Source organism: Miscanthus floridulus, chromosome 18 (assembly GCF_019320115.1).
Source record: "Miscanthus floridulus cultivar M001 chromosome 18, ASM1932011v1, whole genome shotgun sequence".
Classification (NCBI taxonomy): Eukaryota; Viridiplantae; Streptophyta; class Magnoliopsida; order Poales; family Poaceae; genus Miscanthus; species Miscanthus floridulus.
In genome coordinates, this window is record NC_089597.1 from 133,197,479 (window position 1) to 133,269,343 (window position 71,865).

General features: G+C 45.1%; 4 protein-coding genes and 2 long non-coding RNA genes across 6 annotated transcripts; 3 read left to right on the forward strand and 3 right to left on the reverse strand.

Moving 5' to 3' along the window:
- The first annotated feature begins 11,019 nt into the window (after positions 1-11,019).
- LOC136522099 (uncharacterized) lies at positions 11,020-16,133 on the forward strand. Its single transcript, XM_066515883.1, has 6 exons — positions 11,020-11,939; positions 12,018-12,173; positions 12,643-12,756; positions 12,851-13,666; positions 13,751-13,852; positions 15,693-16,133. Exons 1-6 carry the CDS (start codon positions 11,191-11,193, stop codon positions 15,709-15,711), a joined length of 1,956 nt encoding a protein of 651 aa, XP_066371980.1. The 5' UTR covers positions 11,020-11,190; the 3' UTR covers positions 15,712-16,133.
- An 8,147-nt stretch (positions 16,134-24,280) lies between these two features.
- LOC136522102 (uncharacterized) lies at positions 24,281-25,406 on the reverse strand. The gene is made up of 3 exons (XR_010775793.1): positions 25,269-25,406; positions 24,686-24,799; positions 24,281-24,591 (listed from the first exon to the last, which is right to left on the reverse strand). It is a non-coding gene; the product is annotated as an uncharacterized lncRNA (long non-coding RNA).
- Positions 25,407-37,352: 11,946 nt separating this feature from the next.
- On the forward strand, positions 37,353-40,815 carry LOC136521566 (uncharacterized). Its single transcript, XR_010775577.1, has 3 exons — positions 37,353-37,711; positions 39,238-39,464; positions 40,034-40,815. It is a non-coding gene; the product is annotated as an uncharacterized lncRNA (long non-coding RNA).
- A 2,309-nt stretch (positions 40,816-43,124) lies between these two features.
- LOC136524721 (laccase-21-like) lies at positions 43,125-46,620 on the reverse strand. The gene is made up of 6 exons (XM_066517984.1): positions 46,486-46,620; positions 45,857-46,008; positions 45,595-45,790; positions 45,154-45,463; positions 43,423-43,587; positions 43,125-43,135 (listed from the first exon to the last, which is right to left on the reverse strand). The coding sequence occupies exons 1-6, from the start codon at positions 46,618-46,620 to the stop codon at positions 43,125-43,127; spliced, it is 969 nt and encodes a 322-aa protein (XP_066374081.1).
- Positions 46,621-47,645: 1,025 nt separating this feature from the next.
- Positions 47,646-48,314, reverse strand: LOC136524724 (exocyst complex component EXO70A3-like). The gene has a single exon (XM_066517985.1). It carries the CDS (start codon positions 48,312-48,314, stop codon positions 47,646-47,648), a length of 669 nt encoding a protein of 222 aa, XP_066374082.1.
- A 12,347-nt stretch (positions 48,315-60,661) lies between these two features.
- Positions 60,662-61,267, forward strand: LOC136524725 (uncharacterized). The gene has a single exon (XM_066517986.1). The coding sequence runs from the start codon at positions 60,662-60,664 to the stop codon at positions 61,265-61,267; it is 606 nt and encodes a 201-aa protein (XP_066374083.1).
- Positions 61,268-71,865: the final 10,598 nt, after the last annotated feature.

The window sequence follows — 71,865 nt, forward strand, 5'->3', positions numbered from 1 at the left end:
CAAGCAATCAAGATAAAGAAAGAAATCGTCTACGACTGAGAACATCAATTGCAGCTGTCAGGTGGTTAACATTTCAATCTTGTTCTTTTAGAAGCCATGATGAGACACCTCAGTCAAAAAATAGAGGGAGCTTTATTGAAATATTAAAACTTCTTGCTGAATTTAATCCTAAAATTGCAAATGTTGTGTTAAAGAATGCTCCACAATTTGCAAAGTACACATCACCTGATATCCAAAAGGAAATCTTGAGTATTTTTGCAATGAAAGTCAGAAAGCATATTCGTGAGGAAATCGGGGATGCAAAGTTCTCTATTCTTGTGGATGAATCATGTGATGTTGCAAAAAGAGAGCAAATGGCAATTGTTTTCAGATTTGTGGATAATGATGGTATTTTATAAAAATGGTTCTTTGACTTGATACATTGAAGAACACCAAAGCACTGACATTGAAGAAGGAATTATCTTATGTATTGTCCAGCTATGCCTTTGATGTGCAGAACATTCGAGGTCAAGGTTATGATGGTGCTAGCAACACAAAGGGAGAGTTAAATGGATTGCAAGCACTTTTCTCAAAGAATGTCCTTATGCATATTATGTTCATTGCTATGCCCATCGTTTACAACTTGCTCTTGTTGCTGCATCAAAGGATGTGGTTCCTGTTGCCCAATTTTTCCAAAAATTGGTCTTTATTGTGAACACTGTTGACTCATCATCTAAGCGTCACAATGAGCTCCATGATGCCCAAATGGATGAACTTGCACGCTTTGTTAGCTATTGATGAGCTTGAGACAGGACAAGGAGCAAATCAAATCTGCTCTCTGAAACGTCCAGGAGAGACAAGGTGGGGTTCACACTTAGGTTCTGTTGCTAGCCTTATAGATTTGTTCAATCTTGTGAGTTCAGTTCTACAAAATTTAGCTGTTGACTCATCAACTGGTGCAAACCGTGCCGATGGTGATACTGCTTTCAACTACTTAACATCTTTTGAGTTTGTATTTTTCCTACTAATGATGAGAGAAATAATGGAGATCACAGAACAACTAGGTCAGGCTTTACAGAAGAAAACACAAGATATAGTAAATGCTATTCGACTTGTGCAATCCACAAAAGTTCTACTTGAAGAAATGAGATCAAATGATGGATGGGAAAATTTTATGTGTAGGGTTGTTGAGTTCTGTTTGGATCATGAAATTGATATTCCAGATATGGAAGCAACATACATTATGCGTGGTGGTCATGGTCGTCGTCAACCAGATCATTTTACCAATGACCGCTATTTTCGAGTGGAGATATTTTAGGCAACAATTGATACTCAGCTAGCTGAATTGAACCTGAAGTTCAATGAGAAGGTGATGGACATTTTATCCATTAGCATTACATTAATACCAAAAAACAGATTTCCATCTTTCAATGCTAGCGAGATATGCAAAGTGGTTGAGAAGTACTATCCAACAGATTTCAACCAACAAGAGAGGCTTAAATTAGAGTATCAGTTGAAGCATTTTATTGTTGATGCTTCCAACAGAGGAGCTGAAAAATATTGCAACCATAGCTGAGCTATGTCAATGCCTTGTTGGCACAAGACGCCATAGGACTTTTAACATGATTGATAGACTGCTTCGGTTGCTTCTTACTCTTCCAGTTTCAACAGCTACTGCCGAGCGCGCTTTTTCTATCTTGAAGATCACTAAGACAAGACTAAGAAACAAGATGGAAGACGAATTTCTTGCCAATAACTTGGTAGTACACATAGAAGGCGAGATCGCAAGAGACTACAGCTATGAAGATATAATTACTGATTTTCAGAATTTGAAGAAAAAAAAGTAGACTTTTAACAAGTGCTAGTTCTATGGGTTACTTGTCTTTTGGTACATATATACTAATATGATACTGCAATAGACTAATAGGTATCCATGGACAATACGGTCACTTGTATTTTGTTAACTGTGACCTAACTATAGTATCATAGAACTAAAACTTATTTCTATAAAACTTGTGTACATGTTGGTCTATGGTCCGGATTTAACAAATGGCCCCCCGCTGTATTTGGCTTCAGCTCCGCCACTGTCACCTGGCAGACTATGCCAGGACAAGACCGTCCACATATTACTGTACGTTTTATGTTCGAAATATAAGCGCTCGAATCTTTTGGCTAATATAAGTCAAAGGACGTTTCGCCGGACATTAGTTCCGCCCGTAACTTTCTAGTGGTTTTTTTTTTTTTGCAAGTTTATTGCTAGACTAGATAGAAAAACCAGAAATTTTTTTATGAATCTATATCTATACCTAATAATATAATATAATATATAATTAATATATATATAATAATAACACTAAAGAGGTAAAATTTCTACCACTAAAATTTTTTCGTCCAACTTAACATAAACCGGCTCGTTCTCGGTCATCAATTCTATAAAAAATCTATTTTTCTCCGTCAGATAGAACCGTCCGTTTTTCTAGGACGTTGCCGTCGGTATGTCCTTCTCCAGTTCCTTTTTGTTTTCTGTTCTCCTTCCCCGTCTGCAGTTCTGTACGTGAGTTTTTTTTTCCCTTTTTGTTTCCCATTTTTCTTATAAGAACAAAAAATAATAATAAATATAGTTTTATACTATTATGGGTGTTTGAACTCTTTGTTTCTCTAATCTATACAGCCTACGCTTTGCGTTGATGTACCAAATCGAATAGAACACGGGCGACTCCTACGCTTTGCATAAATCAAGTTAAATCGTATACCAACCAGACTATAAATACTAGGCATCCACGCCGTCACTCATTCATCAAATCAAAGTCACAACAGATTAGATCAGGGAGAAAGAGGACCAAATCAAGCCCACTATGTACCAGATCGAGGCAAAATCAAAAGAGCACAATGAATTGAATCGAGGCCACAGCAAAAACAACCTCGGGCGTACACAATCCATACGTGCACAACACAGATGGCTGACGAAGGCTCCTCTCCGGTCAACTAAGCAAAACAAATACTATTGAATCGAAGATTCGTGTTTCCAATAATCAAAGGCAAAGTGGACCAATAATAACTCGGAAGGCTGCAGAAATTCAGAGAGAAAGGATCCAAGATAAAAAGAAATCAAGCCATGTTTCCAACCAATGAACTGGGAGCCGTCGAGGCCATGACCCGCGCGACGACGCGGACGCCGGGGCGCGAAGCTACCCAAGCGGGCGCAAGCCAAGGACGTCGGGGTGCGGCCACGCGCAGCTGCCAGATCGGGAGGACTCTGGGCGTGGCCGCGTGGAGCTGCCGGAGCGGGCGAACTACGACAGCGAAACTGGGGCGCGGCTGGGTGAAACTACCAGGGCTAGCAAGTTGACCTTGACCCTCTCCGTCGTCTCCATCTCCACCCGCAGGTCTTTGTGGTAGAATGTGGATGTGGATTTGTGGAATGAGAGGATAAGATGAGTGATGATGGTACCACCGAGTAATAATAGAAGATAAGGATGGCTTTTGCCCTTCGTGGATGAGCTAAGTCCATGGACCATGGGTCCACATGCAAGATCAAGAGTGTAGTAGAGAAGAAAAGGCCTATTCTTGAATTTCAAACACATCTTTTTTTTCTCGTACATACTTTTCATGGCTCCAACAAAATTGAAGTTCTAAGATTTATTTTATATAGTACATGTTTTTTTCGTATAAAATCACAATCGTTAAATAAATCTTCTGAGATGCAAGTTATACATGTAATCGGGAGAAGGTGTATGTCCCGTTCCAATGCATGCACATTTGCTAGATGCAGTGCCAGTCCTAGGATTTTGAGGGCCCTCTGACAAACTTGTCGTGACGGCCCCTCTCGACAAATGTGTTAGGTAACATTCTAAAATTCTAACACCTGATCTAAATTACAAGAAAAACATAATTATATGAGTACAAAGTACTAGATAAAAATCGAACAAGAAAAAAAATCTAGAGCTCAGACAATTTGGATATGAATTTATTCAGAACCAAGATTTACAAATCACAAAAAGGGCAGAAGGCAATAACCAAGATCATATGTTGTCGTCTTCGTCAAGCCCTGCTTCAGCTGCCTGGCCGTCGCCGTCGTCTGGAACGCCGTCGTCTGGCTTCTGGAAGACTAGAACTCGAGCATCGGTGTCTCGGTGATCTGCGCGGGTGATCGCGTGGTGAACTGGTGATCGGCGCTGCGTCTCTCGCAGTCTCCCGTCTCGCCAGAAGTCGCGACTCGCGATCGCTATGTGCTCGTGTGCAGGTGTTGGCGGCTCGGCTCCTTGCCTTCCGGAAAGAAAGAGGCCGACGACTCCTTTTGCTGATGGGCCGCTGCATCTTCTCATTAATCTTAAATCCTAATAGACTATAGCTAAAGAGTATGGAGTATTATATATTTAGGCTTGGGCCCCCATCACGCGAGGGCCCTCGGCCGTCGCACCTTCTGCCCACCCCTTAGGGCCGGCACTGGCTAGATGGTATAGTGTTCGATCCTGAAGACGTGTCTAGCGATAGTACAGAGCCTAATTCCAAGATGTAGTGGACCAAATGGTGTGATCATTAAAAAAAATATCTAAGTCAAAATCGTCAAGCTAACCGCGTAATAAGTTGTATATCCCATTGCAACTCACGGGCACTTTTGCTAGTACACTAATAAATATGCACTAACACTTACTTTGTCATGATAATCACTAATTACAACAAAATATGTTAATTAGCACCAGTATTGGCCTAATTGGCATACAAAACATGCACTAATCAACATATTAGTACTTACTAAAATTAATCTTGCCATTATAATTACTAAGCAATAATATAACATACTAATAACCATTAATTATTTGCTAATAACAAAGATTAGAAAACATGGATGAGCTCGCCAAGCAAATATTTGGTGGCAGGGATATCCAACATCTGTGAGAATATTCCTCTGTCAGAGATATCCATATCCACACTCGCCCGTGAACCAAATGTTGCTTGTCCATGGACCGCCAAATATCCATCAAACCAAACACGCCTTTAGTTTGTCGTGGCAGTATTTGTGCTTCAGGCCCAGGCGCACGCATTCGTATGAGCGTGTCGGACTGCATCAAGCATTGCTACGTTGGAACATCGAGAAAAAAAAACGTAGTGGTAGTGTAGTAGTAGGTGCTAAGTTGGATTGCGTGTGACGGTCCATTTTTTTTTCCCAAAAAAAGCGTGTGACGGTCCATGTGTTCAGCGACGAGAACACTGCAGTGTGGAGCAGTGGAGGGAAGAGAGCTTCGTGTATCTATTTTCTCCGTCTCAAAATAACAACTTTTAAAGTTATCCTAAATAAAAAAAACTTTTAGTTTTGAACGAATTTATTAAAAGAACAACAATAATCGTGACACAAAATTTGTATTATTAGATACACAATGAAATATACTTTTATAATAATATAAGTATTTGTTTGAGTTTGATCACACATGCTAGTGGTTCTTCTTTTCTACTTTCCTCAGTTTTTATCTACAATGATGTATTAGATTTGTTTTTCGAGAGAAGTTGTATTAGATTTGTCCTATGTTACTAGGTTCGTGCCCGTGCACTGCTATGGGTTTAACATTTTTTCAATGTGTGCTTTGGAGTGCTCAAAGTATATAATAATATAAAAAATTGGACCGGTGGGGAAGAACCGCCCCCACGGCTTTTGAGTAGAAAGAGAGATCAACGATCCCGGCCTAGAAAACCCCCCAGACCCTGGCCCACGCCCGAGGGCCAATGCTGAGTGCCAGCATATCAATCACAGGCCGGCGCGGATACACCGTGACCTGGACGCAACCGCACCAGCGAGCACAGCGAGGGGGATTTTTTTTGGGTGGGTACCGGAAATTCTGCCCCTTCCGGGGCTCGAACTCCGATTGGCAGGCTGAGGCCTTAAGCCTCACCGCCTGGCCAGTTGAGCCGAGGCTCGCTCTCCAAAGCATATAATACATTATAGAAATACCATAATAACTAATTTTTTTGATAGGTAGAAGTACAAGATTGAGAAGCAAATTTTGGCAAATCTATGAGCACTTGTTTAAATATTCATCAATAAATCTTGGAAAGACAAGACCAATTAATCAAAATGTACAAGTCGGTTGAAACTAATGATCAGTAGTCTACCTCTTGCTTATTTTACACTCATCACTGCCTTTTTCACTTACTCTAACCTACCCAGGAGATGTCGGATTTTTTTTTCTAAAAATGCATGCATGCCTTACACATTTGTGATATTGACGACCTTTCATGCTACCAAACAAAATTTTTAAATCACTATGGCAATGTTTGAATCCTAATCATGCAGCTATACAGTTCCAAATTCAATTGCCGATACGAATCGAGCTGTTACCTTCTTGTCAATGAACTCGGGGTAATTGTCCTGGAGCAGCTATCCTCATTCTCCAACCTTGAATGGTTCCCCAGGTACATTCCTCAGTAGGTACTGTATAGACCATACCCATGGCTACCTGAAACAGGGAATGAAACATACAGTAACTTTCAAGATTGATAAACGATATGTTTGTGGAAAAATGAAAAATGAACGTTTTTAGATGAAAAACTTTTCTGATTCCTTTCAAAGCTTCTTTGATGTACCAAGGGAAAAAGCTTCTCTATCAAAAACTTACAAACCATGGAGGCTATTTGCTAGCATATTTTAGACATACAAATGGCAAAAGCATCTCTGGTCCCTGTCATCTCAAGTTTCTCAAATTACTTACAAATCACGTACCCAGGTTATTATTGCTATCGTATTCAGACATATATGAAAGGCAAGAGCTTTATTAGTGCTTTGCAAGCATATTTCTAATCACTGGTTGTTCATACTATATATTATAGTGTAGATGCATCTGCTACACTATATTATAAAGATCTGGGCATTTACAGTGTAGAACAAATAGAGGACACAGGTCATAATCGAAGAGTACTGTTCTTATGCAGATTTTTAGATTAAAATTCAGAAATTAAGAATCTCAGCAGAATTGACAAAATATTTTTTTATTTACTTGGCATGCAAAATTAACTAGGACTGTAAGAGGTGAAGGAAAAGGTTCATGGCCACACTAATCAATTGACTGTATTTACCATTCAGAATAGGAAAAGGTGAAGCAAAGAAAAAAGTACGTTCAGAATAGGAAAAGGTAAATGGATTATCTTAGATCGGAGCTATTGCAATGAACCAAGCATCAGTCGACCAACAATGAAACTACGTGAGTTTCTGCAACCAGACTCATCAGCCCTTGCCCAAACTACAACTCAACACAGATTGAACATGAAACAAACAAGAGCACGAGCTATGCTGGTGCTGTGCTGTGCAGTTATGTGCTTTTTGTGTTTGTGAAAGCCAAATCATCGAATATTGATCAGTTACCTATTCCAATAGGTGTGCTTTCTCGTGGTGGTATCACTGATCCCTGGTGTCCACCTCTACCTCCCTTTCCTCCAGAAAATCGAACCCTGCAAAAAATATTGTGAAATTAATCTGAATCTGTTTGTACTTGATGATCGCATTTGAGTTCTAAAAAACAACTAACAACAATTATGATCCATTCAATGTTGAAAAAAATTGTTGTGTGGTTTTTGGCCGGTAAGGCAACCGTCGGACAGACAGAGGTCGAATGATGATGATGCAGTCTGTGATGGCAGGCAGCCGTTCATTCTTTAATCCATTTCCTCTTCATGATTAGTAACTATAGCTTGCTTGATAGGTGCACTTTCATTATTCCTTCAGCTGTTTTTGTGTGATGGCCTGACGGGTGGAACTGGATCAAAATGAACTGAACAGAGAAGAGATGCAGAGAAGACCGGCCATGGCTCCTAGAGTGTGGACTGTGGAGGCGATGGGTGTGGCAGAACTGTCCGAAATAACATGTTTTCGAATACGCTTGTCTTTCATTAGACACTAAGCACCCTGAAAGTTAGCTACATCAGACAGTTCTGTCGGGCACACCCCAAGGGAGAACCCGAATAATCCACACTTTTCATCAAGGATCCAATAATGAGAACGAGTTTACATTACTTAGTCCATTTCATACAATAAGAGTTCTTGAAAATAAATTATTACAAAATAAAAGTTCAGAGTGCGGAATTTAAACAGTGGAATTAAAATCAACATCTAGCGATTCGATACAAGGATCCATCTGTGCCCACCAGAAGAATCCTCCACTCAAAAGCCATCCTTAAGCTGCACCTGTAACCGAGGTAAATAAAACCTGAGTACACAATGTACTCGCAAGACTTACCCGACTAGTGGAAATAATTTTCCGACTCCAAATGATATGATAGGCTTTATGGTTTGCTGGTATTCTTTAGCGGAAAGCATTACTAATCTTGAATCATTATGTGTTCATTTTATTAGCAGCGCAAATTAGTCCATTAACTAACCATTTTAGGTAAGCACTTGTTCTACTTTCAAGCAGAAGTTGAGCAATCAGATCCATTCTTCATCTTTCATCTTCCAGTTCTTACTACGATGTCAGATCATAGTCATGCCATACCGCATCACGCGGCGATTCGTGAACCAATGTATCCTAGCTGGGTACCTTGAAACACAATCCCCGCTTGTACCCCAGGCACAAGCAAGACCAACCCACTACCCTCCTGTCACGGGGTCTAGGTCCTCGTCCAAACTTGGACTCCAAGCCCCTGCTCCTGAGTCTCGGACTTAGTGCGGTGCTTAGACCTCCACCATCCCCGCCTCCAATCAGTCGGTTCGGAAAGAGCCGTAACCCATGATAAGAGAGCAATGAGCCTTCTCGCGCCCATACACAAGTATGTGTTTAGGATAATAAGTCTGTGACCTGACTACCATCCATTGCAACGAACGGTCCTTAACCAACATGTACAGGGAAAACAGTGCATAAGACGTTATATCCAAATCTACTCAAGATAGTCTTATTTTAAATGTAATAGTATTATAAAACGCAATTGCTCGGTTTTAAAACTCTGCCATTTTTCAATAATTATTACACGCATGGCGTCATGCCGACATCGACAAATTCTGTCCTAGGATGGGAGCTCCTTTTTTTAACGCTAGGGCTTTTTATACGTGCGCGCAAATAGTTATCGGGGATGGGAACCACCCGACCTAGGCGGCGGTGGGGGGGGGGGGGGTATCCCGCCGAAACCACCCCTGAAAAAATAATTTCGTCCCTCACTTGCTTCACTAAATTAGGCTCCATTCAGTTTTATTGTTGGGCCTTAAAACTAACACAGAGTAGAAGCACCCTATGTGAAACAATTTTGCTGACATCATCCATGTGCATACCGTTTGAAACTTAAAAAGGTTGTATTTTCTAAACCGAGTTTCGAAATTAATTTTCGATTGCGCCACTGTGTTTCTTACAATAAATCCTTCAAATTAAGATCCCACTTGGGTATATTTAGAAAAAAATTATTTACATACATAATACGGAATATCATAAATATATCGTAGAACATCACATTAACACTACACGAACACCACAAAGTATAGCATAGAACATCATATGTATACTACGTAAACATCACATATATCATAAAATGTAAAAAATAAAAAAAACTAAAATTAGTGAAGTAATTAATTATAGCCAAATAAAAAGAAGAAAAGATGCTACCGAACATCACAAAATATATCTTAGAACATCAATATATGCTACTGAACATCATAAATACATCGAAGAACATCACATTAACGGTACACGAACATCACAAAAATATAACATAGAATATCATATGTATACCACGTGAACATCACATATATCATGAAATGTAAAATAAAATAATAAAATTAGTGAAGTAATTAATTAGAGTCAAATAAAAGAAGAAAAATGCTACCGAATATCATAAAATATATCCTAGAACATCAATGTATGCTCACTGAACATCACAAAATACATCGTAAAACATCACATTTCTACTCGCGACATAAAAAAATACATCATAGAACATTACATGTATACAACATGAACATCACGTGTGTCTGTAAATAAAAAAGTGAAACATAAAAATATAAATAGAAGAAAAAAAGAAAAAGAATAAAAGAATAAAATACAAAAATAGAAAATAAAATAAACAAAATCATTAAATCTATAAAAAAATGTATAAATGTTAAAAAATAAAAAGATAAGAAAAAAAGAAAGAAAAATAAAAAACTAAATAGAAGCAAGGAAAGGAAACAAAAAATAAAAAGAAAAATAAAAAGGAAATAAAAATTAATAGAGTAAAATAAAAATAGTAGAAGAATAAAGAAAATAAAAAGGATGATAAAAGCCCGAAAAAAGAAAAGAAAAATAAATGAATGAAAGGAAAGAAAAAAAGGAAAACATACAATAAAAAATTTAAAATAGAAAAATGAAAAAAATAATAATAAAAGACCACCAAAAAAGAAAAATGAAAAAAGAAAGGAAAGGAAAAAATAGAAGAAAAGAAAAGAAAAATAAAAAAGGAATAAAACATTAAAAGAAAGAAAAATAAAAAAAGAATAAAAGATGAAAATAATAATAGAACACAACAAAAAATAAAAAATAAAATAAAAAGAAAAAAATAGTAGAAAGGAAAGAAAAGAAAGAGAAAAAAGAAATAGAAAAAAAATAAACTGACGGAACACGTACCTAGGAGGAGCGACTCCGCTCCATGGGCCGACTGGGCCGAAATAATCTAAGCGGGCGGGGGAAGCGCTGCCGACCCGACAGCGATTGTTTCCGATGGGAACCTTCTCGAATCCGTCAGGACCGGCCTCCACCCGTCCTCCGTCCCCTCGCTCTGCGTGGCGTGGGCCGGATAAACTTGGGACCCACATGTCAGCAGTGCAGCACAGACATAAATAACGAAACCCACCGATGGATGCTCCGCGTGTGGAGGGTGATGCCCAAAAACTGTTGAAGGTCCATGTGAGAGAAGGGGGCATCGACACTAGTCGTGGGGCCCACAGAGAAAATAGAAAAAATGAAAAAGCAAAAGCTAAAACCGGTTCCGTGCATGTGGTTCAGCATGTGTCAATCTCTCTCCTCTCTCTTCTTATTAGCACCGCAGCGGTGCTCCCAAATTTCTCTCTCCGTTTCCGTTTGAAGCATTCAAGCGATACACTGCGGGCGGAGGGCCTAAACCCCCGCGTTCCTCTCCTTCCTCTCGCTCTGCCTAAAAGGCAGCCACACCACAGGATCCCGGTTTCTTTCTTCCTCCAGCACCTCAACCTCATTCCCTTCTCCTTCCGAATCGGCAGCCACCACAGGTCGAGGGACGCATACAATGACGAGAAGTAAAAGGCGCACCTCAGCCTTGAGCTCCGGCTCGCCCAAGAGTCCCAAGAGTCCCCGTGTGCGCCAGGATCCGAAGATCGACTCCGCGGCGGCAGATCGCGGTTCTTCTCCGGCGACGGACGGACCGGGACCCCACAACTGCGCGGCTTCCACTCAGGTGCACCATCCACCGCAGTCCCCGTCCCCGAGCTTCCCCACCTCGCGGACCACGCAGCGCGAGGAACGATCTGTTTCTGTTCCTCCGGCGACGGAGGCGGCTCTTGGGCGCGCCTCGCCGTCCCCGAGCCGGAATTACCCTCCTCTTCGTCCCCAACCGGCGCTACCAGGTCCCTTCGCCACGGCCTCCGGTGCTCACCGCCGCGCCGCCTGGGCTGCGCCGCGCCCTCCGCCTCCATCGTCGGCCCTCACCACCGTGCGCGGCCCGCTCAACCCGCGCCAACATGCTGCGGCTGCCAGAACCCCTTCGTCGTCGGCGGCTCTCAACCGCACGCCGCCGTCCCTGCAGGATCGATACTGCTCCTCCTCCACGCCACCTCCTGCTCGAGCACACACCCCATCTCCCTCGCGCGGTGGCCCCTCTTCTGCTTCCTCGTCGGAGACGTCTCCAGTGTCATGTCACTCAACTGCCATTTCTGTTATTAGTAAGAGGTCCTATGCAAGTGCCCTCAAAGGGGGAGGTCCAGCCAACCAGAACCCCTATGCCCATTCTTCGCGTCGACTTTACATTTACCTTGAAAAGTAACAGTTTTCCCCTGTGTGTGTATCGTTGCCTTTTGCATCCAACGGTAATATCCTAACCCACAGTCAATGTTTCAGATTCGCCATCATCTCGGAAGCAACTGCCTGCCACAATCACAAGGGACCAATCATCACACTCAAGGAGACAGGAAGTTCAGACCTTAAGATTGTTCAAGTGCACCTTGAGGAATACGACACCGAATTAGCCCATGCCGTCTTCAATTCTCAGCACAGGTCTGCATTCTGTCTTTCATTTGCCTTTTGTTGTCTACTGTTTTTAAGCATTTGAAGGGTATCTATCCGTCCTGTTCACTTGTTCAGTAAGTTGTCTTCTTGAATTTGGTTGCTGAATTACCGAATCTACTTTCGATCTACTCAGCCATTGCTAATTTAGCTTACAAATGCAATCCAAGGTCAATTCTTGGGTGTATTTCCACCCTTTCATGTCCCTTCTTGCTCCGAACTAGAAGGCTCTGTTGTTGATTCAACTCCAATACCATGTAATCTACACTCTTGGCTGTTAACACGCCATTTAAATGTGAACCTTTCGCCACCGATCCAACAGCTCAGGTGACTGAGCGAGTACTGCTTACTGATTTCAAATAATCTTGGTGTCGACTGTGAATTTGTACTGTGTCGCCTGTAACGGTTTATTAGGACAATAATCATGTCTCCTTTGTGATAATGTGATATTCACATGCAGATTTGAAGAATGGTTGTATGCAACTGTATCCCAGTTCCTAACCAGTAAAGGGATTGTGAAGAATGCAGTTCCAGTTTCAGGAATGAACGCTACTTTGTACACAATGCCCCCTAGGTGTGTAATCTTCTATTTAAGTTGCACGGACTATTTCTTCGAGAACAAATTGTTAACTACTCAAGTTCTTCTTCTTGTATTATTACGTGTGTAGCTACAAAACTCTTAAAGATTTTGTCGAGGAGCAAGGGCCATTGGTCAGCATCAAGTCAGTCTTTGGTGGGTTTTTCAAATTGTGTGTTGCGAGTGACATTGGCATGATGTTAGTCCATGGCTTTCTGGTATATATCCTTGATATCCACAAACGAGGCCTTACATGGAATGGAGAATTTAGTACAAGTGACATGGTGGTGGGAAATTGCTTAAAGTGTAGGATTACTCTGAGACCAAGGCTGGGTAAATCTCACTGTAGAGCAGCGGACCTGCACAAAATTGCAGAGATTTTCAAGCCAATGTTCACTAACAATGAAGGAATGGCATTATATTTTGATGTACTGCAAAACGATTTGTGCGAGGCGAGTAATGTGGAAGTGGAAGCAGAATGGTTCAGAGAATACCTCCTCTCACATCTGGCACTGAAATCATCAATTAGACGCTACTATCTGGAGTGTGCACTAGACCATGCTAGGGACACCATCAAATCGAATGGCAATCCAATACCATCAGTTTTGCTAGAAGGAAGTGACTGGATGTCAATTATTCCACATGAAATTACTAAAGACACACCATGCACAGTTTCCTCCTTGTATAAGGTTTTCTGGTTCAACCACGATCCTACTGCAGGTTTTCATCCTTTTGCGCCTACAAATGAGGGGCTGCTTAGATACAAAAGAAATTTCCTGCAACATGTGCATAAGCATATCAAGGTCCAGGACCACACCGAGATAGAGCAATTTGCAGCAAAAACTTTTCACCTGGCTCTACCAAATATTCTGAGGGGGCTATTGAGTCGCTGCGAAATGAATGGACCGTAAGTTTTTCTTTCGTTCTTTGCTTTCCCATGCCTTTTCTGTTTCTTATAAGCATTCTTATTTTTTCCTGCATGAACGTGTAGGTTTAAGGGTCACTGGGAAGAATATCGTTCTTCAAGAGTTGGCAACGATGGTAATACTGAAGGGAGAACTGGGATCCATATTTCATTTTCTGAAGATGGCAGGTATGAATCTTTCACTCTTAGATGCAAGTAGGATACATGCCATGGTTTGCTCTTTTTTCTTTGTTCTGTTTTTCATCTTTGAATGATTACTTCTTGGTTCTTCTGCCTCACTTTCCTCTGTACGATGGAGTGGCCATTTCCTTTGTGTAGAGTTGTTTCCTTTCACGTTACCACTGATGAGACGCCTAATCATGCAATGCACATTTCGGCCTTCTACCTGTCCACCTGTGTGCTTTTGGTTCATCAGATTATAGTACTGAGTGCTAACTGTTAATTATGTAGCTGGTGCCCTGGTGGTGCTGAATTGTTGATTATGGGAATAAATAGGAGCTAACAGTTTAGATGTTAGTGCTTAGTGGGTTCTTTGCTAAAACAGTTAGGCCATAATATGCAGTGTGCAATTTGGTTATGTAGAATATATTTATTTGAAATCATACTCACATCAGTAACTTTTTGCAAGTATCCTTGTTTATATTATTCTTTATTTATAGGACCTTGCTATGGTACTCCCTTGCCTTCTAAGAGGTAAGATCTTAAAGAAATCATAGCCCTTAATTTTTTAGAAAAAATAAAATAATTAAATAATCTAATTAAGCAAATTCCTAGAATCGTATCATCTCTCACGCAATAAATATTTTTGTCCCCTCCTTCCTTGTTTGCACTGACATGATCAGGTAAAGAGAATCGTTTGATCCACACGCACGTGGTTAATTCTTATTTTTGCATTGGCTTGAGTAAGTTTGAGTAGTAAAGCATCAAGAGCATAATAAAACTACAAAGCCAATTTCATTCCTACCCCCAAGTTGTGATCAGAACTGTGAAGAACTGCACCACTTTCGTCCTTTCGTTAGATCTAAACTAGGGTTGCATGCATCTTATTTTCTATATATACAAGTTGTGTATATGACAGAGCAGTTAGGTACATTTTTTTCAAAGTTGTAAGAGCCTCACGTGTTGCGGATCACCGGTAAAAAAAAATTTATTGTGGATAACGTTGTTTTTTTCTAAGAAATGCTACAACTTTACATTTTTTATTACAAAATAAATATGTTTGAAGAAATACACTTAGATTTTATCCTCATGTCATGTTACATTAAATAGGAAAGTTAGATTATGCCGGTATATTAGATCTAATAGGAAGATAATTTTCCCATTTCTCCTACTACCACCAAGGAAGTAATATGTTATAATTAACATCCAGATCAACAGTCCATAGATATTTGGGAGTACCATAGCAAAAACCTTATTTATAAAGTGTGTATCCTTTTTCTACTAGTTATCTGTGTTTTCTAATAGATCCTTTGGTATACACTTAAGAAATCTTATTTAGGTGTTCCATGCTTATTAGTTAAGAATTTATTTTCTGTTCCTAACAGGTTACAGTACAAAATAGTTCTGTTGTTACCTTTAGATGTATGCATTCTTTTCATATTCATCTGTTTGTATGTTGTCTGTTCCTCCATGAATGATTATCCAGTAATACGTTGTTAACTTGGGAGAAGAAGCTGCTAAGAGTAGGAATGACTCTTATCCCTTGCCTATTTGGTACAGAGAAGAAACCATTCACCACTGTTATTTAGGGGAATACTTTCATGTACAGCCCAAATGTACAACTCTGTTACAACCATGTGATTCTAACCTTTTGATTCACCAATGAGCGACATCCCCGAGTGAATTTGATCCATTTGATCTCCTGGTTGTGAAGGAGTTGTAGATAGCATTATTCTTTCTTTCTAGTGCTTATTGCTACTAATGTAAAGATGCCCTATTTTGAGAATATTGGTCTATGGCTAATATGTATATGTATACATCTAAAACTGAGGAATTGATGTGTTTTCAGTGACGGTGGACAAGTCTGAAGACTGATTTGTATGGAAGGACTAGAGAAAGGTTGGCACAGCACAGGATGATCAGAATGATGTGGAGGTGGGCACGTGTCATGCAAGGAACCCATTTTTTGGTGGAGGCGTTTATGTCTGCCAGTCCAGTACGTATTTTTGTACAAGAGAGTTTTGCAAGATGCGGCAATTTTTTCCTTGCTGATGTGGACCGAGGGTAGCGTAGCAGCTGTGTTCCAGTTGAGGACCTCAAGATTGCAATCTTTTGCGCAAGTGTTTTGTTATTACGTAGTAATACTATGTTGTATAGGAGTAACATATGATGACTTATTTCTGAACGTCACTACGACTAGCATATGGAACATTGCTGATACACGGCATATGTATATGGATCTGTTGTTAGAAGAGGTATTCAGAAGGAACTTGTGATGTCAGACAAAGAAGTCCACCATTAATTGTGCAATTACTACTCGTAATTGGTTGAAAAATTATTATAGCATATTATGTGTGCCCCTGTTTCTATCTTTATTTGTCTTTGAAGCAAAAAAAAAAAAAAATGGCCCATTGGAAAAGCCTCCCCTGAGATATTTCATTAAGAAAAAGAACTTAACGGATGCGTTTGGTAGGGAGCCAGATTATCTCAATAAAAGTTTCATGTGATGAATCAGAATCACTTTGTGAAATCATTTGGTTGGTAGGCTAGATTTCGATTCACTTGGTTGGTAGGCTAGATTTCGATTCACCTGGAGATATATATATATATATATATATATATATATATATATATATATATATATATATATATATATATATATATATATATATATTTTTAAATTATATAAATAAAAGTATGCTTCAAAAAAAACTTTTTGTGGATGAAGAATAAATTGAATACAACCCATTTTAATTTGTTACACTAAAAAGGATTACAACTAAAAAAAATAAAATTGTTACCTCATAAGTGCGTCAAGGAATCTGAAACGATTCTATGCAAAACCACCATGTTCTGGTTTCTAACTTTTGTGAAGGAAATGTAGAACTGAAACGTTTCGGATTCTAGCAGCTGAACACCGTTTGGAGCCGTTTCTGGTGATTCACATGAGAAACAGATTTGATTCTAACATCCAAACGGGTCCATCAAGAAAATACCACAAACCTTGGCTATTAATAACCACTTACTATAGTCACTTCTTCAATATTAAGATTTCGTTGTTATGCCCACTTCAAATCTCTCACAAATATTCATAGGTGTGAGTCTGCATGTATGCGTGCATATGCTTTTGTACTATGTTTCACAAAAATACATACACTAGTTTGACATTTATAGCATGGTATTCCGACAATGTACAAATACAATGTTGAGGTAGTTTCCACTATTTTTGAATTATAATTTATAGAATTTTGAATCATTCTTTGGTGACATGAAATGTGTATAAAAAACTACATACAAATGATGAATATATTGGACTCCCTCCATTCCAAATTATAAGTTATTTTAACTTTCTTGGAGAGTCAAAGCCTATCATGTTTGAGCAAAATTACAGAGAGAATTATAAAGATTTATGACATCAGATAGGTATACTATGAAAATTTAATTAATAAAGAATCTAATGATACTAGTTCATATCATAAATATTATTATTTTATTATAAATTTGGTTAAACTTAAGATACTTTGACTCTCTAAGAAAAATAGAATGACTTATAATTTAGGATGGAGGGAGTACCAAATTGTTGAATCATGAGAAAGGTCCAGAAGTAATAACAATGGATTCTAAACGGTAGTGGGTTAATGTAATGGTATGCATTGGTATTAAAAACAAAAACAAAAAAGAGCAAAGAAGTAAAATACTCGTGGGCTTAGGGCCTCCGCCGTTGGGCCGTTATAGGCCTTTCTTTGGGCCGCACTTCTAGTTTCGGCTGCCAGAGCTTACAAAAACGAATAGGCGCTATCAGCCAGACGCCCTCCGATTGTATCTGGTTTGTGCCTTAAAAATATATATCGATCTCTCGCCAGTCGTCAAGTATTGAGCAATCTTCTATTTTTTACATCAAGGTATTGAGCAATCTTTAGCCCTTGATAACATTATTATAAACGTACTCCTATTTGGGTTGGAGGACAGCACGACAAGTTGCAACGGTCTGAGACACGCTTCTTTTGTGTCATTGCCAGGATTAACGTGCCTAACGTGCCACACAGAACACGACATGGGTTGTGGTCAGTGGTCGCCACGGACCGTGTACTAGCTACGTGCCGCAGGAGTCCGGAGACGTCATTGATCATTTTTCTTTTTTCTTTCTGAAAGGCTTACACCCCAGCGTCCGCCCGCCCGGACGCTAGCTTACTCGGCCTGCGGATCGGCCCAAGCAACCGGCCTCTTCCCAAACTCCTGCCCGTAGTCCAGAGGATTTCCCCACTCCCGACCATAGCGGCTGCTTTCACCGCGCCGTCTGTGCGCCGCGGCTGCCTCCACCACGCCATCTGTCCACTGCGGCCGCCCCGTGCCGTCCGCCCACGCCCACTGCCTCACTGCCACAGCCATCCCCCGCAACACCCCCATCCCACCTCGCCTGCCGCGGCTACGGCGTTCACCGTGCCACCACCACCCCGTCGCCACTAGGAGGAGGTTGTCGCCGGTGCTCCTGCGCCTGGATGTACGTTGGGCCCTTATTGTCGACGTCCCCTAACCCGACCTTGCTAGCTACCGCAGTTCCTCACCAGGTGGGTTGTGGCTGCTGGCGACGTCGCATTTCAAGTGTTGCAAACGTTTCGAACAGATGTTTTAAGTGTTTCAACTGAATGCTGCAAAAGTAGATCTGGGATGTCGCATATGTTGCAACAATAATATATACGTGTTGCAAGCGTATGTTTCGAGTGTTTCAGTCCTATGTTTTAGGTGTTTCATACGTATGTTGCAAGTGTTTCATCTGAATGTTTTAAAAGTAGATCTTGGTGTTGCACATGTTGCTATGGCTATACACACATGTTTCAAGCGCATGATTCAAGTGTTTCATCTGTTTCAAACGTATGTTGCAAGTATTTCATTTGAATGTTTCAAACGTGGATCTCGGGGTAGCACATGCTGTTGTTGCTAGTGCGCCTCTGTGGGTCACCACGCGCCTACTGGTGCTGCTGCGTGCATGCAGCTGTGTGAAACGAAGCAGGCTCTCGGGGTGGTCCCCGTGCATGCGTGGGCCCGTGCAGCCTCCAGAGCGGGATGGATGCGGGCTGAGTGCGATAGGCACGGGCGTGGGAGCACCGTCCGGCGCTAGCGCCCCAGATCGGATGTCCGGGCGCTAGCAATTCCCTTTTTCTTTTTGTCAAAAATGCCAGCAACGCTCGGCTCCACCAGACCACCACCACCGGGGCCTCGTCATTTTTTTTAAAAGGAAAAAGTCCACATTACCTCCCTCAACTTTCACGAAAGTCCGTTTTTTCTCCCTGAATTCCAAAACCGGGCAAAACACCTCCCTTAACTTTTAAAACTGTTCATCTTAAATCCCTGGCCCGGTAATAAGCGGTTTATCTTTTTCTTTTTTATTTATTTTGGCTGAATCTTTAAAAAATCATAGTAAATCACAGAAAAATCATAAAATAGAAAATCCAATTTTGTTGGACTCCACATGAGTAGATCTACACAGTTAATATACAATATGGTATGCTTTAGTACAAAGTTTTTGCTGTAGCTTTAGATCTATATTTTTCTGTAATTAATTGGAATAATTTATAGCTGCAATTTCTATGGTCCAATTGTGGTGAAATTTTTATGGTGGGCTAATTATTGTATGCTTAAACTGTAGTAAAAATTTCATAGTCATTGGATCATGTATAACTTAGTTATAGATTTATTTAGGTTAAACCTAAATTGTCATTTACCTCAGCTAAGCAATTGATTAGAAAATGATTCATTAGCACTTAGCTTTAGTCATTTTGAGAAATTATCAAGAAAACAAATGAAGTTAGATCCCAAAAGGACTTGGACAAAGGAAACTATATTTTGTTTTTAGCTGAGAATCGTTATAACATTAGAATGGTATTGTCAGATAATCACACAAGAATCCTCAGCTAATCACACAATAATATTATGCATTATATATGGTATACCGATACTCATGAGAATGATAGTACAGAGAAAACATCAAGTTGACAATCTAATAATCTACAGAATAAAAGCACAGAGCTAGGGTCAGGATTGCAAGGGTACAACACCTGAGCACGGACGAATCCAGAGGGGAAAACGTGGTGAAGTTGCCATCATACACTCCATTCTGATCCAAGTTCTCAATATTGATCTGGACCGAGGCATGGTTCTTGGCAGTGATAATCCGTTTCATGTCAGAGCTGCAAGGAACACCGAGCAAGAATGAGAAGGATTTCCATGGCATGCTGTTTCACAAGAATGAGCAGCAGTGGAGTGGCAGGCGGAGGGAGCGTGGGCGTGGTGCTTCTCTGACGTTCACTCTCGGCCACGGCGTCACCGACGGCCTCCCCAAGGGCCTAACCCGCCACCACATCTCCACCCTTCCACGTCGGACGAGGCTGCGCCGGATCGCGTGGCGTCCTCCTCTCCCGTCTGGCTCAGCGCTGTGGGCGACCGTGATAGACGACGGGCGGGCAGGCGGGCAGGCGGGCAGGCGGGCGGGAGAGAGAGAGAGAGAGCGTGCAATGGGCACGAGGTCCAGGACTGTCCCGTGATCGATGGAAGAAAAGGGATAATTGGAAAGGGAAGGTAAGGGAAATCAACATGATCAATGAAAGGCAAGAGACAATCGGAACGAAATCAGCGGTAATTTAGGATCATGCAAATCTCCGATCCGGGAAAGAAAAATCAGATGGGGGCGCGGCGACCAAGCAGCCGATGGTGATCGCAGGATTAGTGTAGCCGGGTCCGTCGCACTGGAGGAGGGGGAGACGCACGCGCGCCAAGTCCATCACATGCGCGGGCGAGCGAGGGAAGTGCCGAGCGGGCCTGGGAGCGAGCAAGCGTGCGAAACCGTCGGGTCGACGATTCCTTTTCGTATGTTTTAGTTGTATAATATAATTGTAATATAATATACTAGGCAGCGTGTCCGTACGTTGCTACGGGACAGCTAAACTTTTATACTAAAAACACACGGATCGCTCAATAGATAGAGACGAGAGTCGAGAGGAGTAGGTATTTTTACCCGGTTCCAACGAGTTTTGGCCACGTGATTGTGATCAAACGGTGAAAAATTATTTTACTGTCATGTTGCGCATGATGCGAGCGAGTCATGGCCTCAGTTCTATCTGAAAAATAGAATAATGTTTATGAAGAATGAAAATCAAGCCAACAATATGAGTATGGCAGCACGAGCGCCGATTAGAAAGCTGGATTTCTAAAACAGCTGCAAGGTGTTCAAACACTGCATATATATTACATGAGACAGAGAGAGTGTGCAAATAGTACTTATATCTTACACGAGCTGGTCCACACCGGTATGCTAGATGTCAAGATAATACATAATTTTACATAAAACAGACAGAACACCAAGGAGGCATAGTTTCTGAGATGGGGCGCGCGCCCTTGCGTGCAGACTGGCACCATAGATATTTTAAAACAAACTAAGTATTCTAAATTATTAGATTCTAAGCATTCGAAACAAATTACACAAGATATACATATCTTTTAAAGCAAACTAAGCATTCTAAATGACTATATTGGGCACATCACCATGTCGAGAAGAAAGATACATCTGATTCAAATCAGTACTTAAAATGGCAGCAAGCAGTGGTCGAAATCACTGCCTACATTTTTCAATATGTAATGTAATATAGGCTGTGCGTAGTGGTTACACATACAAACACCGTTCTTCAGATATCACATGCAAAAGCGGCCATCTCATAGTCATTAGCTATAAAAAAACATATGTAGGGCAGTTTTCTGTCTGAGCTAGCCAAACTGGTGACAGCCGCAGGAGCGAAGCTCGGGCTAGAAGTGCAGGCCTTCAGGAATATGAGGATTGAAATTCCATAGAGATGAGCACTGTCTGCCTGTAAGCATCCATCTGGTCTCTGCAGTGTCCAAATGGATTGGCATTTGGTACAGGACAGTTCCGATACAGGCGCAAGGTAAAGCTGCTTTTCTTAGCAATCGACAGAAATGGCGAGCAGCGCAGCAGCTACTACATGTTGCCTTCAATGGATTTTCTAGCTGGAGAGTTATTAGTACAACTCCTTCACAACCAGGAGATCAAATGGATCAAATTCACTCGGGGATGTCGCTCATTGGTGAATCAAAAGGTTAGAATCACATGGTTGTAACAGAGTTGTACATTTGGGCTGTACATGAAAGTATTCCCCTAAATAACAGTGGTGAATGGTTTCTTCTCTGTACCAAATAGGCAAGGGATAAGAGTCATTCCTACTCTTAGCAGCTTCTTCTCCCAAGTTAACAACGTATTACTGGATAATCATTCATGGAGGAACAGACAACATACAAACAGATGAATATGAAAAGAATGCATACATCTAAAGGTAACAACAGAACTATTTTGTACTGTAACCTGTTAGGAACAGAAAATAAATTCTTAACTAATAAGCATGGAACACCTAAATAAGATTTCTTAAGTGTATACCAAAGGATCTATTAGAAAACACAGATAACTAGTAGAAAAAGGATACACACTTTATAAATAAGGTTTTTGCTATGGTACTCCCAAATATCTATGGACCGTTGATCTGGATGTTAATTATCACATATTACTTCCTTGGTGGTAGTAGGAGAAATGGGAAAATTATCTTCCTATTAGATCTAATATACCGGCATAATCTAACTTTCCTATTTAATGTAACATGACATGAGGATAAAATCTAAGTGTATTTCTTCAAACATATTTATTTTGTAATAAAAAATGTAAAGTTGTAGCATTTCTTAGAAAAAAACAACGTTATCCACAATAATTTTTTTTTACCGGTGATCCGCAACACGTGAGGTTCTTACAACTTTGAAAAAAATGTACCTAACTGCTCTGTCATATACACAACTTGTATATATAGAAAATAAGATGCATGCAACCCTAGTTTAGATCTAACGAAAGGACGAAAGTGGTGCAGTTCTTCACAGTTCTGATCACAACTTGGGGGTAGGAATGAAATTGGCTTTGTAGTTTTATTATGCTCTTGATGCTTTACTACTCAAACTTACTCAAGCCAATGCAAAAATAAGAATTAACCACGTGCGTGTGGATCAAACGATTCTCTTTACCTGATCATGTCAGTGCAAACAAGGAAGGAGGGGACAAAAATATTTATTGCGTGAGAGATGATACGATTCTAGGAATTTACTTAATTAGATTATTTAATTATTTTATTTTTTCTAAAAAATTAAGGGCTATGATTTCTTTAAGATCTTACCTCTTAGAAGGCAAGGGAGTACCATAGCAAGGTCCTATAAATAAAGAATAATATAAACAAGGATACTTGCAAAAAGTTACTGATGTGAGTCTGATTTCAAATAAATATATTCTACATAACCAAATTGCACACTGCATATTATGGCCTAACTGTTTTAGCAAAGAACCCACTAAGCACTAACATCTAAACTGTTAGCTCCTATTTATTCCCATAATCAACAATTCAGCACCACCAGGGCACCAGCTACATAATTAACAGTTAGCACTCAGTACTATAATCTGATGAACCAAAAGCACACAGGTGGACAGGTAGAAGGCCGAAATGTGCATTGCATGATTAGGCGTCTCATCAGTGGTAACGTGAAAGGAAACAACTCTACACAAAGGAAATGGCCACTCCATCGTACAGAGGAAAGTGAGGCAGAAGAACCAAGAAGTAATCATTCAAAGATGAAAAACAGAACAAAGAAAAAAGAGCAAACCATGGCATGTATCCTACTTGCATCTAAGAGTGAAAGATTCATACCTGCCATCTTCAGAAAATGAAATATGGATCCCAGTTCTCCCTTCAGTATTACCATCGTTGCCAACTCTTGAAGAACGATATTCTTCCCAGTGACCCTTAAACCTACACGTTCATGCAGGAAAAAATAAGAATGCTTATAAGAAACAGAAAAGGCATGGGAAAGCAAAGAACGAAAGAAAAACTTACGGTCCATTCATTTCGCAGCGACTCAATAGCCCCCTCAGAATATTTGGTAGAGCCAGGTGAAAAGTTTTTGCTGCAAATTGCTCTATCTCGGTGTGGTCCTGGACCTTGATATGCTTATGCACATGTTGCAGGAAATTTCTTTTGTATCTAAGCAGCCCCTCATTTGTAGGCGCAAAAGGATGAAAACCTGCAGTAGGATCGTGGTTGAACCAGAAAACCTTATACAAGGAGGAAACTGTGCATGGTGTGTCTTTAGTAATTTCATGTGGAATAATTGACATCCAGTCACTTCCTTCTAGCAAAACTGATGGTATTGGATTGCCATTCGATTTGATGGTGTCCCTAGCATGGTCTAGTGCACACTCCAGATAGTAGCGTCTAATTGATGATTTCAGTGCCAGATGTGAGAGGAGGTATTCTCTGAACCATTCTGCTTCCACTTCCACATTACTCGCCTCGCACAAATCGTTTTGTAGTACATCAAAATATAATGCCATTCCTTCATTGTTAGTGAACATTGGCTTGAAAATCTCTGCAATTTTGTGCAGGTCCGCTGCTCTACAGTGAGATTTACCCAGCCTTGGTCTCAGAGTAATCCTACACTTTAAGCAATTTCCCACCACCATGTCACTTGTACTAAATTCTCCATTCCATGTAAGGCCTCGTTTGTGGATATCAAGGATATATACCAGAAAACCATGGACTAACATCATGCCAATGTCACTCGCAACACACAATTTGAAAAACCCACCAAAGACTGACTTGATGCTGACCAATGGCCCTTGCTCCTCGACAAAATCTTTAAGAGTTTTGTAGCTACACACGTAATAATACAAGAAGAAGAACTTGAGTAGTTAACAATTTGTTCTCGAAGAAATAGTCCGTGCAACTTAAATAGAAGATTACACACCTAGGGGGCATTGTGTACAAAGTAGCGTTCATTCCTGAAACTGGAACTGCATTCTTCACAATCCCTTTACTGGTTAGGAACTGGGATACAGTTGCATACAACCATTCTTCAAATCTGCATGTGAATATCACATTATCACAAAGGAGACATGATTATTGTCCTAATAAACCGTTACAGGCGACACAGTACAAATTCACAGTCGACACCAAGATTATTTGAAATCAGTAAGCAGTACTCGCTCAGTCACCTGAGCTGTTGGATCGGTGGCGAAAGGTTCACATTTAAATGGCGTGTTAACAGCCAAGAGTGTAGATTGCATGGTATTGGAGTTGAATCAACAACAGAGCCTTCTAGTTCGGAGCAAGAAGGGACATGAAAGGGTGGAAATACACCCAAGAATTGACCTTGGATTGCATTTGTAAGCTAAATTAGCAATGGCTGAGTAGATCGAAAGTAGATTCGGTAATTCAGCAACCAAATTCAAGAAGACAACTTACTGAACAAGTGAACAGGACGGATAGATACCCTTCAAATGCTTAAAAACAGTAGACAACAAAAGGCAAATGAAAGACAGAATGCAGACCTGTGCTGAGAATTGAAGACGGCATGGGCTAATTCGGTGTCGTATTCCTCAAGGTGCACTTGAACAATCTTAAGGTCTGAACTTCCTGTCTCCTTGAGTGTGATGATTGGTCCCTTGTGATTGTGGCAGGCAGTTGCTTCCGAGATGATGGCGAATCTGAAACATTGACTGTGGGTTAGGATATTACCGTTGGATGCAAAAGGCAACGATACACACACAGGGGAAAACAGTGCCGGTCCTGGGATTTTGAGGGCCCTCTGGCGAACTTGTCGTGACGACCCCTCTCGACAAATGTGTTAGGTAACATTCTAAAATTCTAACACCTAATCTAAATTACAAGAAAAACATAATTATATGAGTACAAAGTACTAGATAAAAATCGAACAAGAAAAAAAATCTAGGGCTCAGACAATTTGGATATGAACTTATTCAGAACCAAGATTCACAAATCACAAAAAGGTCAGAAGGCAATAACCAAGATCATATGTTGTCGTCTTCGTCGAGCCCTGCTTCAGCTGCCTGGCCGTCGCCGTCGTCTGGCTTCTGGAAGACTAGAACTCGAGCATCGGTGTCTCGGTGATCTGCGCGGGTGATCGCGTGGTGAACTGGTGATCGGCGCTGCGTCTCTCGCAGTCTCCCGTCTCGCCAGAAGTCACGACTCGCGATCGCTATGTGCTCGTGTGCAGGTGTTGGCGGCTCGGCTCCTTGCCTCCCGGAAAGAAAGAGGCCGACGACTCCTTTTGCTGATGGGCCGCTGTATCTTCTCATTAATCTTAAATCCTAATAGACTATAGCTAAAGAGTATGGAGTATTATATACTTGGGCTTGGGCCCCCATCACGCGAGGGCCCTCGGCTGTCGCACCTTCTGCCCACCCCTTAGGGCCGGCACTGGTTATTACTGACCATCCAGAAAGAGAGGAAATAAATGGCAAAAGAAAAGTATGTCATTGCTTTTTTCCCCAAAGATTTCTCATAATAGAAAGCTAATGTAGAAGCACCAAAAGAGCATATCACAGCAGCAAGGATCAATGCACATCTATGTAACCCTCACCATGGATATTTATGGACTAAAACATATATTTTCCTATAACCTCTAATGCTCTGTAGGTAGACTAAAAACATTTTTTTTCTCTTTGAAAACAACTTTTGGAGGGTCACTGAACCACGGTGCAGAACTAAAAAACCTCATGCCTTTGTAACCATAGTCACTTTAGTCTAGAATGGGAGCCATTTTAGTAACATACATAAAACTGAAATAAACACCATAGGAATTCAGTAATAGAACTGAAATAAACATCATTAAAATATATAGAGCAGAGCCAGTTGTCTAATTAGGTAATTCACTAATTTGTCATGACCTACTGCAAAGGAACTGCAACAGAATATTGAACAGGTGTCATGTACGGCCGCACGTACAGCAGGCGTAGGAGGGCACGCGACGTACGCCGGGCGGCTGAGCGGGCATCAAGGGCGCAGGAGCAGCAGGCGAGTGGCTAGGAGGGAAAGTAGCTATCTTTACCTTATTTAGTTTACTTTATTTGGTAGTCCTACAATTAAGGAGATCCTTCTCCATCTGTAAGGCCATTGGCCATATATATGCTGTACGGCTGTACCCTTTGGAGGTAACAAAGATTATTCCCATCTAATCTCTTCTCTCTCTCTCTTGAAGCCGGCGGCCAGGGGGAATAACCCGGTCGACGTGAAGCTCGGCGTGGGGGTATAACCCTGCCGGCAAACACGGACCAAGACTACGACCTGCGTAGTCGAGGTCCTCCTACCTTGGGCATTACTGCCCTTGACAGCCTGGTATCACGACGCCGACGATCCTCGTCTTCCCAGCCGTCCGCCTCCACCACAGCCGACGCCAGCCCACCCCAACCACCACCAGCGACCACAGCCTCCACCACCCCCACGAACCGCTTCAACACCATGGTGGAGCCAACCATGGCTGACCTCATGGCGATGATGCAGTCCTTCCGGACTAAGATGCAGGAGATGAAGGACGAGATGGCCTCCATGAAGGAGAAGTCCGCCTCGTCGTCGAACAGCGGCGGTGGAGTTCACATGGACCCTCATCGCGAACCGGATCGGCCCCCCAAATTCCAGAAGATGGACTTCCCTCGTTTCGATGGCAAGTCTGATCCACGGCTTTTCATTAACAAGTGTGAGTCATATTTTCGTCAGCAGCGCACCATGGCCGAGGAACGCGTCTGGATGGCGTCCTACAACCTTGAGGGCGTCGCACAGGAGTGGTTCATCCAGCTCCAGGATGACGAAGGCACACCGGCGTGGGGGCGCTTCCGCGACCTCCTGGATCTGCGTTTCGGGCCGCCGTTACGCTCGGCGCCCCTCTTCGAGCTCACAGAGTGCCGACGTACGGGCACCGTGGAGGAGTACTCCAACCGCTTCCAGAGCCTCCTTTTCCGCGCCGGGCGCCTCGACGAGGGGCAGCGTGTGCAACTCTACACCGGCGGTCTCCTTCCTCCATTGAGCCACGCTGTTCGTCTCCACAATAAGGGGACGCTCGCCGCTGCAATGAGCCTCGCCCGGCAGGTGGAGTTGATGGAGCTCGATCGGCTGGCGGCAGCACCAGCCAGGCCGGCGCCCCGTGCGCTCCCGGCCGCCCCGGCACCACGGCCGGCGCTGCCAGCCCCCTAGGCACTAGCCTTGCCTGCTCCCCAGGCGCCCCCGCTGCTCGCGCTACCGGCACCTCGGGTGGCGGCTGCACCAGGCGCGCGCGAGCGGCAACCTGGCCGCCGTCTGTCCAAAGACGAACAGGAGGAACGCCGCCGGCTCGGGCTGTGTTTTAACTGTGATGAACAGTATTCCCGCGGTCATAACCGCACTTGCCGCCGCATCTTCTACGTCGAGGGCGTTCAGCTGGAGACGGACGACGACGCAGCAGCCGCCGCTGAACCGGAGGCAGACGCCCCTGTCTACTCCCTGCATGCAGTGGCCGGGGTGTCGGGCTTCGACACACTGCAGGTCCGCGCACTCCTCGGGTCGGCCGTGCTGGTCGCCCTCCTCGATACGGGCTCCACGCACAACTTTATCGGCGAACGCGCGGCGCACCGTTCCGGGCTGCACATTCAGCCGCGCCCACGTCTCACCGCTACCATGGCCAACGGCGAGCGCATCGTCTGCCCAGGGGTCCTCCGCGACGCGCCGGTCACGGTCCATGGCGAGACATTCCACGTCGACCTCTTCGTCATGCCCTTGGCGGGCTTCGACCTCGTCTTGGGCACTCAGTGGCTGGGCACCCTCGGGCCCATCGTTTGGGACGTCGCTGCACGGACCATGCAGTTTCAGCGCGCGGGCCGTGCCATCTGCTGGACCGGCGTCGCCTCCTCCGACCGGACGACCATCCGCGCGGTCACAGCGGCACCGGCACAGGTGCTCCAGCCCCAGCCGCCCCGGGAGCCGCTCCTCGACGCACTGCTGCACTCCCTCGGCGACGTCTTCACCGAGCCCCGTGGACTGCCACCCAAGCGCGCCCGTGACCATCGTATCGTCCTCAAACCAGGAGCGCTGCCGGTGGCTGTCCGGCCATACCGGTACCCGGCGGCCCACAAGGACGAACTCGAGCGGCAGTGCGCCGCCATGATCGAGCAGGGCATTGTCCGCCGCAGCGACTCGGCGTTCTCCTCTCCAGTGCTCCTCGTCAAGAAGCCGGATGGCTCGTGGCGCTTCTGCGTCGACTACAGAGCGCTGAACGCGCTCACCGTCAAGGATGCGTTCCCCATCCCGGTGGTCGACGAGCTGCTGGACGAGCTCCATGGCGCCAAATTCTTCACCAAGCTCGACTTGCGCTCCGGCTACCACCAAGTCCGGATGCACCCGGAGGACATCCACATGACGGCTTTCCGCACCCACGACGGCCTGTACGAGTTCCTGGTGATGCCGTTTGGGCTGTGCAACGCCCCTGCGACGTTTCAGGCGTTGATGAATGATGTCCTGCGACCGTTTCTTCGTCGTTTTGTTTTGGTGTTCTTTGACGACATTTTGATCTACAGTAAGAGCTGGAGCGATCATCTGCGTCACATCCGCATCGTCCTCGAGGAGCTTCGGCGTCATCAGCTGTTCCTCAAGCGCACCAAGTGTGCGTTCGGCGCTGCGTCGGTCGGCTACCTCGGCCACGTCATCTCCGCGGCGGGCGTCGCCATGGACCCGGCCAAAGTCCAGGCCATCCGCGACTGGCCCCTGCCTCGGTCGGCACGGGCGGTGCGGGGCTTCCTGGGCCTGGCCGGCTACTACCGGAAGTTTGTCCACCACTACAGTACGGTGGCGGCTCCACTCACGGCGCTGCTGAAGAAGGATGGGTTCTCGTGGAGCGAGGGCGCCGCAGCGGCGTTTGCAGCGCTCAAGGACGCGGTCACCTCGGCCCCCGTCCTCGCCATGCCGGACTTCTCCACGCCGTTCGTCGTCGAGTGCGACGCTTCGTCTCACGGGTTCGGCGCGGTATTGGTCCAGAAGGGCCATCCCATCGCGTTCTTCAGCCGGGCTATCGCTCCCCGGCATCAGACACTGGCGGCCTATGAGAGGGAGCTTATCGGCCTTGTCCTGGCAGTCCGGCACTGGAGGCCGTACCTTTGGGGCCGTCGATTCGTCGTCAAAACTGACCATTACAGCCTCAAGTACCTGCTGGACCAGCGGCTCGCGACGATCCCGCAACATCATTGGGTCGGCAAGCTCCTGGGCTTCGATTTCGCCGTCGAGTACAAGCCCGGATCGACCAATGTGGTGGCGGATGCTCTCTCCCGCCGCGACACGCCGGACGACGGGGCTGTTTTGGCCGTCTCCGCCCCGCACTTCGACGTTCTCTCCCGCCTCCGGCAAGCGCAGCTCACCGACCCCGCCCTTGCTGCCATCCAGAACGAGATACAGGCCGGTACTCGGCGTGCACCCTGGGCAGTGGTTGATGGGATGGTCCAGTATGCAGGCCGCCTCTATTTGCCGCCGTCTTCACCACTGCTGCGGGAGCTGCTGGCCGCTGTGCACGCTGAGGGCCACGAGGGGGTTCAACGAACGCTGCACCGCTTTCGCCGTGACTTTCATTTTCCTAATATGAAGCAGGTGGTCCAGGATTATGTGCGGGAGTGCTCTACCTGCCAGCGCCATAAGTCCGAACACCTCCATCCGGCTGGGCTCCTACTTCCACTGCCGATTCCGCAAGGCGTCTGGACGGATGTGGCGTTGGATTTCGTCGAAGCCCTGCCTCGCGTACGGGGCAAGTCTGTCATATTGACGGTGGTGGACAGATTCAGCAAGTACTGCCATTTTATTCCGCTGGCGCACCCGTATTCGGCGGAGTCCGTGGCTCAGGCGTTCTTCGGGGAGATTGTCCGCCTCCATGGTGTGCCACAATCTATGGTGTCCGACCGCGACGTCGTGTTCACCTCCAAGTTCTGGCGGGAGCTCATGAGGTTGATGGGGACCAACCTCCACATGACATCGGCTTTCCACCCTCAGTCGGACGGACAGTCTGAGTCGGCGAACAGGGTTATCATCATGTACCTGCGCTGTCTCACCGGTGATCGGCCGAAACAGTGGCTGCAGTGGCTCCCATGGGCGGAGTACGTCTTCAATACCGCTTACCAGAGCTCCCTCCGCGACACGCCATTTCGGATCGTCTACGGGCGCGATCCCCCCTCCATCCGGTCCTATGAGCCGGGGGACACCCGTGTGGCTGCTGTGGCACGGACCATGGAAGAACGGGAAGAATTCCTCGCTGATGTGCGCCATCGACTTGAGCAGGCTCAGGCGGTCCAGAAGAAGTATTATGACAAGGGCCACCGCAACGTCAAGTATCAGGTGGGCGAGTGGGTGCTGCTTCGCCTACGCCACCGGGCACCGGCCTCTCTTCCCACCGACGGCGCCGGCAAGTTGAAGCCCAGGTTCTATGGGCCGTACCGTGTGCTGGAGCTCATCAACGAGGTCGCTGTTCGCCTTGAGCTTCCGGCGCGTGCCCGTATCCACGACGTCTTTCACGTGGGCGTCCTCAAGAAGTATCATGGTGAGCCTCCCGCTGCTACACCACCACTGCCACCGCTTCACCATGGGGCTGTCATCCTGGAGCCTGAGAAGGCCGTCAAGACTAGAATCGCTCGTGGCACACGACAGGTGCTTATTCAGTGGAAGGACTAGTCCCCTGCCTCCGCCACTTGGGAAGACATCGACACTTTCAGCACCAAGTTCCCCACATTCCAGCTCGAGGACGAGCTGCCTCTCGAGGAGGGGAGAGATGTCATGTACGGCCGCACGTACAGCAGGCGTAGGAGGGCACGCGACGTACGCCGGGCGGCTGAGCGGGCATCAAGGGCGCAGGAGCAGCAGGCGAGTGGCTAGGAGGGAAAGTAGCTATCTTTACCTTATTTAGTTTACTTTATTTGGTAGTCCTACAATTAAGGAGATCCTTCTCCATCTGTAAGGCCATTGGCCATATATATGCTGTACGGCTGTACCCTTTGGAGGTAACAAAGATTATTCCCATCTAATCTCTTCTCTCTCTCTCTTGAAGCCGGCGGCCAGGGGGAATAACCCGGTCGACGTGAAGCTCGGCGTGGGGGTATAACCCTGCCGGCAAACACGGACCAAGACTACGACCTGCGTAGTCGAGGTCCTCCTACCTTGGGCATTACTGCCCTTGACAACAGGTCAAACAGGATGGCTGAAATGCTGAAGTATGACAAACACATGGTGGGTGCTAGGGGAGCAGGTCCTCTCACTGTAGGGTACACACATCAATTATAGTGTTATATAATATAGAACAATTTAGTAATTTTATTGGCCGGTAGAAAATATTTCTGAAATAAACTTCATATATGCTTCTATAAAAGAATTAGACTTTGGATTTCCTTTGTTCACATAGGAAGAATACTAAAGCTAATTCTTATCCATTGTTGACAAGACAACAATATAAACTAATGCTTTTTATTTGGCAGCAAGCCAGCAACTACAATAAGAACTGCACTGTTTGATATAACTGTAAGCATTAACCTGACAATATATCGTCAAAAAGATTTCCATGAAATGATATCCATGTAAAATGTTGAAGCCTATTCAGGCAATAAGCAAGAGAAGAAAATTATAAACAATAGCAGTAACCAACCGTCAGACACATAATGTAAATTTATAACTAAGCTGACCCTGATGTACATCTGACCTTGCATTATACAAAAACAAAATCTCGAGTTTGAAGTATAGGAATCTAATGTTGAATTGCTTCTTGATTGGTACCGGTACATCTGCTACGAAAACATTTGACATGGCACTGCTAATAACTTGACAGATGAGAGTACCAGAGAAGGTATCAAAATAAGGAGCTAATAAAGTCATACAAATATGGAAACCTTCAATCTAGCAATGCAGTAACAAAAAAAAACATGCTCAAGGCATCAAAATATGCTCTCAAACTTCAATCTAGCAATGCAGTAACAAAAAGAACATGCTCAAGGCATCAATAAACCATGAACAGACCATATTTATAGTAATCTGACATTAGTAAGTACCTATGTAGAAATAGAAATCATGCAGGTTACCAGACCTATGATTTGTTGTGCACTGCTTTTACATAATAGACTGAGAACCTTAAAAATAAAAGTTTCAGCTTTCTACATAGGATTGGTGCTCCAATGAAAAAAAAAACAAGGCCAACACAGTATTGCATATCACTTTGCTTTTACACTATGTGTACATAGGTCCATGATATTAGCATTATCTTCCTAAGTTTTTAGAACAATAAGCCTGTGAGAAAAGTATACATGTCCATCAGTGAGAGCTTATCTATTCGAAGATGGTATACTTCAGTAAATAAGTCGCTCTTTTCTAATATCACTAAGCAATCTGTAAAAACACAAGATATGTGTTCAGACTACATGGTAGCGTGAATATACTAAAAATGTGGTATTAACATCCTACACTACACTCCTAGCAAGTTTAAATGTTTAATTAAGCTTAGGGATCACTATCTAAATTAAATAGAGTGAAAGATAAGTGACCAGGAAGTTCCAAAAATTCTGCCTCTCTATTTTCTGTCCTTGCATGGCTATGGGAGCTGACAACCACGCAGCAAACACCAAAGCCAACAATCTGCAACCTTAAATCAGTAAGGTCATCATTTTTTACAAAAATGTTACCATTTGGACAGGAGGCCCAAAACACAGTCGAATCAAACCCCACAAAGGCACAGGGGAATACATACCGCAATTCCATGAATCAAACTCAAAGATATAGGAATAACTGAAGTTTGCAGCTATTTTGCCATCCTATGGCTTCGAATCTGATTCCTATAAGCTTTAATCTTTGATTCCTATAGCTATAATAAGCAGATTAAAGCTGCAAACGCCCTTCCTTCTATAGCTTTCTGGCACATAAAGATACTAACTGTAAAGTAGTAAGAATTTGGAAATTCCACCAGCTAAACTATATACCTTGGTCCAGCTACCTGCTCCACATACTTCCAACTCTGTAAATTAGCTAAATCATTAAGGGTTGTAATAATGAAAAAGAGCAAAGTTAGGGGAAGGGGCTCTCCAGCCGCTTCTTTCCTAGTGCCCTAGAAATTTACAATGGAGAAGAGAGCCGCCCATTTTCTTTTATTGAACTGGCCTAGACGATATGTAAGTGGGGCTACTTCCAAGTTCTAGCTATCAAGAAATTTGACTTAAGACAAACCTAGATGACCCTAGTCGACGTAGGGAGCTCAACAACCCTGTGCTTCCTCAGTTTCTTCCTCTCCCTTATTTTTTCTCTTTTTCTTCCTCTTTATTTTCTCTTCCTACATCTTCTCCATACAAGGTTTCATGGTGCCATATAGCAGCTATGCATGCATTAACACCTCCAAATTTTGCTAATCATGAAGAGTAGTTTTGTTCATAGTCGAAAGCTGATTTTGTAATAGTAGGACTAGTTTCTGGTGGATAATTCTTAATATCAATTAACAATACAGATGTTTGGGAACCATGGTGATAACATTCAGAGGCTTTTGTTGTCTATGACCCTAATTTAAGAGGAGCATAAGTTGATTGTTGTGCCATCAAGCTGTATTTTGTGGTGTACTCAATTTGCTATGGCCTGATCGATGGTTTTTTTTAGTGAATCAGCATCTTACCATGACTGAAGATGAGATTCGTGGCAATTCTGATTTTGTCAAATCCATAGCTAGAGTTTTATTTTCAGCTGGATGCTTTCTTCCTTTTCAGACTTCCTAAGTCATCTGTGGCTGTTTGAAGAAAATAGTATTTCCCTTTTTTTTCATTATCTTTTGTACACATTTCATTAGTTTCAAGCACTGAAACTATTTAAATCATGGAAACGCCTTAACCTGGGTTTCAGTCTGTTAGTATTGAAGGCTCAAGCCATGGTACATCTGTTTTGACCTAACAGAGTAGCCCTTGTTTTCGACATAGTCCTATATGTAGCCGCTGCCGGAAGATGAGCAAAAGCAGGCGGTAAAAAAATTTCCTACCTACTACCAACGCCTGCAGTGCGCCACGCCCACACCACCGCTGCCACCTCCCTCCACGATATGTTCCATGCTTTGAAAGATGTCAATGCCTTCAGTTTATGGGTTAGTTAGATTTACAGTCAGGGAGAGCCAACGGACTTGTCTTAATCGTGATATAGTCTGTGCTCAGGTGACTGGATTCGACTTTATGACTTTAAACTGCTTGGTTCTATAGGAGTGTGATACTTTTTAAGATTGTACTTGGCTTATCAAACACTGAGGCTTCTGGATATAGGTTTCCATATTTTTTTCTCGGTGCTACATTTAATTATTTCATGTTTGGTCAATTGAGCAATTCTGATATACACTAGATTTTTTTTCATTGACAATCCAGCTGTGACCTGTGACCGAGCAATTTTTTTGGTGAACTATGTTACCAGAAATTAGTAAATTAGGACACTACATTGTGCATGTTTCAAGAAAAAGAGAGAGACAATGTTGTGCACTTCAGAAAATAATAATTAGGACATTATGCCATGGTACCATATAGCAGTATTATAGACATCAATAACCTCTAAATTTTGCTACTTCTGAAGAGTATTTTGTTTCACAGTGATTTCGTGTTAGCTTAAGTAGCTATTGGAGATTGTCATACTTGGGTGGGTGGCTTGTCTTTTTTTTTTTGAGGAAATAATTGTGATATGTCCCTGTAACTGTGTGTTCTCAGTTTTGAAGGCAGTTCTTTAAGTTGTGCCATTTGTGTATCTTGCAAAGCACCAGCTTTTGTGCTTTATTTTGTTTAAGCTGTTTTTGTTATGAATTTTAATACAATTTTTTTGTGGTATGTCCATTTGATTTTTCAATTACTGGACTGTACTGAAGTTGTTGGTAGAATTTGTCAATAAATGTAGCTACTGCTCATAACTGTAGAAGTACAGTTCAACGAATCCGTTTTTCTCACCCCTCCTTTACCCTCTCACTAACACGACCGGAGCCGGAGAAGCTCGTTTTTTTTTTTTGCTCCCCCAGCTCCAGCGTGCTGAGCTGGAGCCGGCGGGAGCCCGGCCAAACGGCCCCGTGATCGCCCATGTGGATGGTTTGGTTTGCAGTATACGGCAGTATAAAAAAAACTTGGTGCGTGCATGGAGTGCTAGCAGGCAGCAGCATGGCAATTAGGGGAGATGGAATCTCACAGATTCTTATGTGACCAGGATAGACAGACAAGGGTTTGGTGTTCAGCCGTTCTGAGAACAATGCTTCTTTTGAGATGGATCTTGCTAAGATATTCAGGGCCATGATGATCAAAGATCAGTTTCTGGTTGCTGAAAAATTGCCCAGTATAAGCAAGCATTGCTTGTACCTCTGGCCGCGGCACGCATAAGGATATGTGTGCATATCCTTAAGCTTGTCAAGCTCCATATGTTGCGTGAGTTGGAAGACTTCAATTCCCTGTTGGGATACGAGTCGTTTATTGATAAGTCATTTGGTGTAGACGATTCAAACTTTCTGAAGTTAACAAAGGATTGGGACAGAACCGTCTGAGATGTACACAGCCATCACTGTGGACAAGGGAACCTTTACTTGCTCTGCGAAGGGTGGTTTTTAGTCAGAGTCATATGAATGTTCAGGTTGGGAACTGCTGGCTTCAGTATGCTAAGCTCTGTCGTTTGGCTGGTCACAATGAGACAACCACCTTGCAATACTAGAAGCAGATGCCACGGGTGCCCCCAATGCTCACAAAGTATCTCTGGAATATACGGAAGTTTGACAGCGCTATAGCTGAACTTCAGCAAACACTTATATATCAACATTCCTGCGGAAGTTGTGGGAAATGTCGTCGTTTCATCTCTTTGTAGCCTTCTCTTGCTTTGCCAAATGGACCTATCTCTGCAACACAAGCATCGAAAGAGAATCCAGATGTGTCTAAAACCCTGCTTCTCTATACTAGATGGATTCAGAATACAGGGCAAAAACAGAGTGCGGATGTCAAATCTCTCTATTCTAGAGTAACAGAATTGCGGCCCAAGTGGGAAAAAGTTTTTTTTCCCTGCATGTCAAAGTTTTTTGATGATATGCTTGTTGATGCTAGGAAAAGGCAAGAAGATAACTTTGCTTGTAAAGTTGGACCAGTCCCTTCTAGCTCTTCTAGCTCTGCAAGCAGGGCAAGTGAAGAAAAAGAGAAGCCTTGGTGCGAATTTCTTCCGAGAGTGCTACTATGTTATGGAAAAGCACTTCACAAAAGGGCACAAGAATCTTTTTCAAGCACTGCCTCGAATGCTTACTCTTTGGTTTGAATTTGGAAGCATATACGTCCGAGATGAATCTTCCTCCAATCAACTCATGAAAGAGATTAATGCAAATGTAAATTGATTGCACATCCTCTTCAAAATCATTTTTTTTTTTCATTCTGCACAAGAAACTTAATCAGCCTATTGCAGGTTTTAGGCCTCATACGTGGGTGTTTGAAGGATCTGGGGCCCAGATGTGCTTTGATGTGGTAGATCTGGGCCCTAGTTTTTTTATATAACTCAGGCCCTAGTTGTTGGCCCACTAATCCCTCATACCCCATGTAGTTTTCAGCCCATAACTGAAGGCCCAACACCAACCAAGAGACTACGTCCTTTCCTTCACCCGTCACCCTGCTGACCGCCGCTGCCGCCGCCGCGCGGGCGAAGCAGGTCGCGAGCCGCGAGCCGCGAGCCGCGAGCGCGCCACCTCCGGTCCAACGCCGACCGGCCGCCGTCCTCCCTCTGCGGCTCCGTGCAGGCAGTGCTCCGGCCGCCGGTCGCCCTCCCAGCTCCGTGCAGGCACGCGCGCAGGCCACCGCGTCGGCCGCCGGCCCCCGCCCGCAGACTCCGAGGCTCTAGCCTCCAGGTCCAGGCCCCTGGCCGGCTGGCCCCGTCCGGCGTCCCGCGTCCGGCCGTGAGGCGTGACCGCGTGAGCCGTCCGTGGTCCGCCCGTCCTGGACAAACGCCGTTGGATTCGACCTCTCCAAGGGTGAGCTTGGAATCCCTTCCTGTTCCTCTTTTTATTAGCTTCAAATTAAACATGTCAATGCAATAGAACCTATCTCCTTGTGTTCCAAGGTTGTGCCAGCTACATGTTATTTTCTTTGCCCCTCCTTATTCCTCCAAGGCCATAATTTGAATGAGTTGTCATCTTTGTAAACTGAATTGGCATGTTAGCGTCTATTCTGCAAGTGTGCCAAGGCATAATCATTGGCATTACTAAAAAATCTTTAGTTTTAATTTGAATGAGTTGTCATCTTTGTAAACTGAATTGGCATGTTAGCGTCTATTCTGCAAGTGTGCCAAGGCATAATCATTGGCATTACTAAAAAATCTTTAGCTTTAAGTAGAATGTTCCTCTTTCTGGTTGATCTTCGAAGATAGTCTGGTAGTGTCTTCTAATTTTTTAGTATCAATTGTTTATTTGGTTGAGGTACTATCATTGATACTCCGAAATAGAGTTGCTTATGATTTGAGGAAAAAAAATGTAGGGATAAGATTATACTCCGTATTGTTTAGCAAGCAGTAGGTATCTATTTTCATCTCATCATGTGTATCATACAACATTCTTAGCAATTTTAATTCAATCATCAGGTCAATTAGAAATTTTATCCTCGTCTTAGTTATTTTTGTCTGATATATTAATGGGCCCATGCTGGATAGGGTATTAGAGTAGATGTATAATGGGTAGTTTCCACCACTACAAAGAGGCCCTAGTCTTGAACAAAAATTGGGTCCGCCACTTAGATCATGATACTTGCACTTATTCCTCTTATTATTGCTTGGTGATGAAGCAAGTGTTGTTGGTTTGGATAAATTTTAGTAACATCAGATATGGAATGGTATACTTGTATTACATTGGCTGTGCTTAAATGATAGGAGCCAAGTGGTTTTGGCTTGAAATATTTAGGCAGATCACATTTTAAGCAAAATTGGGTCCTTACCATCAAAAGGACAGGTCTTTAGATATATACCATCAAAAGATTCAGTTTTAGATATTTACCATCAAAACAAGACTCACGTTAGAATCTGACCAGTTCTGTTAACTCCAGGTTATCTCTGACCATTTAGCCCTTGCATATTAAGCCCCATTCTAGCTGCACTCTAGGAGAGCATGTGTAAATAAAATCCAGTACGATACAAACACAACATCTCAGCAACATATAAACACAACTTCTGAGTGATATTAACAAAAGGCCATTATCTCAGGCTATATGGCTGCTATTTCAGTCAATAATAGTATGTTGCATACAACTAGGTTTTGCAAGTTGGCATTAAAAGTTAGGCACATGGAGTTGCACAATGAAGTAACCACTGACATTGATCTCTACTCTACACGCACTATTCGGATCGATCCTGCAACACCAATCACAAGCACATGCAATGGAGAACAAATGTTAAGGCCCAACCAGCAACAATTCTAGATCCTCATCCACTAATTGTATTCCCTTTGCAAAGACTATGTCATCTCCCCACTGTACTAGCAAACTAGGTGCTAATAGCTACAAATTTCAGAGTTTCTGAAGGAGAGAAAAAGGTTGTTACCCTTCTGTAACCTGAGCAGGATCCATACAGCTCAATTTCCAGGTCGATTTTTCAGCACTATGAATGAGTAAAAACTTAGGGTTTAGAAGAAGAAGAAGAAGAAAAAGATGCGGAGGCGGGGGAGATAGTCGGCACTGGGGTGCGCTGCCGGGGGAGCGCGGCGACGGCAGGGAGATGCGACGCCCCCTTCTCTGCAGGTGACTTCTTTTTTCTCTGTGCGAGAATGCCCCTTCTCTGCACGCGGCTTCTTTTTCCTCCATGCGAGACGAAGTGACGGTGGTAGAGAGATGGGTTCCTTTGTTTTTGGTCCATGGGAAAAATCAGAACATGGTAAAAAATGTAGGGGCCAAACAATCTGAAACTAGCGACCAAACTAACGGAAGTAGAGAAAGTAGTAAATAGCTGTACTAACAGAAGTAGAGAAAGTGGTAAATAGCTGTAACGTTGTAATATTTTAATGGTAAATATCTAAAACTGAATGTTTGGATGCTATATAGTTAAGATGTGTTCTTTTGATGGTAAGGATCCAATTTTGCCCACATTTTAAGTTCATATACAGTAGTGCTGTCAAATAGAACTAGAACTGCAGTCCCACATTGAGATGTATAAATATCCGTCATGTGTTCAGCAATTTTAGTTTATGATTGTGTGCTCTCAATAAGTGTAGCTTTTTAAGGCTTGGTGTATTTACTAGCAGCGAGCACGTAATGCCTGGAGAATCTTATGATCCAAGTTTTATGCGAATTTCCATGTATAAATGTTCCAGGATAGCAGTGTGAGGGCTGGGATCCTCAAGAGGTAGGAGTCGAAGGTGGCTGAGGAGATGCCGATGGGGACGGAGGCGAGCCCGTGGGCAGGGAGCGAGATCCTGAAGCTGAAGAAAGAGGCATTTGCAGTGGATGACCTTTGGAGAACGCAGAGAGACGTGCCGGGAGGGATGGAGTGCTGGCTGAAGGCCAGGGAGGAAGCCAAGGCAGCAGAGGATGCCCAGCCGGAGAAGAAGCGGAAGAAGGTGGTCAAGACGAGGTTGACCCCGAAGCAGATCCTGAAGCTGAGGCAAGCCCCATGTCGTACCAGTCTCCGACATCTCTGCCGACATGCTTGCCAGCAAGTCCGAGTCATTACGCCAGATGTACATCATGAGGTGGTACATCGACGGGAAGTGGGCAGACTACTTGAACGCCCTTTTCAAGCAGTACGACCTCGTTGGCTATGCAGAGGATGAAGACGAGGTTACCGACGACGAGTAGGAGCAGGAGAACTAGCTAGTGAGGACAAGAAGAAAGGCAATAGGGTTAATAACATCCGATGATTGGAACTGTACCATGGTCTTTAATTAGCATGGGCTGTTTGGTTTCTATATATATGTTCAGTTTCTAAAATTGCGTTGGAATCTGTCAGTTCTCGGTCAATGTTAATCAGTTTGGCCTTATTACTGTGTTTGTTATGTTAATCTGTCAGTTCTCCATCTGTTCCATCACCAGAACACACATTTATTCTAGTGTTTTGTGCATAAGCCTTTTATTAGTTCATTCAGTTAACTATATGTGCTGCAAGGATTGATCTGGCAATGAATTTGGATGAAGTCAATGTACATACTGAAAGAGTATTTCATTGTCTCGCCTGACACACCACCATCAGAAGAGTTGCTGTATATTTTGTTGGAAAAATTTAAGGCTATCAGAGAGGCTATTCTTGTAGAACTTCCCGACCTGACACGCCTCATTTGAGCTTTACTTTTGTTTATTTGCGTGATGGCACTAGATGATTATTTCTTGCCACAACTAGTTATCAACTTCCGGGCTTGCTCTTGTAAAACTTGCTATCGGGCAGGAATCTGATCGCCACACTGATGTTCTTGGTTCATCTTGGAATTGGATCCTATACTGAATGGTCTGAGGAGAAACGATTGGATTGGATGTTGTCTGAACTCTGAACTGGGGTCTGAGGGGCAAACGTCCATTGTTTGACATGTCAGATCTTAACCGTCTATGTGGTGATTGGGTGGCACAACACGGTAATTTTGTAAAGTGTGACATGACAGATCTTAACCGTTGCAGTCCAATCAAAGGGTTCACAATATAAATTACACTCTCTGGACCAAAATAAGTGTCATGAATCTGGACAAACTGTCTACATTCGTAGCCATTTTGGAAAGGAGGGTGTACGCATTAGTTCAGAGAAATATGCTGATCCAGGTCTACTGCGTCCAGTGTTATCCTAAACGGTAAACAGCCGGTCACCTGCCGTTTAGCTCATTATTCAAGTTAAACAGGTATTTAAATGGGCTAAATGGCCGGTTAAACGGTCACAACAACCGATTAAACGGAAACGGTGTAGCGTTTAAATGGTGTGTAAACGGGCTAAACGACCGTTTAGGCGAACGGTGACTGTGTCAGCGGTCATGTTTTTGACAGTCAAGAGAGGTTGACAAGGGAGGTGAACATCACATCTGAATCACTCTAGTCTAGAGTACAGTACCGGACGTTAGCGGCAGGTCAAGTCGCGATTGAACGTGACAGCCTGACAGGTCAAGTTTGCGATTCTGCCAAGGCCCAAAACCCGTTTCCATCGTCTGTTTCTTTTCCAGCCCACAACCCAAAACCCCCCTTTCCACCGTCTGTGTCTATTTCCCGCGTTATTTCTGTCTCGTTGACCATGAAAAAAGAGTGAGAAAGCCAGAAAGGTTAGGTAAGCACGTAGTTTCAGATAAGAAGAAACTTACAAACTCACGCATCACAAATCCAGATTCATAGTCAAACTTTAACCTGATCATTAATAATCAAGGTTTTATGTTTATTGACATTATTTTACTCATTGTAAAAGTATTTTTATTAATGAACAAATCTTTTCTAGTCAAAGTTTTAGATTAGGGACCGCATCATTGTGCCCCTAGACAATGGCGAAGGCAGGGGGGGGGGGGGGGGGGGGGGGGCAAATATCAATAGAGAGGGCCATTTGCCCTTTATTACATAGTAGATTAGCTAAATCATTAAGGGTTCTAATGGAAAAAAACAAAGTTAGGGGGAAGGGGCTCTCTAGCTACTTGTCTTTGCTAGTGCCCCTAGATATTTATTTACAATGGAGAAGAGAGCCCATTTTCTTTTAATGAACTGGCCTAGATGACATGTAAGTGGGGCTACTTCTAAGCTCTAACTATCAAAAAATTTGACTTAAGACAAACCTAGATGACCCTAGTCAACATAGGGAGCTCAACAACCCTATGCTTCCTCATTTTCTTCCTCTCCCTTATTTTTTCTCTTTTTCTTCCTCTTTATTTCCTCCTACATCTTCTCCATCCAAGGTCAAATATCTTGGGAGGGGATGAAAACGGATCGGATACGGACGGATATCACCGATATTACATTTGTTTTCATATTTCTGTCTGGATTCGGATTCGAATACGGATAGTGTCAACTATGTCGGATAGGATACGATTGGATATCGACATCATAAATATGCGATTTGAGTATTCGGATACGGATACGGTATCGGATGTTGGATATCCGGACTCGGATACGGACAGATCTCAACCCCTCTAAACGGATTCGGTTTCGAATACGGTCGGAAAATATCCGTACCGTTTTCATCCCGTTGGGAGACAGTGGCCGAGCTGGTGAAATTTCACGCCTAGGGCCAACAGTTAAGAGTCTGAAGTCTGAACCATCCGCACAGCCAGTGAGCCACAAACAGTAGATAATAAAAGTAAATCCTCTTTATTAAAAAACAAAAGTAAATCATAAAGTGTATATAACACATATGATACTTATCAATTCCTCCTCTAATTGAAAAACAAACTTGATGAAAACATGAAAGTGTTAAAGAAGTACTTAACTAACAGTAAGAATTTGCTTTCTTCACTTTGAACCTAAACGACATTAGACAGGAAGGATATAAGAAGCAAAACAATTCGCTACGAGACTATATTGTATATACAGGCATTATAAACGGGGATAATAGATTGGATTGGGAATTTAGAAGGCATATAAATAAAGAGAAAGGAAAAAAGTGTTGTCGCCGGCTGCTGTAGGCATGGACATGGACTGCTCTCGGCGCCCAGCGATCCAGCATGGTGGCGTGCCTTGCGACACCTCAGGCAAACCCATCTCAGGACCACTGTTTGGCAAACGCTCACTCGATTCGGTAGTGGCGAACGATATCCCGACTTCTCCTTCTCCTCCTCCTCCTCCTCCTTATCCTTCTCCTCCTTCTCCTTCTCCTTCTCCTTCTCATTCTTCTTGTTCTCCTTCTCCTCCTCCTTCTTCTTCTTCGTATAGAAGCCGCCAAGCCAGAGAAAGAAACGTCCAGTGTCTCTAGCTCCTACCATTAATATGAAAAACAAGCATATTGGGATTGAATAACGAGATATGAGGTGTTGCATATGAAATGGTCTCATTTGGAGAGTTTGTTATGAAATCAAAATTGATAAAGACGGTTTTCATCATATGGAATTCATTGTATGGTTAATTTGATTCAAATCATGGTATGACTTGGATTTGCTTGAGGATATGAAGATAGCAAGGAAAGGGCTTCGAGGGACCAAGCGTAGGTGAAGGGCAAGCGATGGTTTGGGCGCCGAGGGACCATGGCTATGGTAAAAAAGAGAGTACTTGCATTTAGTCTATCGTTGATCAAGCGAAAGGAAGTTATATTATGAAAATGGTCAAATCATTATTGGATTATTTGATGGAAGTGACTTGATACATTTGGAGTTATTCATATATATTGAATGGAATCAAGTCACATGCTGAAGATGGCTATGCTCAAGAAGAAAATCAAAATAGGCATGTTGGCACCCACTATTGATGAAGATTGAAAGTGATGGCATGGTTTTGAAGGAGGTTAACTCAAACGGTTTAAATTCTTTTTTCATTCGAACTTGAGTTAAATAGGTATGCCATACTATTAAGAAGGATGCAACATGATGATAGATGACTATTCATAAGTGCTCAAGTCAACCCATGTGAGGTTTGAATGAGAGAGACATGGTCTAACATAGTTTGTTGTGGCCGACCATACCATATACCGGACTTGTCCGATATGTGCGGGGGTCACAGGGGGTGAGTTATTCCGAGTTCCCAGGCTTGGGTTCGTCAGAAGTTTCGACAACCGTCGGAAGTCCCGGCAGCTCGCGCTAAATCTAATTGTCCTGTTGCTGTGCTTGTCATACCGGACATGTCCGTTAGTAACAGCTAGTTTTTGTGTGGGGGCTATAAATACCCTCAAGCTCTTTCCTTTGAGGGCTGCTGATTCTGCTGATACACATACACATTTTAGAGCCTTGAGAACACTCTTCAACCCTCTCTTAGTGAGATTTGATCCCAAGAGCCAAATCCTTTTTGTGGGTTGAGATAAATTCAAATTAGAGAGCAAGCCAACTCTTGAGCACTTGTGCATATTGTCAATCTCGTGTTTTGCATTTGTTACTCTTGGACTCTTCGGTCTTAAACGGCTAAGCATCGCCGGAGAGCACCCAAGAATTATGGTGTGCCTCGAAAGGCTTGTAACGGTCGATCTCACCGCCGCAAGGGAAGAGACCAAGCCAGTGGATTGGAGAAGCAGTTGGAAAAATACCGCGGGTAGAGTTGACCTTGGTTGGGTCCTCTAGAGATAACCTTTGCTGGGTCGCTCACAGCTACCTCAATGGAGAGTAGGACTCGAGGGAGTCTAAACTTTGATAAAACAAATATCGTGTCTCAATTGCATTTCATTTGATATTTGTGTTTGTCTCAGTCTACTTGGGTTGTGCTAGCTTGTGTGAAGGTTTACTGTGTGTGGCATAATCCCTAGTAGGTCCTTGTAACAAAGGTTGGAGGTTGGATTTGAGAAGGATCGAAATTGGGCAGTCGGTGTGCTGTGCCCATGCATACCGGACTTGTCCAGTACTTCCTCCTTGTGCTGATTTTGCTATCACGTGGTCGGCGGCGAACGGCTTCGTGTAGTGCGCGTCCGTGGCCACAACCGTCAGACGGTGTCCCGTGACGGCGAAGAACATGTGGTTGGTGAGCCCCGCGTTGATCAGCCGGAGCAGGTACGTCTTGCCGCGCTCCACGGCGACGACGGTGGTGCCGCGCGCGGAGCACGGGAACAGGTTGCCCGGCTCGCCGTTGATGGTGTTGGCGTCCGACGGCTTGACGTCGCGCCCGGTTCGCTTGGTCTCCTCGAGCAGGTCGTTCACGTCGTCGTCCCGCCACCACTCGCCAGCATGTGAACTCGCGAGTGCGTCGGCCGGCGGCATTCAGTGCACCGTGTACAGAGGAACCGAACGAACGAGATCAATCGTGACCCGGTCGGTCTCCGACGAGGCCAAGGATGATCGGCGGCAACTTCTCGACGCGCGCGGATGACGATGGCGCCGTGCACGGTGGCGCGGTCGAAGCCGGTGTGAGCGTGCCACCACAGCGTGCCCTCCTCCTGGGAGAGGATGACCCGGTAGGCGAAGGAGGCGCCGGTCTGGATGGGGCACTGCGTGATGTACTCCGGCCCGTCGGACCACGGGTTCCGCGGCTGGTCCACGCCGTGCCTGCACGCGCATAACAGCATCAGCATCAGCGCTTGCATGAACGCCGACGACGCCATGAACGATTACCAGTGGATGGTGATGTTCCTGTCGCCATGGTTGCGGACGTTCACGACGACGACGTCGCCCTTGCGGGCGCGGATGGTCGGGCCGGGGAACTGGCCGTTCACGGTGAGGATGCTCTTCTGCCGGCACAGCCTGGTGACGCTAACCCTCTTTACCTGCCAACCAAAACAGAGTAACCACGCGATCATGCTAGCAAGAGGCAGCTGGTAGTACATCTCTCTAGAACAAGAAACCATTTGTTTCCAGGTATGATTTGCATTTCCTTCTTCATGATGAAATTCAGAGAAAGATAGGAAGAAGAGAATTACAACGACACCAAAGTTATGAACAACAACAACACACCCTTGTTTTGGAGAACAAAAGAGAGAGACATTTTTTGAACATCAACATGGTCACAAAATACAAGTTTGACTGCTAATTCAAAGCTACAACTAAGATCACTACCCACCAACAAACCATGAAGAAGGATATCTTGTAACAATATCTACTACTGCTACTATTTTTTCAAAGAAAACAAAAAGAAAACCATGAAACTTGACACATCATATGGAGGACTGAAAGGTCAATGAAATTTGACACCAACAGAAATATATACAGGAACGTCGTAGATTGGATGAAATACTAGTGCTTACGAGGAAATGGTAGTGATGAACCGTGGAGGCCTGCGCGGCAGGGCAAACAGCTGCAACTCCAAAGGCCAAGAACACAGCCAATTGCAGGAGCCGGAGCAGCACTGCTGCTGCAGGTGTGTCAGCAACAGCACCCATGGCCAGGGGTCACCGGCTTCAGCTTTGGTGATCGACGGGAAAGAAACGGGAGTATTTCCAACAGTGATTTTCCTTTTATTAATGTATGAAATTAAGTATGAAACAATGAATCCGATCGAGCAGATTTGGGAAGAATTTAATTGGACATTTTTTTTGCTATACTTGGAAGAAAGTTTAAAGAAAATTTGACAGGGGTATATTAATTAATTAGAGAAATCACCTAGTTTAGACTTTGTTGCATGCGTGTATCAAATTAATTAGTGCACATATATGCATCCGAAATATCCAGCGATTAATGATTCCCCTTTTTTTTAATAGAGAAATAGAGAATACCTCTGCTTTTTAGAAAGCAAGTGAGAACAGAGTTGCAGCATGGATTTAGACAAGAATTAATGCTTGTGATAAGTCTAGAAAAAATTATGATAGGTTCCCAAGAAAAAAATTTATCCTCCATTTCCTACTGCAGTAACATAATAATGATAGGTTCCCAAGGATGGTGAGGAAAATGGTGCCTATCTGCTCCTGGCTCATGCTGAGGATCTGCCGGGCATTGGGATTATTACTGGGAGCCTGTATCGATTGAGGAGCACATGTTTTGTACGGTGCGTACAAACGTCAGAAAAGGATTCGTACAAACAAAATACATTTACACCCAAACAAAAAAATTTGATTCGAATCACATTCTAGCCAATTCAATTCATTTCGAAATCTGAACTAGAACCAAATTGCTGGAAAAAGGACCATTCCAAACCGGGCCATCCAAACGGGTAGAGAAACTAACCACCCACACATAAATATCAATGGTGCCGGTACAACTCTTGGCTGTTCCATATTTATGTCAAATATGAGGCAGCGAGGGAGTGAGAAATAAAGATACAAGTTGCCAGATGAAGTCTTATCACAATGTTTCAGATTTTCGACAGCTTCAAGTCATTTGAAGCTACAATAGCATTTCATCCTAAAGCCAGCACAAATGGAAATATGTATATCGTTGACTATGTCTTCTGTCTTCCACTCTCTATTCATCATCCTTCGAATAGCTCTTGCAGCATCACTTCGCGCAGCCTTCTCCTGAGCTCAGGATCTGGGACCTTCCACTCCTTTTGGCTGGTGTAGATTTTCTGAAATTCGGACTCAAACTTGTACAGCGAGGAACTGTTTTTCCCCAAGCAATTAGGCGTAGGATTCAACAAGCATGTAAGTAGCAGTGCCCATGATACTTGTAGATATGTCTCCATATAGCCCTTGATTTTGTGACTGATGTCGTCAGCTAGCAACACGATGGGTTCTGGGAGATAATAGCGGGAATGAAATCTCTGTTGGATGTGGTATGAGTTGTTGAGCAAGAATAAGAATCTGAGACCTTGATCTGGAAATGGTTCTGATATGTTGGCAATCTTTTCTTGTAGAAAAGACACCATCTCCATGATCATGCTGTCCAAAGGTGGTTCAATTTCAATATGAGGCACATACTTAGCACGTATAACGGCATCCACTGACGGGTAATTAGACAACAGGAACCTGATGTATGTCATTACGGACCGAGTGATCTTGTGAATGTCTGATGATCCTTGTGGATTTAGAGAACTCGACGAGTCATCACCAACCCCCGTCAACATCACCCTAATCTTCTCCATTGTGCTCCTTATCGCCTTGCCCACCTTGCTCTTATATGCTGAGAGGAGGATGGCCATGTCGTTATCTATCCTTTGTGCTTCCACGGAGGTTGGCGAATCAAACATCGTTAGGATCTTGTCGGAGGCTTCAGACAGAGCATCGTGTACAGCCAGCTGGTTATAGAGCTTAGCATATGGTGGCAGCATACTCTGATCCATAGAAAGAAATTCTCCTATCCTATCTGGATCCCAAGCAACTACAACTACACCGTCAACAAAAGTAAGGATTTTCAATAAGGTTTCTTGGATAAACAATACCAAATGGTATTGATACGGAATACATCTCTCACTCACATGTTCTTCATCAAAAAGAAAAACACTGTGCAGTAGGTCCAGAGATCCACGGTCTGGATCTGGAAAGAGCGGCCTCATGGAGCAGATGGTTTGCGTGATTTGGTCGAGAGCCCGGATCCAGCTCCGTGCACGACGATGGAGTTCCTCCTCTGCAGATGTACCACCGTTGAGGCTAAGAACCCAGCCGACGCCCAGCTCCGTGAGCCACCTCTCCACGACTTTGATGCAGTGAAGAATTCATGGACCAGGCTTCTAATGTGTTCCATTTCTTTCTTTTTTTTCATAAGGCATTCTATTCGGATCCTCCTCCGATTCTTCCCAGCTGTCGCCGTCGTAGTCGTCGACGCTGTTGCCTTTGTGTTCCTCATGGATCCCCAAGGAGTCAAAGTGCATGGCCACCTCTATAGAGGAAGTAGAGAAGCGAGAGCCGCTGGATGCGTAGGCAGTTGAGAGTCTAGAGGCTATGGTACCTGAAGAGCTGCTAACGTTGGATCCAACAGTCTCCTGGCGGTAGCTCCAATAAAGTACTTTTCGCTTGGTTTATAAGCCGTATTTTTTCAGCCAATGAATAGTATTTTTCTCTCAAAACAAATCTGCTAATAGTACTTTTTAGCCATGGCTTATTAGCCAAGCGAACACGGCAAAGACCCGCGGCCACCATTCCGTCCCTACATGCCGGCGCCGCAGCAACTAGCGAGATCTCTAAGTTGATTTGCGCGTTCTGGGCAAGAACAGACGAGTGAAGAGGGGACGGAATATCTTGTTGCAGGTCAAGAAAGCGGAGGTTTTCCTAGCACGCTTTGGCTGCTATTCCCGGGGATTTTTGCAAGACGCGTTATGGTTATACTTGGCCATGCAGTCCGAGGCACGACGGCACGGCACGAAGCCCGTTTTTTTAGCCCGACACGAGCACGGCCTGGCCCGGTGACGTGCGGGCCCGGGCTAGCCCGGCCCGAGGGAGCAGGTCGTGCCTGGGCCGCTGCTCAGGCCCGTGGGCTGGCATAGCACGGCCCGGCCTGAGTCGGTCGGCCCGGCAGTGGCCCGGCATACCCCCTCCCCGCGCGCCCAGCGCGGCCGGCCCACGGCCCACCGTCCCGCCTCCCCCCGCTCCTCATATATAAGCTGCACGCCGCGGCCACGACGGCTCTCACATCCGAACCCTAGCTCATTTCTCGTCTTGCTCGCTCGCCTCGCTCTCGTCTCTCTCGCCTCGCCTCGCTCTCGGGTCTCGGCTCTTGCCCTCGCGGTCTCGCCTCCGTCCTCCCTGACTCCGGTGAGGTGACCTCGACGCCTCCCCCCTCCTCATATATAAGCGCACGCCACGGCCGTGGCGGCTCTCACACCCTGAACCCTTGCTCATTTACTTGCCTCGCCTCGCTCTCGGCTCTCACGGTCTCGGCTGTGTCCTCCCCGACTCCGGTGAGGTGACCTCGATGATCCGCCTGCCGCCGACGAGCAGCTCCCTACTCCGCCTCTCCCTTCTCCCTCTCCCTATCTCCCCTCTAGATCTCGTTGATTATGTGAGTTGGTTGTCTCTGTTTGTCCCTCCTCCGCCGTCCGCCGTCGTTGCTGACTGAGTGTCGTCTTCTCTAGACTCTAGGTGCTCGTCGTCTTCTCCGACATCAGGCTCCGGCTACGCAGGTGAAACCCTAACCCTAACCCTAACCCTAACCCTAACCCTAACCATGTTCTAATTTCTTCTTTTTCTTTCAATGTATGCTTCTGATTTCTTCTTCTTCTTCCATTGTTTTGCAGGTCGATAGCCGATGCATCATCTTCTAGCTGCGGCTTAGAGCGAGCAAGGCGGCCACCCGCACCGTCGAGGAACGGGGCTGGAGAGGCGGCCATGGCCGACGAGGATGGCCTCCTGCCAGTTGGCCTAGCCCCAGAGGGCGAGAACGACGACGACACTCTAGCCGACGCTGCTGCGTTGTTCGATATCGATCTTGGAGACGGCTCTGCTGCTCTGATCGATGTGGATGCGGACGGTGGCGAAGGGGCGACGGCGACTGCGAACTCCAATGGCTCTTCTCCTTCAGTTGCTGGTACAGGTAACACTAGTAAGCGTAAATCGCCTGTGTGGGCTGATTTTGAGGAGATCTATGAGGTTATTAATGGTTCTAGAATTTGCACCAAGGCTGTTTGTAAGATGTGCAAATCTACCTTGTCTGCTAGATCTGCTACTGGCACTGGTCACTTAAAAAGGCACCAAAAATCATGTAGGATTAAAACTGATCAACGCGCTAGAGTTCAATCTAGGCTTTCATACAATCCTGATGGTTCTGTTTATAACTGGGATTATAAACCTGAAGTTGCTAGATCTGAATTATGTCGTTTGATTGCTAAGCTTGATCTGCCTTTAGGAATTGGTGAGACTGATGCTTGGGAAGAATACATTGTTAGAGCTCATAATCCTAGGTTTGTTAAGGTCTCTAGACAGACCACCACTAGAGATCTTGACAAACGTTTTAATGAACGACGTAATATAATTAAGAACTGTGTGTTGTCTGGTGCTTCTTCTGTTGGTCTGACATCAGACATTTGGTCTGGTAATGCAAAGAAAGACTATATCAGTGTTGTTGCTCACTATGTGACTGCTGACTGGGAGTTGCAGAAAAAGGTAATTGGTCTCCGCTTGATTGAGGTAAAACATACTGGTGAGAATATTGCAGAAAAAGTTGCTTGTGTGATTGAAGAATTTGGTTTGCTTGACAAGGTGTTCTCTGTTACTCTTGACAATGCTTCTTCCAATGCTAAGGCTATGAAAACATTGACACCTATGTTTGCTGGTTATCTGGGTTCTGAACCTGCACCTACACCTTTAGATCCTAATAAGGTTAAGTATCATCTTGTGCATCAACGTTGTGCTTACCATATTATTAATCTGATAGTAAAATCTGGCTTAAAAAGGTTCAAACCTTACACTGAGGATTTCAGAACTGCTATTAACTTTTTGAATTCATCTAATCAAAGGATTGCTTTGTTCAAGAACTTTTGCATTGCTAAGGGTGTTAGACCTAGAAAGTTTGGTTTGGATATGGATGTTAGATGGAATGCTATATTCTTATGCTTAAACACCTGCTTCTATATAAGGATGTTTTTTCTGTTTTCATTAATTCCAACTATGGCTCAACGTTGTTAACTGCAAGTCACTGGTATATTGCTGATAAAATACTTGAATTCCTAGAAGTTTTTTATGACTCCACAGTCACTCTTTCTGGTGTTTACTATCCAACTAGTCCACTTATTCTGCACCATCTGCTAGATATTATAACTCATTTGCATGAAAGTTCAAAGGATCAGAATCTGTTTTCTATTGTCTATCCTATGAAGCTTAAATACCTAAAATACTAGAAGGACATACCTCTGCTGTATTCATTTGTATTCATTCTTGATCCTAGAGGTAAAATGAGAGGTTTATTTAATGTTCTTACCATAATGCAACAAAAAACTGGTTTTGACTATAGTTCTTATTATGGTATTGTGAAAACTGAAATTTTCAAGTTGTTTAACAAGTATGAAGAAAAGTTTGGTGCAGCTAGGTCTCAAAGGAGGGCTGCACATCCTGCAAACATCACAGGTAAGAGGAAGCAGGCACGGGGAAGAATTTTTGGAGGCCCTAGAGCATCTGGTGTTGTTGGACCTTCCCCTGCCTCTGCTCCCCGTCCTTCTTTATCTACTTCTGCTGCTGCTTGTGAGCTAACTGCTTATCTGGACAGTAACAATGTCACTGCATATGAGGATGACTTTGATCTACTTCTCTGGTGGCGTGACCATAAGCTAACATATCCAGTGCTTTCTATCATGGCTAGAGATATTATGTTAGTTCCTATTTCAACAGTGTCTTCAGAATCTTGTTTCAGCTTGACAAAAGAATACTTGAGGAGCGGCGCCGTCGACTATTGCCTGAACATGTGGAGATGCTTGCTTGCATAAAAGATTGGGAGCTGGGTGAAAGAAGACTGCAGCATGATGTTGACAATCAAGAACTGATAGACTCCTTCGAGCATCTCTATCTTGATGAAGATGTATCTACTTCTGGGGCTCCATCTGCTAGCACATCTGCATCTGTGGCTTCTGCATCTGGTGGTTCTTGAGTTGAGAGTTGAGATTGAGACAGTGAGAGTGTGAGACTTGAGAGGTGAGCTGAGAGCCTGAGACTTGATTATGATCTGTACCTGTGATGTATCATGTAAACCTTTGAATATGTTTAAGACTTATAAGAGTTGTGCAGCACTCTTTTTCTCTTTCTGGGGTTTCTCACAAGGGTGAGTTTTACCCAGAAAGGTTTTTAATGAGATAGCATTGCACACAGCTCAGTTATCCTTTTAATTTCCTCTTGTTCTCTATGTGTATGGTTTTGGTCTTGGTTTGAAGCTCTTCTGGGAAAAAAATACTTCAAATTTGAATACTTTTTGTTGAAATGAATTTTTTGATGTGTTTTGAATCCTACGGGCCTCGAGCTGGCACGGCCTGGTGGTTTGGCCGTGCCTAGCAGGCCGGCACGGCACGGATTTAGACCCACAGGCCCGTGCTTGGGCTGATGGCAAGGCACGAGGCCCGCAGCGGCACGGCACGGGAGGCACGGCGTGCCGTGCCGGCCCGACATCCTCCGGGCCGTGCCTGGCCCGTGCCCGGGCCGTGCCGAGCCGGGCCGGCCCGATGGCCAAGTATAGTTATGGTTGTACGGTTGTACTACTTGGTAGGAACGTTACTCTGACATAGGAAGTTGATGAGAAACTCCAATTAACTATATTGGTTATCCATGGATTGGACCACTCGATTTAGCACAATTAATCTAATAATCTCTAGACACCCATCATTATGTTATCCACAACGAGCAATATGATAATGTGCTGGTCGGTAGACGATTTACCAACAAGATTTGGCTACTACTCCCTTCCAAATTATAAGATATTTTAGATTTTTTTATATATAACCTTTTCTATGCACTTTTTTTTGAAAGATCTTACCGGACATTATATTAATATAAGCAAGATAGAGAGTTGTAATCTTACATGCGTGAGAGGTGCTATCTCATACAACAGACCGCCATATGAGATACCCAGAATAATCAATGCCAGGGTTTTCAATTTCGGTATTGCAAAAATTTTGGCCACCACCAAAACTACCGAATTTCGCGAAATTCGGCCGAAATTTCGGCGAAATTTTTTTAGAGACTAGCACATGAAGTATGTTTTTTCTAAAAAAACATTTAAATCTAAACAAATATTAGTATGATTTATGACTACACATCTATTGAATACAAAAATATGCAATATAAACAATAAAAAATTGAGTCTAAAGTTATATAACACATGTATTAGTGTATTACAAAATTTCGGATTTTTCTTTCGGCCACCACCGAAATTACCGAATTTCGCGAAATTTCGCCGAAATTTTGAACCCTGATCAATGCTAATTACTCACAGAATTTGGAGCAATCCTTAGGTAACTAAGTACCCTTCCCCAGAGACCCAATCAGAACATCCATCCTTAATCCTTGTGAACACCGCCTGCTCCAGGCTCCTAATACCATTGAAAACTCTAGCGTTTCTCTCCTTCCAGATGTGCCATAAAGTCAGGATAGCTATTGAGTGTGCCCACCTTGGTGCCCCCGGCAGTCATCGCTATGAACCACTCCTCCATATCGCTCTGCTCGGTCCAACAAGAAGGACGAAGGTTTACCCTCCCCCGCTCATGATACCCCGTCGTGTGTCCAACGCTTTCCCATCATCTAATCTACTACTGCGCCATGTCGGGCACCAATTCTATGACCTCCGAAGCTAATTTTTGGGACCTGGACGTTGCGTGTGTCCGTATGCATGGAGGAGACAGTGAATGTAGCCACTTTACTGCAGTGCCAGAACGACTATTACAACGGCACAATGGAGTAATGAAAGTATGAAACAATGAATCCGATCGAGCAGATTTGGGAAGTGTTTAATTGGAGATTTTTTTTGCGACACTTGGAAGAAAGCTTAGAGAAAATCTGATAGGGGTATGTTAATTAATTAGAGCAATCACCCTAGTTTAGACTTTGCTGCCTGTATCAATTTAATTAGTGTCCAGCCATTAATGATTCCCTCTTTTTTTTGTGGAAAAGAGAATACCTCCGCTTTTCAAAAGCAAGTGAAAACAGAGTTGCAACATGAATTTAGAAAAAAACTGAATGCTTGTGATAAATATAGCGTGCACACTAAAGATATATGACGCGCCGAATCGGCGGCCTCCCAGGGTATCCACGTACGTTCTATTTAGCTGGTGCGTTAGATAGAAATTCCACGACTCAGATGAAGCGCGTCACACTCGGCCTTCCTCCATGCATCCTCTCTATAGATAAAAACAAGTCAGACAGATGAACACATTTAATGTCTTCCCTCTTTACCCACCGACCATGCTTGTACTTTACCCACCGACCATGCACCGACCATGCCTGTACGTTCGGCACGGCTCCAATCCCGTCTCCATCTCCAGTTCTCATCTCATCCCCATCTTCATTTCTCAGTCGCACAGGCACCCAACCCCGCCGCCACCAACCCTGGCCAGACGAGCTCCACCTCGCCGCCGGCACCGGCCCCTCCCCCGCTGGCCTCCCCCTCCTCTTCTCCTCCCTCCTTCCCCCTGCAACCCTAGCCCTGACGAGCTCCACGACCCTGTCACCGCAGCAGCCGCCGGTCGTCTCTCCGGCGTCGGCGGCCACCCCTCCCCCGCCCGCCTCCCCCTCCCCTACCCCTCCATCTCCCGACGGCGCGACCACTATACCCCGCGATGGCGCGACCGTGTCCGTCCCGCCGGACTGCGCCGCGTCTTCCGTTCCTAGCGAGGGGCTCGCGGCCGGCGTGGAGGCGCTCAAGGACTCCATCCGGGGCCTCGAGGTGGGCGTGGGTCGGCCACCCGGAACATGGCCACCTCGCTGCGCGGACGGATCACGTCGTGTCCTCTTCCTCCCCCACAGCGGCTACGGGTCCAGATGCGGCAGCTGCGCGGACCGGTGGCCCTTGCCGGCGGCAACGGCGCTTGGGTCACGACCGGCCTCTGCTGCAAGCGCTTCCCTCATCTTCATCTCTGCCCAAGCTTGGTACTCCCAAAGGTCTACCTCGCCGCTGTCTTCGAGTAGATCGACGCCGTCCAGGTTCGTGTCCCCTTCTTCTCAGTCTGGATCTGGGGTTCAATATCGATGGGGTTGTTGCGGCCTTCTCGATTTGGTTAGGTTTTGACTGACATCTCTGTGTTTGCTTTTCCTGAGGCCCTGCAGCTTGCCAGGAACGCCGCCGAGGATCCACATGGTCATCACTGATAAAGGTCAGCACAGGTCTACCACTAATGATCCTTTGTCCTCTCACCTATTTGTTCATATTTGCAGATATAGGTTGCTCAAACCGATTACAAGAACAATCTTAGTAACTAAGTGCTCTGGGAACCCACTTTTAATTTCTACAAACTTTCCTTCAGGTTCTATTTGTTTTGTTTTTTAAGCAGTACATCTACTTTATCAATTTGTGAACAAATTGAGCTCTTACATGGTTGTGATAGTTAGCTCTGAAAAAGAAGAGATGGTTCATGGATTCATTGCTTTACTGTCATGATTGTGCAGTGCATACTTCAACTTTTAACTAATGCTTCGTGTATTAGGTTTCTCGTTGGGTCCTTCTACAATTTACAGCGGCATCAAGACTTCCTCTGGTAATATGCTTACTGTTATTCTACCACCGTTTGTATGAATATGAGCCCTGTTTTTACTTAAGCATTCACAGCGGTCTCTACGCAATGGCCTGCACCCTGCCTCAGATCTCCATAAATTGTTTGCTTTGCTTTCTTATGTCAAACCATAAAATTAGTGTTCTTTCTTTAACTGAACTAATCTTTTTTGGTAGGCACCAACTCTACCTGGTATTGCCAGTTATTTCTGTGAATGTTCTCCTTCTATGCTGAATGGCGAGCCTCGGGCTGTGAACTTACCTATAGTCTCTTCCTCTATTGGTGAATGCGGGACTAAGCTTTGCATAAATAAGTTCATATACACATTGCTCAAAAATGTATAACACATGCTAATGTGCCGCGGATGATGAAAAATTGGGCGATGCTGATGAATTTTGTCAAGCTCGTCCTCACCATGGAGGTGAGAGGACTGAATTCAACCTATATGGTTCGGGTTATTTCCCTTTTGCACTTATCATTAAAATATATAATCCGATAACTTAAACAAACCATTTTAATGTTGTGAGCACTGGACATTTTATCGTTGGGTCGACGACTGGAGCCCTTCTACATGTTGAACTCTTCATCTGAGAAGATGCTCTGAAGATATCTATTTGAAATGGAGTGAACAATTCTGAATTGCTTCTATGGCTGCCTTTGTTCTCATTTATTAATAGAGTCAAACCTGTCGTTGCTTGTTTGCTTGGATCTAGGCCCTGTCTCAAGGTTAGTCTGCTTGGACCAGTTTATATGGTATATCGGCACATGTCCTTTCTGCCTTGCAGCTTACAAGGTGTTTTTGTGAGAACCGTTAGAGTTGTATAATACACTTTGTTTGTTGATATTATCAGCTAAATCTGGGTTTTCATTTCTGGGAAAACACGTTTGGTGCACCCATTCCAGCCTGCAATGGAATGGTTGTATATGAAATTTGTCAGTTGTTTGTTACATTTGTTTTAGTGCAGTGACCACAACAAGCTCTGCCATAAATATTTTATATGGGCACGTGTTGGTAGTTTCCTACTATTTTATCATCCAACCTAAGCTTACAGTCTTTCCCAAAAGGAAGCCCCTTCTCGAATGTGGTCCTCGTCCTCCTCGTCCTCCCCGTCCCCCGCGCTGCCCCCATGGCGGCCGGGCCTGGATCCGCCGCCGCCGGCCACCAAATCAGCCCGCCACCCTCAACCGACCTCAATCCCGCCGTTACCCAGGCTCCTCCGCCGTCGAGCGAACTCGCGCCGGCAAATCCCCCACTCCCCCGCATCAAATCCATTGTCGTGGGGTCGATTCAAATCCCGGTCGTCCCATTCGTCATCACCCCTGCCGCTGCCGTGCGCAAGGTTAGGTTCGCGTTAACTCCACCCCGCCCTCCCAACCACCAGAGTCGCGTCCGCCATTACTCCCCACCCCCAACTTTCACCTCCAGGAAATCCAATAGACCTGCTGCAGGATTTGGCCCAGAGGAGCCTTCTATGGATGCCGAAAGCAGCCGGCCCCCTGCCTTCACTTATGGCGCAGCTCCTTCCCAAGGCGGAGACAAGACAACTCGACAAGAGTCAGAGCTGGACGACGAAGGCTGGACCATGGTTCGCTACAAGCACTGCAGGCGCCGCGGCGACCAAGCTCATTCAAGGCGCTCACCAACTGGCAATCCGGCGCCCCGAAAGGACATCCCTCAGATCCTCAGAGGTAAGTGCCTTCGCTGCCTCTCCCGAGGGCACATCGCCGCTGACTGCAGGGACCCGGTGCACTGCTTGAACTGCGGCCGCATCGGCCATAAAGCCAGGGACTGCAAGCCCCCGGCCCAGCTCCCACATCTGAACCGACTGCAAGCCCCTGGCAAAGCTCCAGCTTCTACGCCCAAGCGCCCGCCCCACCCCGACGACAACGCCGCCTTCCCCAAGCTGCCTCCACTGACAATGTCGCTGCCCGGGGACCCGGAGCTCCGGCCGATGGAGACCGCGGCAATGGCGGCCACCAATTCCGCCATGGAGGAAGAGCTGCAGCGACTGTCTGCCTATGCTGTTGTGGCCTGTCTGTGCAGGGAGCGGGACGACGTTGAACCAGAGGCGGTCAAGCGGATGCTCTGCTCCAAGCTCGGCGTCCTAGACAATGACATCAAGGTGACGCGCCACCGACCAGAGGACTTCCTCATCGTCTTCGAACATCAGCACCACCGCAACGCTGCTCTGGAACTGCAGCGGCCCCAAGTCAGCAACATCGTCATCCGCATCTTGCCATGGCGCATCCTCCCCTACAGCGACCTCATCCAGCTGCGCCACCACGTCCGCATCTGCCTCGAGGGAATCCCGGCGCACGCCTGGAACGAGAGCATCGCGAAGAGGGCCATTGCAAGGGCTTGCGACATCGACTACGTGGAAGCGCGCTCCAAACGCCGCGACAACACCAGAGCACTCTGCCTTTGGGCGTGGACATACGACCCCTCTGACATCCCAAAGGTAACTTGGCTTACACTGATAGGAAGCTCGGCGACGGTACATGAAGGAGCTGCTCCACCACGAGGACGTAGTGGCCTCACCTTCAAGGTGCTGGTCCACCTTGACATCGTGGAGCCCCCACCGGACGAGTACGACAACTCCACCCCAAGGAAGATCGACTGGCATTATGGCGTCGTCGACGGGGAACGTGCCCCGCGCGAGCGCCACGATCCCCAGTCTGATGCCAGGCGTGACCGGCGCCGCGACGACGACGATGACGACGGGCGCGGACGCCGCAGCGACAAGAGGAATGGCTGGGGAGCCAGGATGTTCCGCAGCCTCTCCCGCGTGCCAGACAAGAGCAGGGAGCGGGAACGTTCAGAATCACGCCACGGCCGTCGATACGATGCCTCTTCCTCGATAGGAGGACGGCGCCGCCGAGCTGCTGCTGCCTTCCCCCCACGTGCTTCATCGCCAGGGGCTCCTTCCTGCATCAGCAAGACACCCGAGGTGAACAAGCCCCTGGTGAAGGATCTTGCTGTGGCGACCGTCGCTGCAGAGCCTCCGCCGGCTACTGCACGCAAGGAACGAGGGCGCAGTCTAGAGCGCAGCAGCCGACGCCAAAGCGGACACGTGCAACGTTCGCCAGCCAGGGCCACCGACCAGGCTCTGGCCACGGACTCTCCTCGACACTGCGATGCAAGGTGCCTACACAGCAGCACCTGCGACAGCGACGACCGCTCCCCGAGCCCGCCGACTGCGCCCTGCCTCTCCACCACACGAACCACGCCTTCTCCTGACCCTCTTACGTCTCGCACGGAGCAACATCAGGCTGAGAAGGAAGGGACAACTCCACGGCTGATCTCGCCCCAGCCTGGACAGGCACAGACGCATGCACCGTCACCAATCCGTTTCAAGCCAGGCCTGTTCTTCACGCGCAGGCCCTGGGGGCCTGGCAACGCCAAGACACATGGGGGCTGCATCGCACAGCCCACCACGACGCCCCCAGCATCCCAGGAGACGGAGAGGGGCAGGACGCGTCTTCAGCCATAGGGCACGCGGACCCGGCTGCATCAGGACACGCCGGGCTGCGTCGCAGCACCCCAGGGGACTGACGGTGGTAGGACTGCGAAGATGTTCTTAGCCTCCGTCTCGCGCTCGGTGACTCCGGCCCTGCTGCAGATCCCAGCCGCCAAGAAGGATGCGCGCCGCCGCTGCAAGACACACCTGCCTCGTCAGGGATATCGTCAAAGCGTCCGCATCACCACCAGATCCTGGCCCAGGGGCAACACCGTCGAATGCGCTCGACAGATTCTCATGAAGCGCCTTGGAGTGCTGGAGGAAGAAGAAGACGGCCCCGCCACCGACGACCGGTTCCTGCAATACGTCCAGCTATTCCAGGGGCCTCTGAATGACTCCGTCATCACGGCTCTGACAGCCCTATGTGGCCTGGAGGACATTCTAGCGCTGGAGCTTCCTCAGGCTTAAAAGAGTGTCGTCCACGCCGGGAACTACTTGGTTGATCATGTTAGTCGTCGTATTTTGTCTTCACTGCTCACTGCATCGAGCTGATCCCAGCGATGCCTGTATCAGCCGACCATGCAGGATGTTAGCCAGGGGCCTTCAAACACCTCTGCCATGGTCAGCGTTCTTTTGCTTTCCAAGCAGCAAGTGTCGCCATTCGGTTTGTGTCGCAATCCCCTTCAGTGTCGTCGGACCTGATCATTTAGGCTACTACATCTGCCCACTAAAGTGGCGTTTAACTTCAGTTGTTGCATCTTCGTGTGCTCCCTCTTCTTGTCGTTTGGCTTGCTGTCTGGCCTGCCTGAAGCCTGCTCGCCTACTGCAGTGTTGCACAGGATGTTCACTGCCCTACCTAGTCACTTGCACGCAGATTCTTAAGCACACCAAAGGGTTCCACGTTCTGTTTTTATGGCTCAAAGAAACTGCAAGCTGCTAAATTGGAATGTAAGGGGACTTAATGACAATGCAAGGCGCGACGCCGTTAGTGAGCTAGTTAGAGATACTGGCGCTACCATAGTATGCCTGCAAGAGACCAAACTGCAGCAGCTCGACGCACACATAGTAACCCGGACGGTTGGACAATGCTTCGTGAATTCTTTCGATGTACTACCAGCTGTTCAGACGAGAGGGGGCATCCTGCTGGCAGTCAATGAAAACTACTTCGAACTATCCAACGTCCTTCTGACCACGCATGCAATCACAGCAACTATAACCATGAGGGCCACCAACACTCAATGGCAGATCACGGTTGTTTATGGGCCTCAAAGGGATGATGATAAGATCCTTTTCCTGCAGGAGCTCAAAAACATCCCCGCGCCCAGTCATCAGCGGTGGCTTATCCTTGGAGATTTTAATTTGATCTACCAGGCAGAAGATAAGAATAACACAAATCTCAACCGCCGCCTCATGGGCTCCTTCAAGGCGACAATTGATGATTTGGGGCTCAAAGAGATTAAGCTAAACGGCCGCCGTTTCACCTGGACCAATGAGCAAACCAACCCCACAAATGACTAGGATTGACAGACTTCTTTGCACTCCAGATTGGGAGCTGCTCTTCCCATCGTGCTTTCTCCACTCCCTCCCATCTCTCATGTCAGACCACACACCACTGCTACTCCACGGCGCACTTGATCATTTCAACAACAATTTCTTCCGGTTCGAAAATTTCTGGACCAAGATGGAAGGCTTCCACGAAGTGGTGCAAACTGAATGGGGGAAACCACTCAACACCATGCTACCCATCAAGCGTTTACACATCAAAATGGCTAGACTTGCAAAGGGCCTGAACAAATGGCGGAAAGAGAAAATAGGAAACACAAAACTCCAGCTAGCCATCACCAAAGAGGTTCTCCTTCAGCTAGAAATGGCACAAGAACTCAGGCCACTCTCAGATCAGGAGGACGAACTTAGGAAACGCTTAAAAGCCCGCAGCACCGGCCTGGCTGTAATTGAGAAGTCACGGATGAGGCAGAGGTCCAGGCTTACCTATATCCGCAGTGGTGACGCCAACACAAAACTTTTTCACATGAAAGCCAATGCACGCCGGAGAAAAAAATTACATTCACTGTCTATAAAAAGAGGGTGGGTTAGTCTTCTCCCAGGATGAAAAACAAAAAGTGGTCGGGGATTATTTCAGCGAGCACTTGGGCACCTCTACAGCAAGGACCTTGTCCTTAAATTGGCAGGCGCTGGGCTATACTCCAAGAAACCTACAGCAGCTGGAGCTACCATTCACTCAGGACGAAGTCCGGCGTACTATCCTCGAGATGCCATCCGAGAAAGCCCCAGGGCCTGATGGCTTCACGGGGGCCTTCTTCAAGGCATGCTGAGAGATAATCAAAGACGACTTGTTGGCTGCGATCAACAATCTCTTCCAACTGCACTCCCAAGGCTTTGAGTTAATGAATTCGGCAAACATCGTCTTGCTTCCAAAAAAGACAGGCGCCTTGAGAATCACAGACTACAGGCCAATTAGCCTCATGCATAGCTTTGCAAAATTTTTTGCAAAACTCCTGGCCAACAGACTCGCCCCCCACCTCAACTCCTTAGTCTCCAACTGCCAAAGTGCGTTCATCAAGAAAAGAAGTATTCATGACAACTTCCTATATGTACAGTCAATGGTGAGAAAAATGCACAAGGAAAAGATGCCCACACTTTTCATGAAGCTCGATATCCATAAGGCTTTTGACACGGTGAACTGGAGCTACCTGCTAGAGGTCCTACGCGCTCTTGGCTTCGGCCCACGATGGTGTGAATGGGTATCCATCCTTTTCCGCACAGCCACGTCGAGGGTAATGCTCAACGGCCTGCTAGGACCGAGCTTCCACCACGCTAGGGGGGTTCGCCAAGGTGACCCTTTATCGCCAATGCTTTTCATCCTCGCCATGGATCCACTCCAGCGTATTCTTGAATTCGCTACTCAGATGGGCGCCCTCTCCCCGGTCCCCTCATCCACGGCCAGATGGAGAACCTCCCTATACGCAGATGACGCGGCTATTTTTATAAACCCTCGAAAGGAAGACATAGATGCGATCAAGGTGATTCTCCAGGCCTTTGGGAATATATCGGGCCTCCACATAAATTTGGAAAAGAGCTCCGTTCACCCGATCAGATGCGACGAGATAGATCTAGACCATGTTCTAACCTCCTTTGCAGGGATCAGGGGCTCTTTCCCTTGCCGTTACCTTGGCCTGCAGCTCCACACGCGTTCGTTACGGAAGGTACACGTCCAGCCGCTCATCGAGCGGATTGGGCAAAGATTGCCTGGATGGAAAGGAAAATGGCTGAACAGAGCCGGTCGCCTCGCCCTAGTTTCATCCGTTCTCTCAGCAATGCCAACTTATCATCTAACGGTATTCCCATTGGCGGCTTGGGCTCGAAAAAGCATCGATAAAATTAGAAGGTCCTTTCTCTGGAAAGGAGAGGAAAACGCCAATGGGGGGCACTGCCTTGTTAATTGGCCGACAGTAACTAGGCCAAAGGACCTCGGGGGGCTTGGAATACCTGACCTTAACAAGTTCAGCAGGGCATTGCGCTTAAGATGGCTGTGGCAGGATTGGGTGGACACTTCTAAACCTTGGGCTGGAATGGAGCTTCCCTGCAACGATCTAGACCGGGCACTTTTCAATGCATCTACGAGAGTCACAATTGGTGATGGGCAAAAAGCTCGCTTCTGGCATGACAACTGGCTGGACAATGAGGCTCCAAAGCATCTTGCGCCCAGTTTATTTGAATTAGTGAGATGTAAAAATAGGTCAATCCATCTTGAGCTCCGTAACAATGGCTGGGTCGCCGCTCTGAGGGGCCAGATCACTACAGCATCGCAGGTGGAGGAATTCATCTCGTTATGGATCAGGTTGCAAGATATCCACCTAACGCCGGGCACTCTAGACACCATTACCTGGAAATGGACAGCCAACGGAGCCTATTCCACCCGATCGGCCTACAGAATACAATTCTGCGGTTCCTACAGAGCATTTCAGACTGATCTCATATGGAAAGCATTCACTGAAAACAAGTGCAAAGTATTCGTCTGGACCATGGCGCGAGAGAAAATCCTCACTGCGGATAATCTACAAAAGAGAGGTTGGCCACACCAAGACCGATGCGCCCTATGCAACGGCCCGTTGGAAACGTGCCTCCACTTAGCCTTGCTTTGTCCATTCACCAGAGCAGTATGGAATCTCATTCTACATTGGGAACACTTTGATGCGAGCATAATCCTCCCGGCCGAAGATCCAACCCATTTGATCTCGTGGTGGGAAGAGGTCCAATCCAAGATAACCAAGGACGACAGAAAGCGCTTCAACGGCTTGGTAATCTACACCGTCTGGAACATTTGGAAAGAGAGAAATAGAAGAATATTCACAAACACCCACGAAACGGCAATGCAGGTGGCCTCAAGAACGAAAGAGGACATCCTTCAGAAGAAGATGGCTCATTCTTCGGGAGAGTAATCGTCCTAGACGACTGTACAAATTTTTTTTTTCACCTCTTTACCCCCTTGTCCTGCTCGGGGGTCTCTACAGCTCTTGTATATAAACTCTCTTTCCTATCTTAATGGAAAGACAGAGCTCCTGCCATTGCGTTTCAAAAATAATGTCTGTTCTTGGCTCAAGTATGTACAACAGATACAGCCATGTACTTTCTTTTGCCATATTTAAAACATGGGTTCTCAGATTAGCTGAGTTCTTAGTTATGATTAATCATTCAATCTATCATGTGATGCCTACCTGTTACTTCTTATTTATACAACCTAATTATGATATGATGCCCTTTGCTACACTCCTCTTGCTGCTTATTTATACTGCCTAATCATGATATGATGCTCGCTGCTACACTAAACTCCCTCTGTTGCTACACATGTTTGCAAATTGTTTACAGGTTTAGGTTGGCCTCTTTTGACCAATTATTTCTACTCCAAAGATCATCCTAATTGCAAATTTTGCATTTTGGTATGTTCTGTTTCAATGTTTTCATCCCGCCTGAGTTCCAAGATTTTTCCTTCCATGTGTTTTATGTATCCTTTGTGCCAGTTCATTGCCCCACCACATTAGTACTTCTATTAACAGATTGATCTATTGGCATGGCCTGAACACTATGCTCCCCATTTGCTCATAGGTTCGTTCCAGCACCCTCATTTCTTGTTCATTTTCTTTATACTGTGTAACATACCATGTGTTTCTGATCTTGACAGGTCAGGTGCCTCTCCATTTGTTTTAGTACCTCTCCTAGCTTCTGGTTTGATCCGGTTAGTCTCTTGTGCCACTTCTTTTACTACAGTTCATGACTGGGTTTTGCAGCAAAGTTGCGAAATATGCCTAAAAGTGCAAACTTACCAAACTGTGCAAATTATGATTTAGATAAAACATCATTTCTGGAAATTTATCAGAGCCCAGCAATCAGCAATAATGGTAATTCATTTACTATGAAATTTGACGGTTCCTGACAAGTCTATGTCAATACGGATTCTCCAATGCTTTGAAAATTTTAGGCTGAATATGTTTTATTTAAGTTTTAGTAAAGGTTAATGTACCAGAATTTAGCTTCTAACAGCTTGTGTCATAGGTCCTCTGCACTGTCGTACTCTAAAACATGAATACTAAGATATTATGTTAAGTTGCCTTCTTGACATCGAGACTTTGTCTTTCATGATCGTCTGTCAACCATGGCCTGACTAGAATATATTCGTTTTATTCTCAAACATAATCATGATGCTTGTATACCTGCTAAAACCTTCTTATTAACCAATTGTAGGCATTACAGTGGCCACAATGCCTGGATCTATGTAGATTGCATAGCACAGAAGAAATGGAGCCCATGAAGCTCCAAGCAATGGGCCAGCTTCTAAATACACAACTTTCGGTTTGTCACCAAGCCAAATTTGTCTGCCCATTTTGAAGCAAAGCTCACACATATTAGGATAATAATCTACGATGCTATTCAGCATGCATCCGGCATACTGAACCCAACTACAAATTCAAGATCCAAGTACCATGTCCTAGCTAAGTACCTCCGACATAGCCCTCTGTATAATGCATATAGTGCTGCTTCTGCCATAGCACCTTCAAAATATTAAAAGCATTTGGTCTATTTGTTTCCACTCTGATTTGCCACTTATAGGCCTATATAATTTGTCTTTAATTACCATGTATTACCTCATCGTGCTACTATGGTTCTTACAATGCAACACCAGAGTATGCCCTGTCCTTGCATCATTTTGTTGCTGCCCAACATTTATAGTACCTTACAATCTGGTTGCCGGTTGATTCCCATCCTACAAAACTTTGGACATGTAGTAATCGAATTGAGGTTACGCGCACAGGGAATTGATGGACTACATTTCCTTTGTTGCCTTGTACCTGGTGATGTTATTGCCTACTTTTTGCCTTTTTGGAAAGGATTGTTGGTTTGCTGCACTCATTAGTTTTCCCTCCAGTGCCACAGAGCTTGTCGCCTTGCAGCCTGTTATGGAGTTTGGGTAGGCAGCAGTTCCATCATGTCGCTATTTAGAATCTAACTTATATACTTCCTCAGCTTACACGCTCAAGCAAGCCGCCCTGCAGCGATCCTAGCAACAGAGGTAGGTTGCAGGTGATTTTTATGCAGTTACATTCCTAGGTTAGAGTAGCTCTAATTTGTCTGTCATTGGGAATGAGGCAAAAGATGATCTACAATATTTTTCATGCTAACGCCCTTTCCTGTTATCCTCCAAGTTCAACAAACTCCAAGTTAACCAAGATTTTTACATGAGCTGCCTGTTGGCCAATCCATTTTCAGGCCCATTTGTGCATCTTATATAGCTATTGTCCTACTCTCTTGTCCAAACCATTTGTAGTTTGATTCAATAGAAGGCAATAAGATAGGAATTGTTCGTCAACAGAATTGTTCCATGACACTCATGTTGGCAAACTATTGCCTCTGCATATGTATGCATGTGAATGCAGATGTATGCTAGATTTATGAAAATACCGCCTCCTTCATATGCTCTTACATACAAATGCAGATACACACTGTGCATGCTTATCTTCCTCAAAGCAACTTTTGGTTGCTGGGTTGAGAGGAGCTATTTGCGACATGGCATACACTTAACATATGGCATAAATTATTTTTTAGCATATTATTTAGTTTGCAAAACTTAAAATGTAGTGGATTTCTTCGTAACCAGATATTGTCATATTATTATGCAAAGCAGCCGTTCCTATTTCCTAACAATGGAGTAGTTCTAACTTTTGCATTGCCGCCTCTTTGAGAACTTACTGTATGGGTTTTATCCTATCATAGTCAACTGGACTCCCATACCCAATGTGACTATGAAAGAAGTTGACTCCATAAAACATGAATGTAATCTACTGCTTTGTCTTAGATATAGTAGGTCATTCCCTATTTTGCTTCCATCAGAGCTGTGGAAGGAGATGCCTCCTCACAACATTTCCTAAACCATTCCTTGGTATGGACCTGTGCTATACTTTTCTTCTTTTTACAGGATGGATTTACCATCACATATTTTTTCCCTACCTACCTAGGCCAAGTACTAGACTGGAATTCTGATGAAGTTTGAATAGCTCTCTTCTTATTATATACTTACTTTAAAATAAAATTACAGGTAAAATAACCACGTTGTGATTAACATATAACACTATACAAACTTCATTTAGCCATTGAAATATATCTTGCATGACCTGATACTAACCTTTCTGCTCAGGGTTAGAAGTATATATATCACTAAAGTATTGTACAAAAAGGATGACGAGCACAATCATTAGCACCAGGTCTCTTCGGCAACCAGCCTGGTGCACACCATCAAGCATACTTTTTCTTTACTGATTTTTTTGGTTGTATTTTTTTTTTTGATATAGCAGTTTTTGTATTCTATGTTGTACTGCTCTTCGTCTAAGAAAATTGCAGCAAAAGTGCATATAATATATAACTGCTCTTTATTTCCAATGTGTAATAACATATGTAACATATATATACCTATGTACATATTTGTGTACTGTTCTTAACCATTTTCAATTCATAAATTAGACATACGTTTTCTATATAATACAACACCTACACAGTGCTAACCCACGCGCGCGAGGGCGCCCGCCATGTACTAATTAATTATATAACTAGCTACGAGGGGAAATCAACACCTGTATCAAGTACTTCGCCAATGGCTGCCCCGTGGCCTTAGGCAAGGAGACCTGCTATCCCAAATGCTTTTTGTCCTGCCTATGAAGGTTCTGAATGGACTTATTTGTGATGGTCACTAAACCCCAAGTTTGACCAACAGCATTCCCCTAATGTGAAGGTAAATCAACAACACACGTAGTAAATTTTATTTCTGATTGACCTAGTTCCACTTGTATTGGAGAATTGTGAATTGTGCATGCAGGGGCAAAATAGTCAACATATAGTAAGAACAAAGCTTCTAAAAGGGTAGTTAGAAATTCTAATCCAAATAGACTCCTCTGATCTTGAACAATCAATCTGGATAGAAATCCCAATCCAAATAAAAACAAAGTAAAAAACTACTCAACTAAGATTCGTGAGCCACGCACAGTTTAGTAATCCATCTGAATAGAAATCCTATTGGATCGATTCCTAGCACATATGAGTTATAATAACTCACGTCAAGCGAAGATATATTGAGTCCAATTCCTATATGTATCGGGTTCCGTCGCAAACGTACATAAACATATAGGAATTGGACTCGATATTGTGTAACTTATCATTAAAATGCTTATCATTAAAATGCTTAGTAACTTAAAATGTCTTCCAAACACTTATCATTAAAATGCTTAGTAACTTAAAATGTCTTCCAAGCAAGACTAAGTAAACAGTAGCCTGCTCACAGCATAAAAGCAGGCAACCACGCGACATATATAATGTGTCTGCTGGTTGTGCTTCAATGGAACTTTGGCATGGTTAAGATGGTCGAATTATAGACACATGAGCAAGAAATAAAACGGTTTTGATGACTTGGTCCTTTGTTGCCCGATGCCCGACAATGACTCATGCGCCGACCCCACCACCATCACTGCCGCAGCGCACCAGCGCCCAGACGCCCCTCGCCGACTGTGGCAGCTCGCACGCCGCCACGACAGCGGGTCCCACCTCCCACCTTCCCTCCCTCTCCCTTCTCCATGCATGGCAGCAGCACGAGCAGCACAACCGTATATGCGCAGCAAATAGAGCAAGGCAAGCACACACGCAGACAACCACCACATTTACCACGCATGCACCAGCAGCACCTTGTTACCTTTAACCACGTTAACTAGCCGCCGTCCATTTGCATGCACCATGCAAAGTTAGCACGCATGCACAAGCAAAGGTCTCAGCAGCATGCACGCGATTCGTACTCAAAGTAAACAAGAGGAGGTGGTTTCGGAGGAAGCATGTATGTCGTGATCTCACTTCATACAAAGGTTGACGCATACCTAGAAAAAGTTAGCCTTGGATAGTAGGGAGTGCTTAGAAAAGCCTGAGTGGATGTCAAGTCCCAAGCACTGTGACCAGCTCGACCACGCTACGCACGCCGGGTCGCTGTCACCGCGTGCCCCGCGGACGCCGTTGGTGTTGGGCCCATTAGCACCCTGTCCTCGCATGTCCGCGACATCGTGCCGCACTTGCCGTTCTCGTGCACTGTGCGCTTCTCCTTTTGCCGGCCTCCGGTCCGCTCTTGATCCTCGCCCTCGTCCCCGTACCCGACCCCCCTCCCTTCTTTCTTCTTTTGGGAACACGGCCGCCCGCACGCCTCCCTCGTCGAGCGAACACTCTCTACTCTCCTTTATCCCCCCTCCGCTCGCTTGCGCAGGGAGCGCGCCATGGCCGACTTTATCCCCACAGCGTGAACCGGCAGTGTATCTCATCCATGCCGTCTCCACTTCCGGTGCGCTGCGCCCCATCTCCATTCGCCACTATAAGATGCCCTTGGTCCTTGGTCTTCTTCTTCATCCCCATCTCTCTCGAATCCAAAGCAGAGCTACGAGATCTATTCGTCATTGTGGAACTAGGTTCGTCTGACAGAGGCGATTGTGTAATATGAGAAGAATGGATCTGGTTTTCGAAGAAGTTCAAGTCTACCGTTGGTTAGTTTGGTCTTAGGGTTCACGATGTTTTACTTCTCAGTCTCCTGTTTCTGGATCTGTTGGTCATACGCCATGTTTTGGATAATCATTATCTTGTTGTTTCTCCATTGCCCTCGTCTATCCCGACTTCTGGAGTAAGCCTTGGTTGTACTAGGTTGCTCTTAACCATGTAACTTTAAATCCTGGTGTAATTTAGTGTTCGACGTCGTGTAATCTTTCGTGTAATTGCAGATTTACGAAATGTGTTGTAGTTTCGCCTAAGGGGAGTGAATCATAATTCACTCTTTTGTAAACCCTCGCGTTAGGAGACGTACTTGTATTGTAGTTTTTGCTCTTTCCATCTATAATGTAATTCTAGCCAATGTTGTGCTTTGAATGTAAGTATGTTAGTTGCTTGAGCCCAACTTCATCAAATACTTCTTTCCACTAACATGTCATTGATTTGCTGGCCTAGAATAAGCACCATGTAATGACAACCAACCTCTATGTTCGTTTACAACATTGTAATAAAAAAAGCCAGGTTACCTTTTCTTCTCATATTTTCTCATTTAATGTACCAAATAGACCAACCTTTCATAGCAACGCGATGAGAAAACATATTAGACATATGAGCCATATTTCTCAAGATTTTTCATATACCAAACACATCACCCGCAGCGAAACGCGGGCAGCAGTGGCTAGTTATATATGATACGAAGGTTCAGCGAGTCCCCTAGGTTGAGACGTTGAGTTGGCTAGCGCAAGGTTATTAGTGTTGAATTGTAAGCTAATTCCCTATATTCGCCTACGAGCTTAAGCTTTTTAGTTAAATTTTTATTTAACCAAGTTTTTAAGTAGAACTAATAGGTGTACTCGTAACTCAATGTGCAGTGGCAGACAAGCCAACGCAGGGATTCGATCAAGGAATTTTTTTCCATCCTTTCCTACTGCAATAACATAATAACGATGGTTATGGTGAGATTTTTTTTTTAATTTTAACACTTTTTTAAACTAATTTTGAATCTAACACTGTTTTTTTTTCAAAACTAACACTTTTTGCCGCGTCTATTGCCATGGCGCGGCGAAATGCCTGTGGCGCGCCATGCATGGTGGCGCGATAGGTGGCTGACGTGGCGACGACCGGAAAGGCTGACCGGCTGATGTGGCAGGGCCTGCCGCGCCACCGATCTTGGCGCGGCAGTGCCGCGCCCTGATCCGTGGCGCGGTAGAGCCGAATAAAAGCCCCGCGGCCAATCTCGCCTGCCCGAGTAGCAAGGCCGCCTGCCTGCGCCCGCCCGTGCCTGGCCGCTGTGCCCGCTCGCTGCATCCAATCCCTTCATGTATAAAATGCAATCAGTTAGCAACACGATTATATTACATTTAAAATCAGGCAAAAAAAAAGGCTTTCAAGCACTCACTGGCACATAATACAACAACATGCTCGTTCAACACCTGCATCTATACTCTTGTCTCCTCCCTTGCCTCCTTCCTTGCCCTCTCCTCCTCTAACGTCACCCGTCTCTCCAATCCCCATTTGTCAAGCCCAACATCAATCGGGTTATAAATACCGCGCTGTCTAGCAAACTCACGCATCTTGTCTTTGTGAAGTTTAACAAATAGGTTGACGTAGTCAGGTCCATATCCCATCTTCCGTGCAATTACTTTCTTCCCCTTCAGTTCATCCAAAAACTTAGCTTGACCATCATAACATTCCCACCTGCATTTTCTAGTGCTCTGTTCAAACGAAAAATTATATCATATATGTCTTAGCAAAAGAAACAAAATACAATTTCATGGTTACCAAAAAAATAACCAATCTCATCATAGTCAACCATATGGCCGCAATAATAGCCTATTCCAAGCTCCGAAGGGACTAGACTATAATTAAATTTAACACCACATTCGTATTTGACTGGAGGTGCTTTGTAAATTAACCTTTATTTCTTCTTTTGCTTTGCCTTTGGAGGTTCTTCTGGCCATTGGTTCTTTGGACCATACAACCACTCCTTGAAACAACACTTCGCCATTGAATACACCTAAATAAGGTGACATTAGTAC

Coding starts and splice junctions, on each gene's coding strand:
- LOC136522099 (XM_066515883.1), top strand. CDS start 11,191: ATGACGAGAAGTAAAAGGCGCACCTCAGCCTTGAGCTCCGGCTCGCCC. Junction 11,940..12,017: donor CTTTACATTTACCTTGAAAA/GTAACAGTTTTC, acceptor TCAATGTTTCAG/ATTCGCCATCATCTCGGAAG. Junction 12,174..12,642: donor GTCTTCAATTCTCAGCACAG/GTCTGCATTCTG, acceptor ATTCACATGCAG/ATTTGAAGAATGGTTGTATG.
- LOC136524721 (XM_066517984.1), bottom strand. CDS start 46,620: ATGGGTGCTGTTGCTGACACACCTGCAGCAGCAGTGCTGCTCCGGCTC. Junction 45,464..45,594: donor TCATCCGCGCGCGTCGAGAA/GTTGCCGCCGAT, acceptor CATGCTGGCGAG/TGGTGGCGGGACGACGACGT. Junction 43,588..45,153: donor AAAATCAGCACAAGGAGGAA/GTACTGGACAAG, acceptor TATTAATGGTAG/GAGCTAGAGACACTGGACGT.
- LOC136524724 (XM_066517985.1), bottom strand. CDS start 48,314: ATGGCCATCCTCCTCTCAGCATATAAGAGCAAGGTGGGCAAGGCGATA.
- LOC136524725 (XM_066517986.1), top strand. CDS start 60,662: ATGGCTCAAAGAAACTGCAAGCTGCTAAATTGGAATGTAAGGGGACTT.